Source organism: Carassius auratus, chromosome 46, assembly GCF_003368295.1.
Source record: "Carassius auratus strain Wakin chromosome 46, ASM336829v1, whole genome shotgun sequence".
Taxonomy (NCBI): Eukaryota; Metazoa; Chordata; class Actinopteri; order Cypriniformes; family Cyprinidae; genus Carassius; species Carassius auratus.
Genome location: NC_039288.1, coordinates 11,652,104 through 11,720,361, shown reverse-complemented (window position 1 = coordinate 11,720,361; position 68,258 = coordinate 11,652,104). Strand labels below are relative to the sequence as shown.

At 36.8% G+C, this 68,258-nt stretch overlaps 7 protein-coding genes across 13 annotated transcripts in view; 4 read left to right on the top strand and 3 right to left on the bottom strand.

Moving 5' to 3' along the window:
- The first annotated feature begins 12,505 nt into the window (after positions 1-12,505).
- Positions 12,506-22,246, top strand: LOC113064190 (sphingomyelin phosphodiesterase 4-like). 3 transcript variants are annotated; one of them, XM_026234817.1, is made up of 20 exons: positions 12,506-12,609; positions 12,972-13,046; positions 13,134-13,220; positions 13,787-13,923; positions 14,437-14,512; positions 14,618-14,714; positions 14,849-14,901; positions 15,040-15,191; positions 15,273-15,405; positions 15,497-15,568; positions 18,027-18,116; positions 18,776-18,924; positions 19,116-19,206; positions 19,340-19,440; positions 19,746-19,909; positions 19,986-20,191; positions 20,309-20,539; positions 21,121-21,252; positions 21,338-21,466; positions 21,597-22,246. In XM_026234817.1, the coding sequence occupies exons 2-20, from the start codon at positions 13,008-13,010 to the stop codon at positions 21,918-21,920; spliced, it is 2,463 nt and encodes an 820-aa protein (XP_026090602.1). In that variant the 5' UTR covers positions 12,506-12,609; positions 12,972-13,007; the 3' UTR covers positions 21,921-22,246. The 3 variants fall into 3 exon arrangements, with proteins under 3 accessions (XP_026090602.1, XP_026090604.1, XP_026090603.1); XM_026234818.1 differs by having other exon boundaries at positions 12,520-12,614; XM_026234819.1 differs by lacking the exon at positions 18,027-18,116.
- A 137-nt stretch (positions 22,247-22,383) lies between these two features.
- Positions 22,384-26,338, top strand: LOC113064193 (coiled-coil domain-containing protein 74B-like). Its single transcript, XM_026234825.1, is given in 8 exon segments — positions 22,384-22,630; positions 22,632-22,678; positions 23,802-23,849; positions 23,946-24,063; positions 24,196-24,406; positions 24,475-24,575; positions 26,014-26,070; positions 26,182-26,338. Coding segments are annotated over 8 exon segments (780 nt in total). The 5' UTR covers positions 22,384-22,565; the 3' UTR covers positions 26,315-26,338.
- On the bottom strand, positions 25,557-39,179 carry LOC113064192 (mediator of RNA polymerase II transcription subunit 15-like). 5 transcript variants are annotated; one of them, XR_003278784.1, is made up of 19 exons: positions 38,978-39,177; positions 37,212-37,299; positions 37,057-37,108; positions 36,961-36,975; positions 36,712-36,876; positions 36,387-36,616; positions 34,577-35,062; positions 34,262-34,426; positions 29,915-30,022; positions 29,335-29,453; positions 29,124-29,257; positions 28,218-28,352; positions 28,067-28,130; positions 27,915-27,981; positions 27,665-27,825; positions 27,021-27,187; positions 26,827-26,925; positions 26,504-26,691; positions 25,557-26,068 (listed from the first exon to the last, which is right to left on the bottom strand). XR_003278784.1 is itself a non-coding variant. In XM_026234822.1 (18 exons), exons 1-18 carry the CDS (start codon positions 39,043-39,045, stop codon positions 26,555-26,557), a joined length of 2,457 nt encoding a protein of 818 aa, XP_026090607.1. In that variant the 5' UTR covers positions 39,046-39,179; the 3' UTR covers positions 26,379-26,554. The 5 variants fall into 5 exon arrangements, 4 of the variants coding, with proteins under 4 accessions (XP_026090607.1, XP_026090605.1, XP_026090609.1 ...); XM_026234822.1 differs by lacking the exon at positions 25,557-26,068 and having other exon boundaries at positions 26,379-26,691; positions 36,387-36,613; positions 38,978-39,179; XM_026234820.1 differs by lacking the exon at positions 25,557-26,068 and having other exon boundaries at positions 26,380-26,691.
- A 5,170-nt stretch (positions 39,180-44,349) lies between these two features.
- LOC113064189 (crk-like protein) lies at positions 44,350-50,270 on the top strand. Its single transcript, XM_026234816.1, has 3 exons — positions 44,350-45,486; positions 46,749-47,211; positions 48,595-50,270. Exons 1-3 carry the CDS (start codon positions 45,176-45,178, stop codon positions 48,727-48,729), a joined length of 909 nt encoding a protein of 302 aa, XP_026090601.1. The 5' UTR covers positions 44,350-45,175; the 3' UTR covers positions 48,730-50,270.
- Positions 50,271-56,721: 6,451 nt separating this feature from the next.
- On the bottom strand, positions 56,722-58,570 carry LOC113064188 (phosphoglycerate mutase 2). Its single transcript, XM_026234815.1, has 3 exons — positions 58,036-58,570; positions 57,510-57,690; positions 56,722-57,120 (listed from the first exon to the last, which is right to left on the bottom strand). Exons 1-3 carry the CDS (start codon positions 58,450-58,452, stop codon positions 56,951-56,953), a joined length of 768 nt encoding a protein of 255 aa, XP_026090600.1. The 5' UTR covers positions 58,453-58,570; the 3' UTR covers positions 56,722-56,950.
- A 1,210-nt stretch (positions 58,571-59,780) lies between these two features.
- On the top strand, positions 59,781-62,582 carry LOC113064187 (neurofilament light polypeptide-like). The gene is made up of 4 exons (XM_026234814.1): positions 59,781-60,930; positions 61,006-61,130; positions 61,208-61,530; positions 61,628-62,582. Exons 1-4 carry the CDS (start codon positions 59,887-59,889, stop codon positions 62,266-62,268), a joined length of 2,133 nt encoding a protein of 710 aa, XP_026090599.1. The 5' UTR covers positions 59,781-59,886; the 3' UTR covers positions 62,269-62,582.
- Positions 62,583-64,914: 2,332 nt separating this feature from the next.
- Positions 64,915-68,258, bottom strand: part of LOC113064186 (neurofilament medium polypeptide-like) — a 3,753-nt gene continuing 409 nt past the window's right edge. Inside the window, exons 1-3 of the mRNA XM_026234813.1 lie at positions 67,639-68,258; positions 66,732-66,856; positions 64,915-66,376 (exon numbers count right to left, since the gene is read on the bottom strand). The exon at positions 67,639-68,258 is cut by the window's right edge and continues 409 nt beyond it. Of these exons, the coding sequence (XP_026090598.1) occupies positions 65,038-66,376; positions 66,732-66,856; positions 67,639-68,258 (2,084 nt within the window). The 3' untranslated portion in view covers positions 64,915-65,037. The remainder of the gene's footprint in view (positions 66,377-66,731; positions 66,857-67,638) is intronic.

The following is a 68,258-nucleotide window of genomic DNA, read 5'->3' as shown; positions in this document are numbered from 1 at the left end:
GAAAGAGGCATTTAAGAAGACTCACATGCACAGGCTTCCAATTAGCAAACACATTAATTGCTTTGCCAAATTCTGGGAAGGGTATTGAAAGGTTTCCAACCATGCTCACAAACAATTAGCTTTTGTAATTAGCTGCAGTGAGACACCTGTAATAAACAGTAAAGTAGATAACACAACAAACCGCTAACTCTAAGAATGTTTAGATAGAGTACTGTTGCAAAGACATTAAGTGAATATTGACCCCATTCACACATCTGCACTCAGTGCCCTATCTTCCCTGTCATTTCAGTGTATTCACTAGGATGACTGCCATGACCTGTCTCTTGCTGCTAATGTCAGGTGATTAGCATTTCTCCCGAGGAGACATTTTAACGGACTGCTCTTTTCTAGCATCCCCTGACAACGTTTCTCTCATTACCAGTTTCAGCACATATAGGCAAAATACATGTCAGTGATGGTTTAGCATTTTATGTCTGCTGTAATTTATTATTCACATAGGCAGCTGAATGTTTCCTTTTTTCTCTCTTAGCTTCACACAGGTCATGCAGTTTTATGGACGCAGTTTCTGTGATGCTAAAGCAACATAAAAACACATTTGACACAGTTTTTTTCATTCTTCATACATTCTTTGTCATTTGTTTGTATATGGTATTTAAAGGTACATTCTTAATTAATAAAATCATTTTTTATTATTAATATATATATATATATTTGTTATTTTGGAAATTAGTATCTTATTTTATTAGTTTAATGCTTTACTTTTGTATTTTGTCATTTAATAATTTGTATAAATGTGTATATCTGTTTGTAGAACATCCCATTCAATGTTATGCTGTGTAAACAATGTCTTCTGTGACCCGGACAAGCATTTATTATTAAATGCAGTGATCATAAATCCTGTGGTAATTGAAATAACCATCCATTTGATATTATAATTATAACACTTGTTTTCGTCATCTGTTTTAAACAGCAGTCATCAGTCAAATTTCCCTTGGGTCTCTGTTAATTTTGATGGAACGAAGGCATAATTGAGATTTCTGTGTTGGCTAGGATTAAATCTGTTTATTTTATTAATGTCATGTAAAAATAGATAACCTTGATGACAGAAGCTAATTAGCGTGGTCATTTAGTCAAGGTTTAATTCACAGATGACCGCCTAAAGACCCGTTTTTGTCTCAGAAGTTGTACAAGCCAATTATTGTGATGCCTTGGGAACAGTTTAAGAATTACAAGACATGTACCATAATAATTAATAGTTAAGGGCAGTTTATGTTCCCTGTTTATTCCATTGTATGTCAGTAGCTCTAACAGCCATTGAAGATCTTGAATATGAAAATGTTTTCTACAATTACATTTAAAAGATTTATTAAAAAAAAACATTTTTAAAGTAACTTTTTTTGTTGGTTGCGACAAGCTTTCTGAATTATATTATTTGCCTCCATACACTCTTTTATGCAGCCTATAAAATACCAAATGCAGATCAGAACCATTTGAAATGTTCAGGAAAATCTGAATGTGCCCCTTAAGGGTACAATTACCTTGGTGCAGGCGTACACTGGATCCATAGTGGAGATTGTCAAGGGCTCTCCAGCTGGTGATCTTGACACCAATAAAGCACCTTTATTTTTAAGAGTGTAGGAATTCTGAACCTGGATGTAGAGTTAGTGATTAAATGGCATTTTAATTGAGCCGTTTGCCAAACTTGAGAGGAAAGTTTGTATTGCATTTGACAAACAGGGAGTTAGCACCAGTGCTTACTTTTTTATTGTGGTGTTAAATGGAGTGGATTGTAGCTCTCCGAACTATACTGTGAGCCAAAAAAGCTTTTCACCCCTGAAGTATACTGTACAGTCCTTCTCAAAGGTGAACACAAATTGATTGTATTGTGTCCTGTGTAGGCCTGGCCCACATTTTAAAACTTTCCTCTCTAACCTAATCAGTGAAACTTAGAGTAGACAGCCAACATTGGCGAAACTATATCAGTTTGTGTCAGGAAGGTGCTTAAAAGTGTGGAATTGGAAAACCAAATGAAAAAAAGAGACTGTAGCATGATTTGAGGAGATTGTTCGTGTATTTTTTTCCAACAGGAAGCATTTAAAGGGATAGTTCACCCCAAAATAAATGAACTGTAAATTAATTTACTGTCATAATTTCTAAACCTTAATTTTGTTACGGATTTATATGAATTTCTTTCTCTTTACTGTGGAACACAAAAGAAGATATTTTGAAAAATGTTTTTGTGTTTTAGTTTTTTTTTTTTTTTTGTCAATACAATGAAAGTCAATGATGTTTAGTGTTATTTTAGACTCTGTTTGCTTTCTATACACAAAAATAAATAAATAAATAACTTAACTTCACAAAATATCTTCTTTTGTGTTCCACAGAAGAAAAACATACACATTTAAAACAATATGAGGCTGGGTAAATGATGACAGAATTTAACATTTTTAGGAGAACTAATCTAAGACGAGCTAAAGCTAGCTAGAAACCAAATAATTATTAAATGCAACAACCTTCATTCCAGTACATTATTGTTTCAACTATAGAATACCATTTTTCATTCAGATGTTTATATTCAAAGCATGATATCTTACTAATCTCTTCCCCCAAGGTAAGCATGTTCTTTATTGTCCTCTTTCTAAATATTAATGGATCCTTGAAAACCCACTAATGTCTTTAAAACTATTTATCCTAAATATGAAGCATAGCGTAGATGAAGTGTTTAGCCATTGGTCCTGGCCACTATCAATGTAAAATATGAAAATATGAAATATGAAAGTGCTTAACCCTTGTGAGCTGAGGGAACTGCAGGGAACCCAACGGGTGTTGAATTGCAGGGTTTGCATGTTTATAATGAGCAGAGAAAACTGCCGCGGAGCATAAAGAAGGAAGTCTATTGCACATTAAGCGGCTGAATGTTTTACAGAGGGTAATAAACTCCAGCCTGGCTAATCAAATTCACAGAAAAAATACCATCCTTCAAGTCTTCAAGAGACCAAGTTTTTTTTTTTTTTACTCTTTTTCCTCGACACTGTTTATTGAGAGTCATTGCAGCAACACAATTTACCTGATTACAGAATGCATCTTCTTGCTCATTCTCAAAACAATTTAGCAACGTTTAATAGATTACTCAGATTACCCTGGTGAGCCATTCAGCTGTAAATTCATAATATAGGTAAGCTTCATGCCCACATGCCTCCTCAGATTTTTGAGCCAAGTGGATTTTTAATGAAATAAAAATATATATATAGAGAGAGAGAGAGAGAGAATTTGAAAAGATAGAATTTGATATTTTATGTACTGTATGTTAAAAATTATAATTCTGTCTTTAATTACGCATCGTCATGTCGTTCTTAACTAATAACACATCTGTGACATTTTTACGAATATTCTACCTTCTATTTTTTATATAGTGAAAGTGAATTGTGACTGGGGCTGTCAAGCTTTCAAAATCACACAAAAGAACCACTATATGGTAAAATGTGGTCCATATGACTTGTAGAGTATATCCAAAGTCTTCTGGAGCTATACAACAGTTTTGTGTGAGAAACAGAGTAAAATCTGTCATATTTGGCATTATGTTTACATGCACCAATTATGGCCTTATTGCTATTAAATTGGTGAGGTAAACAGTCCCATTGTTCAAATGTCCACAGATGTCCACTCAGTGCATGATTTAGTGTATCTTGATTAATCTGCTTTATAAGCATGCATGTAATTAAGGTTCTAATTTATTGCAGGGAACACCCCTTCCTCTGAAAGATAAGATGAAGCCTTAGAGAAAATGATAATGCACACTTCAGAATGGAGATTGCATGCTAATAAAATCGGTGTTTCAATGGCAGTTCCATCTATACTGGCCTGTTTTTTAAAGCATTTTTATTTTACTCTGAAGTCTGCAGTCCACATTAGTGTCAGACCAAGTTCACCAAAATTTAAGAACGCGGTAGAAGCCATTCAAAACAAGTCATGTATTTGCATTACACTATGCTACATTTCAGTTGTTTTTCTGAGTAAACATGCACTAGACAGACCTGTTTGAACGTCGTTCTTGTGTCTCACATCTTTTGCAGCATCTTGCACGTGACACTCCTTCTAAAAACATGTTTCTCAAGTTAAAAGAAGTTTAAATGAAAAGCAAAAACATATTTCTAGGCATCATCTTTTCATTCTAGTGCCCTGCATGTTTTTGAATGCAAAAACATGTTCTGTCTATTCAGCTGCACTGAATGGACACATTGAACATTTCCAGGGTCCTTGGAAGCAGGAGTCATAATAGTTTGGTAAACATCTATAATCGTGAATGAAAACGTAACAAATAAATATTTTTCATTCTCATTAGCATTTTATGACTTTCTAAAACAGGAAAATACTATAGAAAAAATTATTTTGTTGGTTAAAATAGAGAAAGATGTCAAATTTGCCATCACTCCCTCAGACTTAATGCAGCAGTGTTAACTAGATTTATGTTATTTAATGCCAAGGTAAGAAAACACAAAGTGTATTGTTATAAATGTACATTACCTTGAAAAAAGTCTGTAAAAAGAGTCCAGTATTTATGTTCACCTTGAGAGTTTGGGGTCCATATATACACAGAACACTTGAGATGTGAGATGTGAGAAGTGAAAAAAAGTGTTTTTTTTTTAAGTTTAAATAATAAATTTAACTTATGTGTTTTAGAACATGTTTCATGAGTAAGGCAATACCCCAGGTCAAAGACATCTGTTTACCACACATTATAAATTTGACATTGTTAAAGCTGCAGTTGGTAACTTTTGTAAAAATATATATTTTTTACATATTTATTAAACCTGTCATTATGTCCTAACAGTAGAATATGAGACAGATAATCTGTGAAAAAAATCAAGCTCCTCTGGCTCCTCCCAGTGGTCCTATTGCCATTTGCAGAAATACATCGCTCCCGTTAAGAAACAACCAATCAGAGCTGCGGTCCGTAACTTTTTTTCTGTTCAAAGTATACAAAATGTATATAATAAGCCAGTACAATATGAATCCATTTTCCAAACCGTGTTTTTAGCCTGTCCTGAATCACTAGGGTACACCTATAATATTGTTTATATTCGGACTATTTTAGATTGCTTCGGGGGTACCGCGGCGGAGTAACCCAGTGCCTTTGTGATTCTTCATAGACATAAACAGAGAGAAGTAGCTCCGGCTACAATGTTCTTCCGCAAGACGCAAGCAGTTCTGTTTATTAACCGCTAGAGCGTCAAAAGTTACCGACTGCAGCTTTATAAACATGCTAGTCGGATATCTATGATCATTGCACTTGTGTTTGATATCCTGTGTTCAATTTTTAATAAAACCCCATTCTAAAAAAAAGGACTCTTCATACCTTGTTTTTTCATTCCCTACATCTCCCCGATAACTTTAATTTTTAACTGTGTAAATCACACCTGAAAAATCATTTAAATCACCAAGAACAATTGCTAGAGAAGAGTAGCCAGTTCCAAAAAGGACATAAAGCTTTGCTCCAGGATATTTGAATGACAAAGCCTGATCAATTAGAAAATAGTTTCTGAATGAATGTGCAATTAATACAAACAATCAAAGGATACGTATGGGATTTAAACTCAACTGTTTGCTAACCATATCCTCATAAAATCCTCTCTTGTTAAATTCTGTTAGGCCTGTATCCAGACCTATCAAACTACTGAGTTAAAATGAATTAATCCATGCCTGTGGCTCCGCTGTGAATTGGCAGTTTCAGCTCATAAATGTTAAACAGACAGGCACTGTCTTTATATAACCTCTTTATCTCACACTCGATTAGGACAAACAAGTTAGAAGGTAAGAAGTCAGTTAAGATGTAATCAGGAAAAGAGAAATGCCTTGATTACAGAAATATTAATGTAACCATCATTAACATATTCAGAAGTAAAAACGTTTGCCTCTGGAAAAAATTTGATTGCTCAATATTCCTCTACAGTACCAAGCTGAGCTGACATGATCAGATGACTTCTTGCTTCTTATGTACAATTCGGACTGAAATGCACAGGATCTGTATTACTTTAGCACTGAACATCAATGTCATTGTTTTACCTATTTTCAGTGATATCCATGGTCTTTTCATCAATACCTTTTCATGATCCTGATGGAGGAATGAATTGAAGAAAGAAAGAACACAAAAGGACATTGGAAATGGTTAAATCTAGCATTTTTATGCAAGCCCATGCCTAGTTATTTTAAGTATGATATATTAAGATATAAAGCTAACATCAGTCTTCACTGGTGTTTTTTTATTTAGATGTACAATTGTCTTCATCTGCCTCATAAATATTGTCAGTATGCTTTGCTCAGTCTGATTATCTGGCAGGAATTTAAGCTGACATTTGGAGTGAGCAAGCCAGTTATTTTAGAGGCAGCTCTCCACAATGAACTGCTGACATGATATAAGAGAATTTAGCAGCATCCCATCATCCCATAATTCTCTGTGCCATTTATAATTGCAGAAAAACCTTCTCTTAAAGACACAGTGAGCAGAAATTGCAGCTATCTAAGTTGAAAGAAACTTAGCATCATAGCCTCTAATTGAGGTCTTCTATTGTTGCTGGAAAAGAGCACCCTGGTGTTTATCTTCTTTTGTGTTTGACAAAATAAAGTAACTCAGTCTCTATTCATAAGAAGGGGAAGAAGAATAGTGATTGAAAAAGATTAAAGGAATATATATATATATATATATATATATATATATATATATATATATATATATATATATATATATATATATATATATATATATATATATGTATGTATATATAGTATCCTTTTTGCTGTGTAGAACAGAAAAGTGAATGATTGGAAATTAAAATGAGCTTAGACCGCAGCTAATTCATTTAGCAACAGTTAGCCATCTTCTCTGTGGTCTCTTGTGCCTGCTCTTTCCTTCTTTCCTTGCTCGGCGCCGGCAGTGAGAGTGGGCTGGAGCCATGAAATCCATCATTCCACTTCATCTGCCGCACTCTCCCTTTCTGATCAATGATAGCGCTAATAATAACTGCCACATATTCACCTCCAGCTTGCTGTTGGTCGGGCACAGCTCCGAGCCTCCCTTTCCAGATTGCCTGGTCCGATTAAGAGCCCATTACAGGGGCTGTTTACTCATAATGTCCCTCAGGCCTGGCCCTGCTTTGTTTGCCTGTCGGTGAATCACATTGGCCATCGCTCGCTCACGTTACTATAGAGTGTGTGCAAGAGTAAGTTGCTGGCCAGAGCTCACTTAACAGCCACCATTGTCGCTACTTACAAGGGTTTCTGACTTCTAAATAGTGGACTGACAACACAGTTTCACAGGACTGTTTAAGTTTTGACATGCGTATAAAGAAACGATAAAGGAGCGATAAAGACACATGAAAAAATAAAGCGTATAATGCTTGATTATATTCAAGAAAACAATCATTTGTGTCTTAACTGAACACAAGAAATGTTAAGAAATATGGATCAATATATTTGATACACTGTCAAGTGTTAGGGTTCAAGTATATGTTGTTTATAAGTTGTTCAAGGAGAGGAAAGCACTTATATTTCTCTTATTATGTGTATCTAACTCCTGTATACCATAATGTAATGGAACGATCACTCGCACTTTAAATGATTGCATGTAAATATTGTTTGTATTTTTATATTTTCAAATTACTTGTATTTTAATTTAAAACTTTTCTTACACCAGTATTTTGCATTTTAATTAAACAATTTTCAAAGAGCAAGTATTTGTATTTGTGCCCATCTCTGTCCACCAGTCATCATGTGGACATTCAGCTAAAGTTGGTTTTCATTGAACGTACAGTCCTGCCATCAACCAGCGACTTTAAATCAAACACACTGTGACATTTGACCCCATTACAGCATTCAGCTAAAGTAATCATTAGAAAGAGAAGATGGACTGCCTGCTCTGTCTCAGACCTCTTCTGTCCCATCACATCCACATTACTAGTCTCCCACCCCTACAAATGAAGAACCTCGTTTCTCTCTGAATGTTACCTGACATTAGTTTTTCAGTGTATGTATTTATTTTTATTTTGCAAAAGAAATATTTGTTGAGCTCTCATTTTATATTACTTGATTTTACTTGATTTTTACTTGGGTGTAAAAACCTTTTCTACTTTCTCTTAACTATTTAAAAATTGTGCCCCAGCAGTTATCTCAGTTAGACGTTGTAAAACATGCATTTCATTGACTCAATGTCATGGCTGATGAAAACAGATTGTTGTGTCATCACATTTTTGTGATCATTGCAGTGAGCCATGATTGGGTAGATAAGTACGGCTGACTACTCTTTCATCAAATTAAGCATTTCATGCATTATTGATATTTTCAGATGTGCAAGAGAATTCAAGAGACTAAGTATGATCAAGTTTAAAGGTATCAGTACACAGAACAAATCACAACTACACTGGAAGAAAAAAAACTATACAAAAACAGAAAAAAGGAAAAATTTTGTTTGATAATTCTTCACAATTGACATTTAATCTTAAAACACAACACTATAATTCAAAATGCTGGAAAACATGAAAAATCAATATGGAAATTTTCATATTAACACTGTGCATATAAGACTCTTTTTCTAAAGAGTGTACACTATCAGTTAATGCCTAACTACAGTTTACTATATATATAAAGTCAATGTGTAAGTCTAAATGTGAATTTGGTCTAAAAATAAGTGCACTGACATGAAATATAAATTTTTAATGATTATTATCTTACCTCTATATCATCTTAAAGATTCTGCTAAGAAAAAAAATAGTCCATTACAATGTGCAAAACAGCAACAAGATGAACACAACAATAATAACCATATTACAGTAATATAAAATCTTAAGTTTTCTGAGGTAATTTTCAATACAATCAATAACAAGTACAAAAGATTGTATTTTTGTATGAAACAAGAGTGACCAAGTCTACGAAGTGATACAGGAAACATTAAAATAGCACTGGTTTCCGGCTGACCAATCAGAAACGTGTTTTTCTAAGTGTAGTGTAATACAACTATTTAATTGCATATGAGATTTTATTGAGATTAGAACTTTATGAGATTAGAAGTTTTCCAGTTGTTGACAGGAACCTACAATTATTGCTTCCGCTTTTTCAAATACAGTGGGAGAACCCAGGGCTATTTTTCAAGCTCTCTCCAGATTATTTTAACAGCAGCCCACTAGCTCTGATAAGAGAATGAGAAAAATAGATATATTTTGGTCTATGCTCTCATTTAAGAGCCCTCTTTCTGAGTCACCTCACTGTTAACTCTCTGCGGGCATTTACTGCAAGCCAAAATACGGCTCATACATTTTATGCCAGCTGCATTCATACCGAATAGAGGAAAGGACCTCTTTCTTTGCCCACGGACTGATAAAGCCACACATTGAGTGGAGGAACTGCCTACAACTTCACAGAACTGCCTTTTTGTATTTATTTTGACATTTTTGAGCTTTCCTTCCTCCACGCCATAAACACGCCTCCACTTTATTAGCAAGTAACTTACAATAATAATGTGTGTTGCTGTACAGAAGTCCAGATACTATACTATTTATTTTCATGAAACTGAGAGAATTACCGAATTAGTGAGAGTAGCTAAAGTGGACTGTTTTTTTTGTTGTTGTTGTTTGTTTTGCTTCATTTTTATTTATTTTTTTAGATCAAGTAGGTCTAAAGTATGGTGACTAAATGTTTAACTTATGCAGAATTTTCTGATTATACCTCGAATTCAAATTGACTTGTTGAGCTCTTGGGAAATTATTAAGTGAAAGAATTCAAACATACAGTACTTTTTCCCTAGGCAAAGATTGACCTTGGATGTTCATTTTGATGAATGTGTTTTCAACACCATGATTTCAGGGTGTTATTTATCATGACATGATCAATGGCATTTTATCAATCAAAAAAAATATTTCCCAGTTATGTAATGTGTATACCTTTATATATGATGGATGGAGTCAAATGTGCATCAGAAGAGAAAATCAAGGGTATACATAAAAAAAAGATTAAACTAAGACCCAGTTTGAATAAAACAGTAGCCTTCACTTCAGACCGATTTGAACAGGTTATTTCCTGCTCCCCTGCAGAATGCAGAATATGACGTTGAAAGAGGCAGAGAATGACCCTGATTACCAGGCCCTGATGTGACTCCACACCAAGTGAACTGGTCATCCAAGGTTCAAGAGAGGTCATATCCATCATACCAGCAACGAAGAAGGTGCTTGTGCCAGGGTTCTTCCTCTTTTTCCAGCTGGAGAGTGATGACAGCCTTGTTCCAGATAAGGGCCTGATCCATTGGCCTGATTTGTGGCCAGCAGAGCAATTTAAATACCCGTCTTTGCACAGATAGATGAGGCCTGCCTTTTATAAAGGGCCAATCTATCGGCCCTTATACAAGTGAAGAAAACAAAGACAAAGTAATATCTCTCTAATGGAACCTTAAGGATTCATCATTACATTCAGAGTTTTGATGGAATTTCTCAAACGAAGACTGAAATGACAACTGAGACTTTTTCATGTTGGACTTGATATTTCCTCTGTCGTGTTAGATGTGTTGATTGGGCATGATGAGAGATTATAAGATTTACTTCTTATAAGAATGGTGTAAGAGAGAAGAAAGATCAGTAACTGCCAGTGTCTTACGCATCTGTCTTTTTTTAATTCACATTTTGAATACTTTTCCATCTCAAAAAAGCAATCTCTCCTGAAATGCAAGTTCTTTTGAAATGATTAACAAATTCATCTAAGGACTCAAGCAATAATAGCGACACTATAGAGACACTACTCACATTTTCTCCACATTAGTGATATTGTTTCAATACAGACCTCATTATTTAGTTGTAGATCAAATGCAAGAGGAGCCTTATATAAATGCAATTACTACATTCACTTGGCACAGATGTGGCTGCTTTCTAAATTAGAGATGAGAAGTTCACGGCTCTTTCTTATTTCTGAATTTTGCTGGTGCAAAATTAACATTAAAAAAACCTGAGCAAATTTGAGAGCTCATATAAAGCAATTTTTAAAGATTATTAAAAAATGATTATTATTTCCTAACATTCCGTAACTCAACCAGATTGTTCCTATATGTAGTGTATGCTAAGTGGCAAAATTCTTGCCCGAACTGAAGAAATGCATATGATATCTACACAACCCTTAAGGCTGTTGGACATAACACACTCTTATTACATGTCTGTGCTATCAGTTCGATTCTGCCTCAGGTTCTTTTTGAAATCTGTCCAGTTGGACAAATGTTTTCCAATAGACTTGCCTTTATTACTCTTTGAATTTTGTATCATCACATAGATTAGATATTAATTTGCATCCAAATTTGGTGGTTTCATCACTAATATAATCTGATATTTGTCTGAATCCTCCCACTTTGGGGCCTGTGTGGTTCATCCAGCACATTTTACTCAGATAAACCTAATAAAAGATTTAAGATTTTAAAAAAATTGCAGTTTATGCAAGATGCATAATTCACATCAAACTTTGGGAGTAGAAGAACAATATTTTCAAGAGGTATCTTCACTAGAATATTAACAACACAAGGTCAAAGCTGACATGTGTAATAACTGAGAGTTAAATTGAGCTGGAACATTCTGTGTTTATTTTGGATGTAGGTCTATACATATTTTAAATATTCATCAATAAGTACTAAACTGTGAGTGCAACTGAAAGCAGGAATTTAATGTAAAGTAAGTAGTCATTTATGAGTTATTTTACATAATTTGTCCTAACATAATAAGTTGCTCAGAGACAACTTATATAGCCCTATAGGAACTGAGTTCGACACCTCTGGTTTAGTAATTATGTGCAATTTGGCATTTTCGATTGCTGTAGCGCCCCCTATTGGGGTCAGTCTTTGCCAGTGTCTCCCCAAATTGTGACCTATCTGGCCCGGTTCTGGCCAGGTTTCAAGTCCTTACGGTTTGGTCTGCATAATAATAATAATTATTATGATTATATTTATTATAATAATCCTTACAATTACAATAGGGTTTCAGTAGTTTTTACAATAGGGTTTTCTTGAACCCCTAAATGACATCTGGAAGAGAGAAAAAAATACCTTAACCAACCTACTACATTAGCATGCCAAACAAAAACATCCATACACAGGGGACAGCACCTAAATATTTCTTCAAAATATTTAAGATAATATTTATAATGGGGTAAGTGTTTCATAATATATATCTAAGGGATTGTTCTTTTTAAAGAAAATTCATTTTAGAAGTGAGTCTAATTCAGTTTTAAGAAGGATAAAAGATGGGCTAAGAATTACTAATGAAAAAACATATAGAACAAAAAACTGTTAATAAAGATTTCAAAAGGAGTTTACTTTTAATATCATTATAATGAAAATAAAAAAAAATAATCTAAAAAAAATGTGTAGCATCAGCGGCATCAAATATAAAAGAGCCAATCTTGGAATAAAAATTGTTTGGCTATAGGACATCTCTTTGTAAGTACATTAGGAAGTTTATTTATGTTCGTGACCTATAGACGGCGTTGTTGTACAGTACTAGGCGGACATGACATCATAACCAACGCATTTGACTTTTCTTGGATCTAAGCGCGGTCTATTGGATTTTATTAGAAATATTGTTTTTCTTGCAGGTGAGGTAATATACCCCAAAACTAATCTGGCGTGTTTAATATATTTTCAAGTGAACATGAAACCGACTAAGCGTTAGTTCTCTTACAGAGCAAAAAAATATGTACAGGCTACACAGTTAGCTGATAGTGGAGCTAGCTGGCTAACCTATAAGCGGTAATATTGCAGAAAATGTATATTTAGGCAAACTAAAATGTTATGTTTAAGGTAGACTGATAGTGATTAGTTAAGCAAGCCTGAAATACGCTAGTTTTCTTTGGTAACGTTGACTGGCACTGGAATGCTAGAAGTAACGTTACCACTCTAAGTTAGTGATGCTGAATGGTTTGAAATGTGAGTGGATTATTAATGTCTTTAATTACAGGTTTGGCGTTGACTTGTGGTCGTTTATCAAGTTTTCATGGCTGCACCTGCCCTGCAACAGCCCAGTTATCTTCTGGTTAGTTCTAGATTCAACTGTTCATATATTAGGTCTAGCTACTTGAGTTCATTTCTCTTTCTAACCGTTGTGTCTTTATGCCTGCAGGCCAATTTAAAGGCAGACTGGACCATTAAACCTCTTCATCAAAGATGTCACGAGTTGAGCAAAATTATAGAGGATTACCCTGCAAAGGTACGGTTCTCTGATTTAATACATGCAAGAAAATTGAAAATACTTTATTAGTACATCTATGATTAATGTTATTATTTACAGTGCTGTGAATGACTTTATATTCTATTGTGGAGGATCCATTAAGGTTTTATAACATACTTATTTTTGCACACAACACAGGCTGCTTTTTATTAGATTCATCTGAGAAATCTGTTGAGGCAACTGCGACGTTGCACATGTTTTTAGAGATTGTGCATAGCAGATGACAATGCCTTTAATCTCTAAAAACATGTGCAATGTCGCAGTTGCCTCAACGGATTTCTAAACCTCATTCATGTAGACAGCTGATGTCCTGCTGGCGCCACTTTCCCTTCACCCTGACTCAACTCTGCTGTCTAAATGAATGATGTTTATTTAGTGCTGAAGATTCATTTGAGTGTTTGTGCAGGCGCCAAATGCCTGTTCTCTCTTGCTTCATTTGTTGGCTAAGCCACTTATGAGGCCTATGTTTACTTGGATTGCTTAGAGAATGGCATGCATGTGCCCCTAATCTTTGAAAAATCTGGTTTGTGTTTATATGATATTAGGAAATGCATGCAATCTTTCCCTGGTTGGTGGAGAATGTGTTCGGGAGCCTGGATGGAATTCTTATTGGCTGGAACCTGCGCTATCTGCAGGCTCGCATGACAGAGTACAACATCGCCATGGACTTCCTGGACCCAAGGTTCTTTTTATTTGTGTTATTCGGTATTCTTGTATTTGTATGTGTGACTAGTGTTACTGCTGTTTTTCAGAGTACAGGTCAGAGTAGAATTCTGATATGTCAGAATCAAGCTCTTCACAGAGCTAAAACAGTGATAACGCCGCTGTGGAAAACAAACGTATCCATCAAGTTCCGCGTTCTTCTCTTTTCACTCTGATGTTATATAGGCTATCCAGCCTAGATACTAAACTTATAATCATGGCGCCCTATATATGAAAACAGTTCTAAAATAGACCATTCATTGAAGGTGCAGCTTTTAATCCGGTGCGCCTTATAGTGCGGAAAATACTGTAACGGCTGCTGAAAATTCAGCTTTGCAATCACAGGAATAAATTACATTTAAAATCCAAATTATATCATGATCGAGATATTTAAATTGTAGTGATTTTTCCCAATCTTCCTGTCCCAAACTTTTGAATGGTGGTGTGTAGACATTGCTCTGTTGTAATCAAATTGTAAATATTTATTCAACAGTGGTCCTATGATGAAATTGGTGTACAAACTACAAGCTGAGGAATACAAGTATGAGTTTCCAGTCAGTTATCTTCCAGTAAGTGTATTCATTTAGGTTTTTGGTGCATCATCCCCGATGAATTTCAAAGTGGAAATGGCATTATTAACCGTGTCTACATTAATTTGTATTTCGTTTGCACAGGGTCCTATAAAGTCATCCATTCAGGCTGGGGTTCTGCCAGACTGCCCTCTGTTTCACAATAAAATCCAGTTCCCCATGTCAGGCCTTCTATTACTCAGTACGTCTTGGCTCTTTTTCACACCAACTTTTATGTTAATTCTATAAATTGTATTATATAGCTTATCATAGCTGTTACAAGGCTGTTTCATCACGGTCTTTCTCTCACATAGATATGTTTTTAATCCTTCGCAGATCCTTTTGAATATTATATGTTCAGCTTTGCCTACAGTCTCATTGCACCAAAGGTAAAGCGCTTCTGCTGTCATTTTGCTTGATTTGATTATGACTTGATTTTCACACCCTGATGGTTATTTAACAGGATCCTAGGATTTTTTTTTGGCTCATTATAAGTTCATTTAAATGTTGTTTAATAACCTTTTCAGAACTACCCTCCAGGGCAGCATGGGAGTTGCTCAGATAGCGCATACTTTGTGCTTGTCAACACCTATCTCAAGTACTTTCTCCCTACAGAGGGCAATGTGCCTCCATCACCCTTCTCAGACCCCAGGGGAACCGTGGCTTCTCCTGCTCCAAGGTATCATGGTGTCATTTAAAAGAGCCTTTTCTCAGCAAGTAAGCTCCAGTTTTATATGCTTTTATATTCTCCCTGTTCCAGGTCTCCCAGTGTGCCTTATGTTGGATATAGTGGGCACAGCACCAGTTTGTTGAAGCGTCATATTACACATCAGCCCTCAGTTAACGCTGACCCTGCCGCACAAGAGATCTGGAGGTCAGAGACGCTTCTGCAGGTAGGAACAGATGTTAATTATTCTTCATTGTCATTTCTGATGTTTACTTCATGTTTGGGCATGAACTTCATGGTTGTGTGTGTTTCTAAAGGTGTTTGTGGAGATGTGGCTCCATCACTATTCTCTGGAGATGTACCAGAAGCTGCAGTCTCCTCAGGTGAAGGTAAGAATGTGATACGGGCCTTCAGACCTACACACTCCCTTCCTCCTCTGTGCACGGCTGGCTGGCTGGCTCCAACCCTTCACCCCTGCACTGCATAGGAACTGCTGCACGACACCCACCCTGACTTATGCACTTCCTCTCGCTCTGTGAATGAAACACACACATGCTTTAACAAATATACCCTTCGTCATTCATATCTAGAGTGTCAATATTTGCATTTTTGTGTTAAGCTTTTTTAATGATGGGAATTGAAAATATTCGAATTACATTTTTGGATTATGCTAATATAGCTGGCCTCAATGCATGGCTAACAGATACAGTCTAAAAACCAGAAAGTTTTGCACTTTAAAGCTGGGACTGAATCTGAACTAGTCCTCCACATTTCCATAAATGTGTTACTGCTAGTGCTGTTACACTGCTAATGTTCAGTATTTGACTTAAAATTAATATAATTTTTTTTATCATCACATTTTAAGCTATTATTGCTTAAATCAACGTGAACTAACTAACGTAACTATTTTAGTCATCTTAAAATTATTGTTCATATAAAATATTTGTATATAAAATAAAGTCAGTCATTGCAGTTGTCCCAGCTTATTTCATTCTTATTTCATTAGTTGCAAAATTTACAAGCAAACTTAATTTTCTTGTGCAATATATAAAATATATACGTCATCATATATATATATATACTATGAACAGATTGGTTAAAGTTTATAATCCAATATATACACTTCTGCTTCCCTTCTTAAGGAAATACCTGAAAAATCAAGGTTTTACGTATTTGTTTTTTATATATATATATATATATATATATATATATATATATATATATATATATATATTACCTTATTATGAATATAATTTTGGTAGTTTTCTAACTAATCCAGTTATCAGCTTTATTTCAGATTGTGCAAGCTCTTGATTTTAAGAGTGATTGAACGTTAATGTCTTCTGTAGCTGGTTGTGGGTACTTCATCATCCTCTCAATCCAGCACTAATGCATTTGAACCATATTGCTGGTGTATTTCAAGTGATTTTAGTCATCTCGAAGTTTACTGAGGCCCCCTAGTGGTTTCAGACCTCTGCAGTTGATAACTATTTGTGTAGAACATGAATTTCCCCAGAAATTTAATTTCCTCTGTGCTCAAGGACTCAGTTAAAATCAACCCAATGTCATTTGATTGCTGAACACAGCTTTTTAATTCATATTTGCTTTGTTCTCTGTTGTTTGATGATTTGGGAGGAATAAGCATAGTACACACTGGGCATGTGATTGAAGTGGATGAGTTATTGCTTAATCTTTGAGTCTGCATGACGCAGCCCACTGGCTCCTCGATATGTCTTCTGTCTTTGTTCCTTGGCTGTGGGGTGTATGTAAGGTTTTGGTGTGTCTGGCTTCCGATTCTGTTTCCCTGTCCGTGTGTTATTTACAGTCAGTATATCAGTGCAAGTCTCCCTCCAGTCAGCCCAGAGCATATTAAGTCTGGCATCATTTATTTAACATCTGTGTGGTGGAGATTATGAACTGGAAGTCACCAGTTTACTGAGAATTATAGAAATGGTCACCCAGGAAATAAAACTTAAATCATTATTCAATCACCCTCTAAAGTTATTCCAAAGCTTTATGCTGTTATTTTACTTCAACACCAAAAGAAAACACTTTTTACTTTTAAATATAACAATTTTCACACACACAGGGTGAACGGTTAAAATCTAGGGATGAAAAAAAAACATTTGCATAGATTGAAATTAAGCAAAAATCTATTATTTGTCTGAAGAGTAAATTGGTGACTAGTATCAGTGTGTTTCATGATGAAAACTTTAAAGATGCAGTCTCTCCTTTTCTGCTTTCATAAGCTCCATTTGGTTTTATTTGAAATCATAGAGATTAGATAAAATTGCAAAGCCGAAGGTAATATCGTTTATCAAACAGACTTGAGAGTCAAGAGCCAGAATACAAATTACGTTCCTTGTTTGCCTTGACTACATTTACCAGGCTTCCTGAGGCAATCAATTCTACCGTTATCTGTAGTTTATACTCTATTTAGCGAATTTGTTTTGCTCTAGAAAATGTCAGTAACAGAAAAGCAAGTAGACACCATTTTATCTGTAATTTTTAAGAATATTTCCTTTGGTGATATTTCAGTTAAAAAAATCAAACCACATCACATCATTTAGCAATTGTTGCGAAAAGGACAACTGCATCATCTTCATGTTCATTGCATTCCTCTTTTGTGGTCAATATCGATTTGTCTCTTTCTTTGATTTTGTACACCCCCATTTCTGTCCTGATGTCCAACTACTTTTCTTGGATTGCACTCTGTCCTTTTTTCCTTTCTATTCTCATGTTCACTGGCCTGCTCCTCTCCCCTTCTCTTCCTTTCCTTCCCCCACTGTGTTCCTCTATTCCCTCTCCCCACCCCTCCCCTCCACCCGTTTGTGATGGGTCCTTCAGCTGGCGTTGTTGCAGTACCGCCTCAGTATGTCCAGCATGCTGTGCCAACCCCCCGCCCCACCAGGCTCTGGGACCCTCCACACATACCAAGTACTTTTACCTTTTCATTCAGTTCCACGGGCTTCCTGGAGGTAACCTAAGACTAGATAGGAGTTAGACTAGGGGTTGATTTTAACATGAATGGTTTAGGCCAGTCTTAAGTTGGGAGATTTGGTCTGATTGTAATGTGTGATTGAATTAATCTAACTAATAAGTTTTGTGATTTACTAAATTATTAGGATATATTGTGGTGTTGAGAGCTTGTGAGAAATGTTTTTTTTATTTTTATGCATGTCTTTTTATGTATCCATCTTTATCTTTTTGGGTTGTTTGTTCTTGTGCAAACACTACTACACTACACAGAATATCCAGACCAAATTGCTCAGACATCTTTGGTTTTATTGTTTCAAAAAATACCTTGTTTCAACTATATAAATGAAACCCCATGTAAGATGGTTTTGATAATGTATTACACTGTGGATGCCATGTAATTTAGCGTGGCCACTTCTGTTTTTCTTTTGTGATATTTGTTGTTTATGAAGTTTAAGGACATTGAGAATTACCAGCATTACTCTATAGAAATCAATGGATTTAATAAAGCTCCTTAAATGAACCTCTCTGTTTGTTAATGTCAGACAAACAGGTTAATAACAAGTAGAAATGGGGTCTCCAGTGGTAAAAATCTGACTTGTGTTTGGATGATGTCTTAGGAGCCCTTCATGCCTTCGGAGGAGCACGTCCTTGTTGTGCGTCTCCTGGTCAAGCATCTGCACGCCTTTTCCTGCAGCCTGAAGCAGGAGTCGATCTTCTCCTCAACCTCTGCCCACTCCCACAGCAGTCCTCTGGAAGAGCTCAAGCGGTGGGTTTTTACAGCCTGCAAGCCTCTGTCAACTCATCCAAATAATCAGGCTATAGAACTAAAACATCTGTAAATCTAAGCTGGCCCGTCATAAAGAGGAGCTATTCGCCCGATCATGCGCCAGGGACTTGATTGAGCGGTCTTCTGTTTTACTGCTCTGTCAATAAACCTCCACTCTCTGTCTTCCTTAGTGTGGTGGTACAGAGGTTTGTTCAGCAAAAGCTATATGTCTTCCTTCAACACTGCTTTGGTCACTGGCCTTTGGACGCCTCATTCAGAGCGGTAAATGTGCACAATCATGTTTGGAGCCTACTTTTATACATTTTCATTAAACATTATGTGATGTTTAAAACATAGTGAGGGTTATGATGCTAAGTGGATGTATTTAAAGTAATGTGCATGTTTTGTTGTTTAGGTATTAGAGACGTGGCTTAGTTACATCCAGCCCTGGAGATACACTGGAGAAAAAAACAATACCCAAGCAGATGGACAGAATAGAAGTGTTCCCGATAAATGGTAGTTTATACATTGGGTGCTTGTTAAAAGATTACATACACTGCTGTTCAAAAGTTTGGGTTTGGTTAAATATATATCGAAATTAATACTTCTATTCATCAAGGATGCATTAAATTGATCAAAAGTGTTTACTGTGCTGTATTGATCAAATAAATTCAGCCTTGGTTAACATAAAAATAAAACCTTTTTTCATACATTTGAATGGATAGTGTACATCAAATGTTGTTTCAGAGAGTGCACTGAACGCTCTGGCAGTTTGTAACATCCGGATCATTACTTAAAAGCTGGGTCTCTGTTATTTACAGGGCTTCATTTGTGCAGGAGAATCTGCTTATGTACACAAAGCTTTTCCAGGGCTTCTTGAATCGAGCCATGCGCACAGACTTGGTCAATGCCAAAAATGCCCTGATGGTCTTTAGGGTCGCCAAAGTCTTTGTTCAACCAAACCTGTCAGAGATGATCCAGAAGGGTATGTGAGAGAGATTTTACTATGATATGAGATATTGCTTTACTATGAGCAAATCATTGAGAATTTGTACCTCCAGCTGAGCAGTTGTTCTTGGAGCCAGAGCATGCCATCCTGCAGCGACAGAACCGTGTCTTCCTGACACCTTCACATGGTGGCAGCTTCCTTTCTTCCCGCCAGCCAATGGGGACAGACAGCGTCTTCAAAGTCAAAAGTCATGTTTACAGCCTAGAAGGGCAGGACTGCCAGTACAACCTGATGTTTGGTCCTGATCTGCGGAAGAATGTAAGCTGACATTTAATGCTAAAATCAATGTTGGATGCATGTGATGAGCAGTCATGTGATCATGAATGGTCGTAACACAGATAAGGATATTATAGACCATGATTCTGTCAATTCCAGGTGCTAAAGCTCATCCAGATTATCGCCCAAGCCCGACAGACGGCTAAACGGATATCAGATCATTCCACGGAAATGGCTGCAAACAACTCTTTTCTCTCATGGTTTAGCGTTGGCTCCTCGGATCAGAACAACACCTTTAACGGAGGAGAGATGGATGATATGGGAGAGGGTGTGAAGAAAACTCATGAGTTCTTGGACAAAGCACTGGACTACCTCTGTCAGATATTCCGGGTCAGTCTATAACGGCTTTTATTTAAGATGTGTGTCATAAGCTACCGTTCAAGTTTGGGGTCAGGTTAAAATTTTTGAAAATGTTTTTGAAAGCTGCAATTATTTGATCAAAAATACAAAACAGAAAGTAATCCAATAAAAATATAAATATATATAAATAATTCTGTATTTTAATATATTTTAAAATGTAATTCCTATCATGTTTTCTTTCAGATCTCAGTATTTGAATGGTTTAGTTTAGTTTATTAGTTTATAATAACGTGGACAGTCTCCTTTCATAAAAAGAGCAGCTTTAGCCTCAAAGGCTAATTTCCAGCTGTAGTTGTTAATAGGCACACAGCAAGTAAATATATTACAATTATATTCATATTTACAGCATAGCTAGACAAGGAGTTAGACATGCAAGCAAAGTGGCACATAATTAAAATAAGCATAGATAAGCAAGCACAAAGTTTTTTTTTTATAAAGAGTTGCTAATGGCTTTAGCAATGAGCTATTAATTTGTCCCCAGCTTGGTAATATGTGTGTTTATATACATAGTTCACTCCTTCAACTGTAATTTAGTTTCATATGTTGTATAGTTGAATGCAGGGCAGCTGTCTCAGATGATGGTCAATGTGGCATCTGTAGACGATGAAGGGGCATCCAAACAACTGCCAGACTGCATCCCGAGTGAAAATGGGCTTTTATTAACAGACCTGGGCAGGTTGCAGGTGAGTTTTAGTTTGGCCATCTTCTTCAACATTCATTTTGACATTCATAGCAATTTTACTACAAATTTAATTTCATATTTTACAGATCATCAATGGTCTTCGCAGATTTGAAATCGAATATCAAGGAGATCCAGAGCTTCAGCCTATCAGGAGCTATGAAAATGCTTTTTTGGTTCGACTGATGTTCCAGATCTCATCCTTTATTAATGCAAGAGTAAGAATATTGCTTATCCTAGAGTTTCATCCAAAGTGAAACTTTATTATGGTTATTAATGTATGTGTTGATGCAGCAATGATGCACATGAGTTTCACTTTAATGTGACCGTATTGGCTGTGTCCTATAGTTTGGAGACCACATGGAGACGCTGTGTTCTCGACAGGACCTCCTGGGCAGTATAGGACGACACTACCTGAGCAGATGCTCAAAAGTAGCAGAGCAATGGCGGAAGAGTCCAGTGACACGGCAGATGAGGGAACGTCCTCAGCGAGCCCGTCTCAGCCTGAGGGTGTTGGCCAGCTATCGCACCCTCCTCATCCTCCTCCTGCTCTACATGCTGTTAGCACTACTCTCATTCGGTGTTCTCTCCAGCACTGGACTCATTCTCGTTGTCAGCTTTCTATATGAGCTCCTGTTGAACTTTCTTCATGAAAAACTAAAGATGCCATAAATTAAAATTCATGATGCCATTTTAATTTATATATATATAATTTTTTTTATGTTAATACTAAACTTCTAGCAACCTGTTCTCAAAGGTGAATGCATGAAGGTTTTTTTATAAACAGTATTTGCACTGCAAGTGTATTGGTACATTTAATGACACATTGAACAGGGAATGTCATGTCTAATGTACAGTGTTTTTTTAATCTATGAGTGGTGCTTAATCCAGCTTTTCAGACATTAAATTCATTTATAATGGTATATTTTTTTTGCCAATGTAACACTCCGAACAGTACAATGTCTGTACTTAACTCATTAAAAGGACATCATGTCTAATATGTGTACTGGATTTAGTTTAGTTATAGAAACACTGATGTGTATCAGATCTGCAGGTAATTTTACACTGAATTGTTGAATTGAGTTAAATCTGTTATATCCCAGCAGTATTCGAGGTAGTAGTGCTGTTACCATAGCAGCCACTACAATATTAAAAGTTCCGGTGGGAGAAGAGGAGCGGACAACATTGTAAACAAATCCGCTCTCTCCATAAATAAATACGCGTGACAAGGTGGCAAGTTTTGAGCGTGGTAGTGATACATCATCCGCGCGAGTACAAGCATGTGACGTCATCAGTGTGGGAAACGAGGGAAGAGAAATGGGTGCGCGCGTCGCTTCACTGCAGGGGAATATTGACTTCTTACAAAAGCAGCATAGAGAAACTGGAGAAATTACACGGGCAAATAGATCGTTTAAAACGGGAAAATAAAGGTACATTTATGTAACGTTACATTTCTTTCTACATGTTACAGAAATAATGTTTGTGCCTTTTAATGAACGACACAAATGGGATCATTAGTCTGCTTCTATTATATATAGACTAGTGTGCAACTATTATATATTTTATTGTATTTTATAGATAGTATTTGTCCATGCACTTACAACAAACTTTTCATTCTTTTTGCATTTTATTGAAAATGTGTTAAGATTAATAACACTTCCCGTTTTGATGGAAGTTAGGAAAATAGTTCAGCCCATTCAGTTATCATTTACTCAGTCGTGTTGTTAAAACCTGTAAGCGGAATGACTTTCACTGTAAGGGAAGTTGCAATGAAAGTGAATGGAGACTGAGGCTGTAATTATCTCTTTTCTTTTTCTGCGAAAGGAAGTCAACAACACGAGGGTGAGTAAATGATGACAGAACGTGTATTTTCAGGTTTATTGAGGTCGGGTGTATCAGAGCTGATACTGTAGTGCAGGTTGCCTGGTGACGTCGAGTTGCTGAATAAGGAACATGAAAGAATGGCGTTTGAAACCTTTGTGGGTGGCATAGTATCAGATTACACTGACAAACGTTTTTGGTCTTTTGTTTCTGTCAATGTTTAATCATTTGTGATATTTTACCGTTCATATACTGTTTTCTGTTGGACAAAAACATTTTACATTTCATGATTTATATATATATATATATATATATATATATATATATATATATATATGTGTGTGTGTGTATATATAAAATTGTTTTACTGTTGAAATGTTCATGAAAAACCATTAAATATGCCATGAGGTATTTTTATATATATATATTGATATGCTTTTGAAACTAGCTTAATTTTGAAATATAAATCAAATCAGCATTTTTTAACGTTTTCCCATTGTAACAACTCACCCCATATAATGGGGCACATTGTTACAAAAAGTGACTGTGTCCTGTGTGTAAGTTGAAATAGTAATTTCGATTTCTGAGATTGAGAGAAATATTCCACAAAAATAAAAAAATATGATGTCTAGTCCTGGTCTTCTAATGTGACACATACATACATTATATGATATATCATTAATTAAACATCATTCTCCATTATGTATTTGTTATGTAATTATGTGGTTACAGAGTTGCAGTATAAGCTGATAATGGACCTTCCAAAGTCGAGTAGTAAAGGTTGAGTGACACTTCTGATCTCTAACATCTTCTCAAACAAAACCACTGGCAAGATTTATTGGGACATGTTTAACTTGCAGCACCTTTCCATGACAGGATCCAGCCGTAGAATCTGTAAGCACCATACAGAGAGCAACAAGTTCCAGAGAGACAGAAGGAACTGTTTGGAACAGACTTTGGAGGAAACCTGCTCACAACAAGCCACAGAGATTAGGTGCTTACAAAACTGCATATAAGATATTATTATTAATTAATATTATTTTATCTAATATTATTTTAACTTTTAATTATTTTATATAGATAGAAGAAAGGGGATACATAGATTAGTAACATTCTTCTCCGACAGCAGTCATTTACAAAGTAGAGAAACCAGATCCAATTCCTTCACAGCCAACAGAACGGAAGGTCCTTCAGAAGCTAAAGCAGGGTTCATCACTTCTCTACAGCCTCTAATGATCCAGTGTAGCCCCTCTCAGGTTCCTCGACCTCCCACCCTACAGGAATGTGAAGTCATCATACGCCAGCTATACAACGCTAACAGCCTGCAGTCCCAGGAGGTGAGATCATATATTTCTTAATGTCTCTCAATATATTATATAATCCATTTTAATTTGTCTCCTCTCAGATCCTACGCGTGAAAGCTGTTCTCAAAGACATTGTATTCAACAAGAAAATAACAGCAGAAAATTACATTTTGACAAAGGCTTATCTTGGCGATGGTAAAAGGTAATTTCTGTATTGTCAGAAAGCCTGACAAGACAATGTCACCATTCTACCATTTCCTTAGACACACACACCCGTTGAAAAGTTTGGGATCAGAACTATTTTTAATGTTTTTTAAAGGAGTTTCTTATGCTCATCAAGGAGCATTTATTTGATCATAAATAGAGGAAAAAATTTAATATTGTGAAATATTATTACGATGTAATAACGTTTTTCTATTTTAATATACATTAATATCTAATTTATTCCTGTGAATTTTCAGCATCATTACTCCAAGTCTTTAGTATCACATGATCCTTCAGAAATCTTTTTAATATGCTGATTTATTATCAGTGCTTATTAATATGCTGCTTAATATATTTTTTTCAGAACCTGTGATCTTTTGTTCAGGATTCTTTGATGAATAAAAAGTTAAAAAGAAGAGCATTTATTTAAAATAGAAATCTTTATATTTATTTATATTGTTAGAAAAGATTTATATTTTGAATAAATGCTGTTCTTTTTAACTTTTCTGTTCATCAAAGAATCCTGAAAAAAAGTATTTCAGTTTCCAAAAAAATATTTGGCAGCACAACTGTTGCCAACATTGATAATTCTACTAATAAATCAGCATATTATGGTTTCTTAAGGATTATAAGACACGTAATACTGGAGTAATGGCTGATGGAAAATCAGCTTTGAAATCACAGAAATAAATATTTTAAAGGATATTAAAATAGAAACCATTATTGTATATCATAATAACATTTTGCAATATTACTGTTTTTTATCTCTTTATTTTTGATCAAATAAATGCTGCCTTCATGAGCTTAAGAAACTCCTTCAAAAAATCATACACACACATACATACTACACCACCAGTTGCATTATTTTCCATTGATGATTTTACCTATGTGACCCTGGACCACAAAACAAGTCATAAGAGTCAGTTTTCACAAAATTGAGATTTATACATCAACTGAAAGCTGAATAAGCTATTCATTTATGTATAGTTTGTTAGGATAGGACAATATTTGTCTGAGAGACATCTATTTGAAAATCTGGAATCTGAGGGTGCAAAAAAAAAAAAAAAATCTAAATAATGAGAAAATCACAGCATATTACTATTCAAGAATTAGGTTTTAGTACATTCACAGTAGGAAATTTACTAAATATCTCCATGGAACATGATCTTTACCTAATATCCTAATGATTTTTGTCATAAAAGAAAAATCTGTAAGTTTGACCCATACAATGTATTTTTGTCTATTGCTACAAATACATTCCCTATTGACATAAATATAATTTAATAATTGAAATTACAAAAAAAAAAAATACAAAAATATACTCACTTTTAAATGTATAGCGTACATTATGGTAAAAGGTTTTGAGAATGACTTCACAAAGTTTGGATATATATCCAGGTGGCTTTTAACCCTTTACCTTCATTTTTCTTTGGCAGAGTTGATGAATCAGGCACATTTCCTCAGCTTTCTCTCCAAACACTGCCTGAAGGACTGTAAGTCATTGTTTGTAAATATCTTGTATATGATATATATATATATTGCTGCCTAACATAAACAGTTCAACTTTGGAGATATCAACCTTTGCTCTGCTACTATTTGAACAGACCTGTGTCTCAGGCTAGTAAAGCAGAGAAAGTGATCCTCCCTGCCCTCAAACAGACCCTCAATAACATAGCAGATAGACACAGGAGGACTCGGGCTGTGCAGAGAAATCGTCTACAGAAGACTATACACTGAAGGACCAGTTATGTGATTACATGATTACTTGTATGACTTCTTTGCCACACATTTCAGATTGAAACTGCATTGTAAATGTCTTTATTAATGGAGCAATGCACGAACAGTTAAGGCCTTAGTGTACTAGTCTAAACAACATAAATGATAATTCATGTAAATAAAGACAAAGAAAAAGTAATAATATATTGCCTTCATTCCATAGAGGTGCAAGGATTATACTGGGCTGATGGGAATACATTTCTATGCAGCTGAAAGGCAAGCCTGCCTTACGCTTTGAGCCCAGGTGTTCAGAAGCGCTGTCACCGAGTGCTTGTCGGGAAGCTGAAGGAGTTTAGAGGTCATGTTCTTATGCACAGTCTGCAAAAAGGGGTTGGCCCCTGAAAACAGAAAGAGGAAGGTAGGGAAGTGATGAGTTAATATAATCATTTTCATTTAAATTGGGAGCTTAAGAGAGTAAAGTCAGCCTATGATAGCATGCTGACATTTAATGCTCAAATCAGGCTTAGACTCACCATACTGCTGACCGTCATCTTCCCAGTGAGGACTCTGATCGGGGTAGTCTGCTGGAATGCTCAGCTGAAGAGGGGGGACACTGGGAAGATTTTTATCATCTAGACGGAGACAATGGCAGGAGTGAATAGTCCTATATATATATATATATATATATATATAGGCCACATTTAGTGGGGAGGGGGTCTGAACTGACCTAGTTTACATATGAGATGCACCGTTCCATTGTTGCTGCAAAAGGACGGGTCCAGATTGACCAAGAATTTGGAATTAAGCCGAGCTACCTCCCCTTGAAGTATGTTAGGGATGGTCTGGCGCTCGTCCTCTTCCAGCTTCCGCTTCCGGAGAGGAATTGAGGGGCCCCTGAAATGAAAGAATATTCTTTTTTAATGTTTACATTTAGAAGTTAAGGTTGGGTGGAATGAGTCATATATTGCTTTTATTCTTCAAAGAATCCTTATAAAACTATCTGTTTCTACAAAAATAATACAAAATGCAGCTGCTTTCAACATTAACGATATTAATAGGAAATGTTTCTCAAGCATCAAATCTGCATATTAGAATAATTTCTGGAAGGATCATGTGACACTGAAGACTGAATAGTGACTGGTGAAAATTTTGCTTTGTCGAAGCAATAAATTACATTTTTATTTTAAATGTTGATAATTTCACGATATTGCTGTTTTACTGTATTTTTGATCAAGTAAAAGAAACATTCAAAAACATCTGGAGTGTACGGTTCATTATATACTTCAAAAGCAATGCACGGAGGAAGATAACTGACTTGAATGAGAGAAAATATATATACTTTTATTTTTTTTCTTTGGCTGTTGATCTTACGTGATTGGGGGTCCATGAATTGCTGTCATAGCAGGAGCAAACGTGCGGTAAAGTGAATGGTTGAAAACAGGGGAGCGGATATTGGCCAAGACAGCATCCAGCAGCGGCTGGCATAGGTACTGCTTTTTGGTACAGGGCACTGGAGGAGGGGGAGGAGTCGGCTGCGAACCAAAGTCAGTCGTCATTGTAGAAACTGGCTGAACAATGCAACATAACTTTGACCCCCTACATTCAAATTAAAGTTACTTACCACTGCCATGTCATTCTTTAGTTTCTCCAATGCTATTTCACACTTCTGTAGCGTTTTAAGTGGACATCTAGGGGAGGACAGCAATAATAACGCCTTAATCAAAAGCCAAAGTTCTGACACTGAGACGATGTTCAGCATGTCTGCTTTCTTACCTTGTGTTGGGGTCAGTCAGAATGTTGAGCAAACTTTTCATTTTGCTCAAATCCTTCTTCCTATCTATAAAGAAAAAACATAAACCATGGTCTTTAAGAGATTTAAGAAGGGGGGGGAATAAATCAGCATCAAGTGAAACGACTCCAGTACCTTCATTTTTGTCTATTTTGTTAATCATCCTTCGTAGCGGCTCAATATATTTTGACAGCTGCTTCAGTTTGTCCATGTAAAGCTGGTCCTCAGATTGTGAGGCCCCTGCTGGGCTCATCACAGAGTTTGGGTTGCCTGTAATCCGAAAAATGTATTAATCAATCAAATAATTATGGTTGCAACCAAATACATTTTCATCAACTTCTATAAGCACATTATTATTTTTACGTCATGACTGATAACCAATAAATAGCTAAAAAAAAAATTAATTAAATGAAGATAAATATTAATTTTTATTTTTATTTTTATTTTCTTCATTTTTTTACATTTTTAAGTGCTGCCTTTCTTGGCCAGGGACCATTTGAAAAAGAGACTATTGTCTCAATATGATTTCCCCTGGTTAAATAAAGGAATAATAATAATAAATAATAATAATAAGCACTAAAATCAGTCATTTTAAATGCTTCAACTGAATTAAGGCGTCACAAAATTATAATGTGTAGTATGAAAAATTAAGTTTCACGTTGATATTTGCTAAAAATTACTTTTAAGAGTGTTATTAAATTGATCAGTTTTTAAAGATTAACTTTAAGTGAAAAATAGATGAAGGGAATATAAAGTCAAAATGTAAAAAAAAACGAGTATGTTAATGTTTTACTGTTATTATATCTACTAATATATAATATTGTATGTGTGCGTGCATATATATATATATATATATATATATATATATATATATGTGTGTGTGTGTGTGTGTGTGTGTGTGTGTGTGTGTGTGTATATATATATATATATATATATATATATATACACACACACACACACACACTCAACAGATTTCATGCCAATAATGAATCATAATAGGAAAAAAACAATTATGAGTATAACAAGAAAACTCTTCTGTACCTGGTGTATTGAGAGGTCCAGGGGAAGGTACCTGGAGGGGGTAACTCTGGGGGGTGCGTGAAGATGCAGGACTCTGGGATGGCTGAGGAGAGGGACTGGGTTGGAAACCTCCTGGAGAAGGGGTTGGACCAGAGCTAGATGGAAAAAGGTTTAATTAACCATTTGTAGTTACGTCAATAAAAAGTAGAAAAACTACACTATTTCAGTATACCTGACAGAGTTGGGCTGAGAGGAAGGAGGCTGGGGGGACGGTTGAGGCTGGGGGGGAGGTGGCATCGGCTGGGGCGTCTGCACCTGAACTGGGGAGGGTGATGACATCATTTGCTGCCCCTTTGAGGAGAAGGAAAATGAAAACAGGTTTAAAGTAACCACATGAGTGGAGGAAAGCTGGCACTGCACTGGTGAAGCCATTTACCTAGAGATAACAGACATACATGTGGTCAAGATCAGCTTCCTTTGACTGCACAGCACCAGTAGATGGCGCTATATGACCAGTAGACGGTTGCTTCCTATTAGCTTCCTAGCATGTCGCTTTGAGAGAATAATAAACTTCAGTCCACTTACCTGTGCCACACACTTTTCATTTAAATTTTACACTGTCTAAGTGCCTCTGGGTCATTTCTGACAAAATGTTTGTGATTGTGAATCTACTTGGGGTTGGGAGTTGGGGTAAAGAGAGGGAGATGAGAGTAGATTATGGACGGCCTTCGCTCTAGTGGAAAGCCACAGACGTACTACACACCCACTGGGTTGCAGCGCTGAGACCCAGCAGTCAGCCCTGCAGTAAATACCTGTGGCATTTGCTGTCCTCCAATGGCAACGGGGTTTTGAGGAATGGCAGAGTTCGGGGTGGCGCGGGGCAACCGAGGTGGAATTTGCATCCCAGGACGGGGCATCATCTTTGAGGAGGACAGAGGGGACAACAGACATGTCACAAGCAAAACAATAAATGCAGTGCATCAGCGGACATGAGGAAGCACATGCGAGAATGCAAACAGAAACAGATTCGACAGGTCTGCAAGCACAGATGCACATACAGTCACATTCAATTACGCAAAACAAGGCTCTCCAAAAATAAAAAGATGTGACAATGAGCTTCCTCTCATTTCTCTCGAACATGTAAAAGAATATCCTGACTTTAATACAAGTTAAGCTCAATTGACCGCATTTGTGACTGATTGCTACTCCAAAAATGTATTTTTAACTTATAACAGAAGTGAATGGGCCAGTCGATTTCAATACTAAAGCCAGGCGTAGGGTATTAACATAGTGTGAAAAAAGTTGTTTACTTTTCTGGGTGATGTTACACTTAAACATAACATGGTTGTAAAAGTGACAAGGATAACTTTATAGCTCAAATAACACATAGGTTTTAAGAGAAGAATTATGTGCTTTCACATTATAATATGTTTCACTTTTTTGCTTTCAAATACTCCAAAAAAGCTTTTGCTGTAAAAAGGCTCACGATAAATAGTTGAAATATTTTTTTTGTGATGACCAAAATTATGCCAATTGAGCTTAAATTATACTGAACATGGAATGGTCCTTTAACAAACACTGGGTGTCAAGACAAGGCAAGCCACAGGCCAATGGATTTCATGCCATCTTTTCATGTATCAGAACCATGCAAGGCAAGAAAATATGCAATGGGTACTGCATCTCCAACATGCCTTTCAACTGTAAATTAAAGCTGTAGTTGAACTTGCCATCTACTAATGGCTTTCAGTGCGGTTAAATATGTGTGTTTGCTATGCAACTAGCAATACTGTCTTAAAAAAATATTTAGGAAATAATTTAAAGGCCAAAAGGACAATATTAGAGTATGTTACAATCCCTGCATACTATTTACACAGCTTTGTGTAGGCTAACCTAAAAAAGAAATGCATTTCTCATCAGGTGCATGCAGAAAGAATGCTTGTGGGTTCAAAATAGCAAGCATGCAGTCAGGCGGTTAGCTGCACATACACACAAAATGCAAATGAGATTTAAAGCTAACGCTACTAAAAATTAAACCGACTGCTCTGTTGGATTTCACAGCTCTACAATAACAGAGATTTCCATCTCTTGCTTTAGAATAAACTATGGCCACATATACGGGACAAGGTAAATGAAAGCAACATGAAGCAAAATGTTATCATCCACCGAATGCTCACAGATGGGAGGGTCACCCTTGAGAGGGAGATTTGACTAAATATATTTGAGAAAGTCAGACAGGACGCTAGTTTAGCTTTAGTTTAGTCATATGTATTTGGTGTAACGAAAGGTGTTTTTGCGGTTTAATGTTCAAAAAACACTTCATTTTCCACATACTATACATTATTTCTCCTCTGTGCCCCGCCTTTCTGAAACACGTCGATTTTTACAAAGTTCATCATTCTGAAAAGCGAGGTGTGCGCTGATTGGCAAGCTATCCAGTGTGTTGTTATTGGCCGAAATACCTCAAGCGCGTGAGTTTTGAATCATCAGTGGCAAATCCTTTACATATGAAAATGTACATACAGGCTGTGACTCAGCATTATTTGTCAGATCACCGGCATTGTATGCTACTCTCCCAGGAAACAGTCCTCGTTCTTAGAGCTGCACGATTCTGGATCAATTGAGAATCACAATTTTTTGTTGTCTCAAACACAAATCATGTTTCTCCCACAATTCTGAACTAAACAAAATAATGTGACAAAATAATTTTGCTGCAGTATATTTAAGTGTTTAATTAATTTGAATGCATCTAAAACATTTTAATATACCATATTTTCCGCACTATAAGGCGCACTTAAAAACCTTTAATATTCTCAAAAACCACAGTGCGCCTTATAATCCGGATCGCCTTATATATGGATCAAGGCGGTTTGTCGTTGACATTTCCTATAGCACAGCTCGATCTAGTGGATGCATAACGCAAACCCAGTCAAACGTTTGACTGCAGTATCTTCTATTCTATGCGCTTTATAATCCGGTCCTATATATGAAAACAGTTCTAAAATAGGCCATTCATTGAAGGTGTGCCTTATAGTGCGGAAAATACGGTACACTACCAGTTCAAAAGTTTTTGAACAGTAACATTTCTCCTCACCAAGCCTACATTTATTTGATCTTTGATCCAAAATACAGCAAAAGTAGTAATATTGTGAAATATTTCTACAATTTAAAATTTCTATTGTAATGTATTTTAAAATATAATTTATTCATGTGATCAAAGCTGAATTTTCCAGTCTTCAGTTCAATCATTCTAATATGCTTATTTGCTGTTCAAGGAACAATCTTATTATTATTATCATCATTATCAGTATTTAAAACACTTGAGTAATTTTTTTCAGGATTCTTTCATGAATCGAAAGATCATCATTTATCTGAAATAAGCTTTTGTAATATTATACACTTATAAGATTGGAGTCAGTATTTTTTTTTTTTGGGGGGGGGGTCATAAATGAATACTTTTGTTTAGCAAGAATCCTTCAAATGTAAAAAATGACTATAAAGACATTTATTACATAATATTTCACATAAATGCTATTCGTCTGAACTTTCTATCAAAGAAACCTGATTTTATTACTATTTATTACTAATATTTTCAGCTTAATAATAATAATAATAATAATAATAATAAATCTTTTTTGAACAGGAAATCAGAATATTAGAATGATTTATTTCTATGTATCATGTGACACTGAAGACTGGAGTAATGATGCTGAAAATTCACCTTTCATCACAGAAATAAACTACATTTTAAAATACATACATAGAAAGCAGTTTTATTGTAAAAATATTTCAAAATGTTAATGTTACTGCAGGCTTGGTAAGCAGAAGAGACTTCTTAAAAAAAAAACACACACACACACACACATTGCACATCTTACAGTTCAAAAACATTTGACTGGTAGTGTATATATAATATATTTAATACAACAATTTTTAATATTAAAAATATATAAGAAGAAAGTTGTCTGAATCAATGATCAAATGATTCTCTTGAATGAATAATTCAATAATTGACATACATTTTTAATTCACTTGTCTCAACCTAGTGACGAAACAATTCCATCGACACAAACGTTATTTGTAGTGCAGTTACTTTCAAAAGTGGATTTGCTCTATTTTGATCGCTGCCGTAGACATCAATCTTTATATCTGAACTATAAACTTTCACCCCATTATTTCTATGATAATATGAATGACTGTAAGACAAAAATAATACTGTGTAGTTTAAAAGACGCTGAAGTTTGTTTCTGAACCAAACGTAACTGCTCTATTGCTAATTTATTTTAAAAACTAAACGTTGCATGTTTGCAGCATATTTGTTTGTATCATGATTAAAATGCAGTGGTTGCCTCTCATGTTAAATGCAGACAGCACACAAAGCCTTATTTTGTTTATATGAAGAGATTCCTTTTATTTGTGTTACTTATTTGATTTGAAGCTTGTTTTAAAATGCAGTTTTGATATTTAAATTTACATTATATTTACATTTTTGTAATTTAGCAGATGCTTTTATCCAAAGCTACTTACAAATGAGGACAATAGAAGCAATCAAAACCAATAAAAGAGCAATAATATGCAAGTGCTATATTATTATAGTGTTATATTTCATTTTCACAAAGAAACGTGCAGTATTTTGTCAAAGCAATAATAAAAGGACACATTTAATTTATAATTTGTCTTAAATCTCATTTTATAAAAAAAAAAAAAAAAATGAATCGAATGAAGAAATCAAAATCGTGAGTTGAGTGAATCATAACATCCCTACCAAAGATGACTTGAGGGTGAGTAATTTATGGGCAAATAAAAAATTTTGGGTTTACTAACCCTTTAACTTTTATAAAGAATATGTCTTTGTTTTTGAGACTTTAGTCTTTGCAACTTTAGGGATCTTATCTATTCAAGAACAGCTCAATAATTCGCAAACATACATATATATATAGACCAGAGAATGAGGCTCACCGCTGTGGCCCACAAATAATCACGATGTATAATCCTTCTGTTGTTATTAGGACATGTGCATTACACTACGGCACTTCACCAGTCAAGGAATAAAGAGTTTTGACATCCAAAAGAAATTCAAGTGTTGATTTTGGTAGCATGCAATCACTCCACCACGCTCAGTCTCTTATCTCAACCCTCACCACGGCTTGCACTGGGCTTACCTGGCCAGGGACTGCAGTGAGCTGGCCTCCCTGCTGGACTTGTTGAACCTGCTGCTGTTGCTGCTGCTGTTGTTGTTGTTGCTGTTGCTGTTGTTGTTGTTGCTGCTGCTGCTGCTGTTGTTGTTGTTGTTGTTGTTGTTGCTGCTGCTGCAATACTCTCGCCTGCTTGTATAAATTAAAGTAAATAGGAAGGTATAAAAAGAAAAGGTGAACTGTGCATCTTACCTGACCACATCGATCAAAACGTGTGTCAATAATAGGTGTAAAAAGTGTTTATTATCCATTTTGCATTCTGCTATGGCAACTGAGCTTTACCTGTATTGCCTGCTGGAGTTTCAGATGTTGCTGCTGTTGGCTGAGTGAGTTGATGGGTTGATGCTGTCCGGGAGCCATTTGTGCTAATGACTGGGGCACCATGACTTGCTGCTGCTGTGAGTGAGGGGCCATCTGACCCGCCACTCCCTGAGCCTGTGCCTGGGCTTGACTTTGAGCTTGGACCTGGGCTTGGACTTGAGCCTGAACTTGGGCTTGAAGATGCTGTTGCTGCATTTGGGCCTGGGCCTGAGCCTGAGCTTGAGCCTGAGCTTGAGCCTGGGCCTGGGCCTGAGCTTGAGCCTGGGCCTGAGCTTGAGCCTGGGCCTGGGCCTGGGCCTGAGCTTGAGCCTGAGCCTGTGCATGGACCTGTTGTTGATGCAGTTGCTGCTGCTGCTGCTGCTGCTGCTGTTGTTGTTGTTGTTGGTGGTGTTGTTGTTGCAGTTGCTGCATTTGTGCTAACTGCTGCTGCTGCATTCTTTGGTGCAACTGGAGTCAAAGCCATTAAAACAATGAATAAATGAATGAATGAAGGAAGGAAGGAACTTAGCTTCCACTGGGTATTGACGGATCATATCCATTTGATTCCAATTCACAAACTCAATTAAACCAAAAGCATAAACTAAACAGGGAACTGTGAGATTTGGGACATTAATACAATATTAAAAGGTGCTGTATATAGGATTGACACTAAGTGGTAGAAGTCCAAATTCAAAATATTGGAGAGGGTTTTTTCACCCGTCCCCTCCTCCTTAGACTTGTGACACATACAGGTTGTGGACACCAACAAGAACGAGCACACTTGACAATGAATGAAATTAAATGAAATACGCTGTGTTTTACGCCAACGTGCAACCCGGGGTGCCGAAATACAATGGGGTAACCTTGCAGTGGGCAGGTTTCACAAATCAAAAGAGAGACCGACATTCCAGCCCAGAATGCACATTTTCAAAGGAGAACAACTGGCTGTAGCATTGATTTTCAGATAAACAAGTATGTTAACTTAGCATGTTTCTTAAATATATGCAAACATATTATGGAATTTTTATGCTATAGTAGAGTCAAAAACTTACATACAGCACTTTTAAAGGTTAAAATAGCAACACCCTCCAAAATCAATAGGCTATATGTCGAACATCCTGTTTAACAGAATACGGAATATACAGAATATGCTAGAGATGTTGTCATTTATAGAAACAAATTAAATAAGACAAGTTAGGCATTATGTAAATATTTATATTTCAAAAAGAAACTGAAGTAGAAATATAATTTTATAATTAAAAAGCTGAAGTACCGCCTTGTGTACAATTTAAATGTTTTATTTAAAAAAATTGATTACTGGATGGCAGGTGTGCTACAAAAAGTGTTTATTGAAGTTATTTTCAAACAATCAACATAAAACAGCATACAGTAGATGGTTCATCTGAAAAATTAACATTTAAGATTTAAGATCTAAAATTAAGATTAAGATTTAAAAAAATAAGATTAAGATTTAAAATTAAGATCAGTTAAAACTGATTAACCAATATTATCAACCCAGCCCTAGTTTTCACAGATTATTAGACTAGATTTTGAATGTTTTTCTCCCAAAAGAGGGGAAATTATCAGTGATTACGAATTAAATTTTTATTTTTCATCATCATCAAAAAAATAAATAAATCGTAACTATGGTTACAGATGACTTGGAACAAGTTGTAAAATTATGACAAATTATTAGAGAATTTTCCGTTTTCAGTAAACAAACTCTTTTATTCAAAAGACACTCATGCAGTATTTAAACAATCATCACATTAATCTTTCCATTCTCCGTTACCTGGTTCTGTTGTTGCTGCGGAGTCTGCGCCTGCTGCTGTTGTTGATTTTGATGCTGCATTTGTGGATTCTGATGGTGCTGCCTTATCTGTTGGAATTGCATGGCAGTCTGCATAGTTCCTGGCTGCTGAGGCTGCATGGCTGCCTGTTGCTGAGGCTGGAACTGCTGAAACTGAATGGATGGCTGCTGTTGCTGCTGCTGCATCATCGGCATCTGCCCAGCAGCCCCTGCTGAGATTGAGATAGCATCACATGTAATGTATGGGAATTCAAAATAAGATTATTAAACACACTTTCTCCAGTCAGCTGACAGCTACTGAACTTACCAGCCTGCTGGCCTCCCGCTACGCCCTGCATGGCATGTTGACCCATTTGCATTTGCATTTGCCCCATACCACCCATTTGTGCACCAGGGGGCCGTGGTCCAATGCCAATAACTCCAGGACCACCTCCACCCACTCCTGGTATAATTTGCAGGGCATTCATGGGGTCTAAAAATAAACATATATTTTTTTAATTTGGCAGAAAATGAATTCTTAAGGTTTAAAATAGCTCGTTAAGTTTACCAGGCCCACCTTGTGACTTTTTATCTGCAATGAAAAACAAACTGATCAATATACAGTACACATTCAAACATCACAGCTAAAAGAAAAAAAAAGTTGGCTACTTACGAATGTCTCTAAAATGAATTATCAGTCTCGCAACTAAAGACAAATACTCCTCCTGTAAAAAAAAGGATATTGTATTTATTACACTTTAAACAATTGTATACAAACAAATCTGTTCTGTTGGGAGTGTAGCATGCATATTTAAAAGTAATACTTACTCTGGTCTTTGCCTTGATAAAAACATGGTTTTCCATGTCAGTGCTGGACTTTGTGTGAGCAGTTCCTGCTTTTCTCATGGCTTCATCTCTGCAATATAATAAAGCAGAAGTCTTTAATCACAACTGATGCATGACAAACAAGAAATATTATCTATTGTTTACTGACAATCAATCCTTTAAGAAATATCAAGAATATGAGCACTATTAGAAGAGCTGTTTTCCATTTAGTTATTGCAACAATTAAACATTTAATAGCAAAAAGACTAAACATTCAAACAAAAAAGTTTTCAAACATTAATTCTGAAATTAATTGTATTGTTATCTTAGAAGTATTACTCTATAGATTAGTCTTACAAGCTTTGAAATTATTCAAAAAAATTCAATATGTTATCAACATATTTAGCTGTATTTATGAATGTAACATTTTGCAATAAAATACTTATAAACTTACAGGTATAGCTCAGCCAAAAATTTAATTTCTTACCCTTAAAATTTACTTTTTCCAACAAACCTGTATGAATTTCTTTCAGCTGAACACAAAAGACGATATTCTGAAGAATGTTGGCAACCTAACATTTGATAGTAGCCCACTTACTACCATAATATGAATTAAATTAATTTCATAAATGAAGCACTATAGAAGTCAATGGCTACAGTCAAATGTTTGGCTACCAACATTCTTACAAATCATTTTTGTTTAGCATAAAGAAAAATCATACAGGTTTGGAACAAATGGAGGGTGCAAGTATATATTTAAGAAAAATATGTTATGTTTATATATGAAATATATTTATAAATAATATTAAATATAAGAATATAAATATATACATATATTGTATATACATGTAAATATTTTCTAAATATATACTGTATGTGTGTATTTATATATACATAATCAATAAATACAGTATACCTACATACATTATGTAAACAAAAAAAAATATTTTAGACGCGATGAATCGTTTGACAGCAGTAATTTCTTCAAAGTGATGATAAAACGAGCATTTTGAGGGACTAGGAAGTGAAGTATAGCCATGTATGGTGTCCCATACTCGGAAATTGTGCTCTACATTTATCCCATCCAAGTAGACCCACGCAGTAGTGAGTAGTAGTGAACACACACCCCGGTGCAGGGTAGCCATTTTCGCGGCTGCAGCCGGGGAGCAGTTGGGGGATCGGTACCTCGCCCAAGGGCACCTCAGTGGTACTGATGGAGGAAGACAGCGCTGGTCATTCACTCCCCCTACCCACAATCCCTGCCGGTACCGAGACTCCAACCCGCGACCACTGGGTCACAAGTCCGACTCTCTAACCATTAGGCTACGACCGCTCCGAAACTATTAAAAGAGCTTATTACGAGCCTTAAGAAACTTAATAAATTACAAAGACTGATTTAATATCTTAAAGGTTTCCTTTTGCCGATGACATGTTGGACAGTATTTATATCTGCAGACTATTTCGCTTGTAACGTTAACGTTACATATTTATAGACTAATATTTAATGAGGCTAACTTTATAATAGCTAGCCGCACAGCTAAACAAGCTCCAAACAACCTCCAAAAATGTAATCCCATTAAAGGAACATAATGCCGTGATCAGATTGATAACATTTATAAATACATATACAGTCTATTAATGAAGTTTCGACTGTGTTTGACAGATGTGCTGGTACCATGTCCGAGCATCAGTTAGTTAGCAGCTAACTAGCTAGGTTTGCAGAATGCGCTACTATAAATCATACACAAAAAATATATCCGTATACTTACATTTGGGCCACTACTTTCTGTCGAAAGGCTGGGCTCCTCCAATCACTATCAGTACCGGTGACCTCCATAACTGATAATGCCGAACAACGTTGAACAAACTGCTTCCAGTTTGTGTTAGCGATGTTCGAATCTTGAATGCATCACCTTACTGAGTCGGATCTTTTTAATGAATCGGTTGAAGCCGCTCACACATTCGCTAAAGAATCGTAGCTACTGTAACTGAACGATCCGTCTGATTTGGTCTGAGCGATTCTCGAGTCTATTCACAAATAACAGAGAGAGAGAGAGAGAGAGAGAGAGAGAGAGAGAGAGAGATGATTTTATTTTATTTTTTTGCTTAAAGGGTTAGTTCACCCAGTAATCAAAGTTATGTTATTAATAACCCTCATGTTGTTCCAAACCAGTGAGACCTCCGTTCATCTTCAGAACACAGTTTAAGATATTTTAGATTTAGTCCGAGAGCTCTCAGTCCCTCCATTGAAACTGTGTGCACGGTATAATGTCCGTGTCCAGAAAGGTAAGAAAAGCATCATCAAAGTAGTCCATGTGACATCAGAGGGTCAGTTAGACTTTTTTGAAGCATTGAAAATACATTTTGGTCCAAAAATAGCAAAAACTACGACTTTATTCATCATTGTCTTCTCTTCCGGTCTGTTGTGAGATTTCAAAACACTGAAGTGTAGTGATATCCGGTTCTCGAACAAATCATTCGACGTAACCTGATCTTCTTCAACCATTTCACCGAATCGAACTGAATCATTTGAAACGGTTCACATAAGCATTAATCCACAAATGACTTAAGCTGTTAACTTTTTTTTATGTGGCTGACACTCCCTCTGAGTTAAAACAAACCAATATCCCAGAGTAATTCATTTACTGAAACAGTACACTGACTGAACTGCTGTGAAGAGAAAACTGAAGCTGAAAACCGAGCCGAGCCAGATAACGAACGAAAGATTGACTCGTTCTCGAGTCAAGAACCTGTTGCATCGGTTTTTGGATCACCAGTAGTTCTTTCAGACAGTTTGATTCAATAAACTGGTTGAAAAAAAACGGTTCACCATTTCTTTTGCACTTGACGTAATGACGTCATTTGCGATGATTGCCCTTTATTCAAGCCTTCGGTTTACCTGCGCTCATAACATTAGCACAGAATCAGTTCAGAATCGATCACCAAAAAAACAGTTCGGTTCAGACGCTCTGTGTGTCGGTCTGCTTCACGCTGAATCACACAACACATGCGCAGTATCATCAGCTCCTCGGTTCAGGAATCGGACGTGTCCAACAGAAACAGTTCTTGGCTTGAGAATAAGTCAATCTTTTGTTCATTATCTGGCTCGGCTCAGTGTTCATCTTCAGTTCTCTCTCCACAGCAATTCAGTCAGTGTACTGTTTGAGTAAATTAATTACTCTGGGATATTGGTTTGTTTTAACTCAGAGGGAGTGTCAGCCACATTAAAACAGTTAACAGCTTAAGTCAGTTGTTTTATTAATGCTTATGCATTAATTCTAACTGACCCTCTGATGTCACATGGACTACTTTGATGAGGTTTTTCTTACCTTTCTGGACATGGACAGTATACCGTACACACAGTTTCAATGGAGAGACTGAGAGCTCTCGGACTAAATCTAAAATATCTTAAACTGTGTTCCGAAGATGAACGGAGGTCTCACAAGTTTGTAACGACATGAGGGTGAGTTATTAATGACGTAATTTTGATTATTGGGTGAACTAACCCTTTACTAATTATTTATCAGTTTTATTAAATACACATATAACCCGTTGTAAAAAACTGTATTTTATTAAACGCTTTTTATGTAGAGATACAAATGAATTGCATTTTTTTTTAATGTAAATACAATTGCTGTAGTTTGAAAAAACTTTATCTGAGCTGTCTGCAACAAAGTGAACTAATACACAATAAATGTGTAGTTCTATTAACATTAAAATAAATTCAAAAGAGCAAGTATATTGTTTGCACATGTTTATTTACATTAAAGGCAAAATAACTTGAATAATAAGAGTACAAGTATAGATCTGGAACTGCTTTAAGTCTGTCTAAATATAATTTGGTACTTGCAATGTCTTCTGGTCCATATCCTTTCCTAAGGAAGGTGCGCTAGACACTGATTTACTAATATATTTTACTATTGTATTGTGGAGTGACACTTTCATAAACTTTTCTATAATACTCTGATTGTTAAATAAACGTGCAAACAATATGCCCACTTTTGTGAATTTATTTTGACGTCAATTACATTGTGGTCGCTGTCGCTTTAATACCACCTGGTTTATACATGTTGCTGCTGATTGGGCTGACATTTTTGACACACCCACCAAACAAGAGAAAAGTTTTCAAACATCGTTCGTTGCACACTTTTACTGTCTATGGTTGCACACCGTTTCCAGGAAATCAGATGTTGTTCAAACCGGAAAAAGTAGCAAAACGTTGTGCACCGGTTTTAGCTTGAACTTGCCCCTGGTTTACGAGTGACGTGATTGCCATGGAACGGTTCTTTGAAATTAATTGTTCGAAAGAACCGATTCGCAGAAATGGGCCTGGCTTCCAAAAAACAAGTTGGCAACACCTACGACTACTGATGAATGGAGAGAGCTGCTGCAGATATTCTCAAGGTCTGTTCTATATAGATAGATAGATAGATAGATAGATAGATAGATAGATAGATAGATAGATAGATAGATAGATAGATAGATAGATAGATAGATAGATAGATAGATAGATAGATAGATAGATAGATAGATTATTAGATTCACTTCAATGCCTATGTACAGTTGTATGTGACTAATAAAACTTTAAATGACTCACTTACATGGTTAACATTACATTATTTGCAGCCCCTTAATTAAAGCTGGTTCTCTCAATAACCCCGTGGCATCTGTCAAATTATATATCCCCAATTTATATCATGGCTAAAGATTATTTTAATTTCTTCATTAGTGAATCTGTGTTGATTTAGTTTCACAGCAAGATATTATAGATTTTGTTAGTATTTTGATTTAGTTTTTTTATAGTCCATTTTAATTTTTGTGACAATTTTAATCATTTTGTTGTGTTTTTGTTATTTTTATTTTGTTATTTTTTTAATATTTTAAAATAATATTTTTTCGTCAGTATTCATTTTAGGAAGTTATCTTTTATTAAGACAAACTAAAAAAAACAAGAAATGTTAAATGATAATTTTTTTTTTTTTTTTTGTTAACTATAACTCTGACATGAACTTAGTAGCACAATTTAGTTAATCATTGAATAACTGACTTTTATTTTCATATGTGTGTTAGCTCTGGGGTGTGGTTATTAAGCAGACAAGCCATGGGTAACGTGAAAAAAAAAACCTTCCTTCCGCATTTTTCACACATTGGTTGAATGTTGGCTGCTTGCCCAGAGTTCACTGTATTTTCATTTACTGTAGTATTATATAAATATATTTGTTTGTTTTTTCTCATTTGGTGGCCATGATCAGTACTGAATGTTGATGGCAGGCAATTGACCATTCAAGTCCTTGCTGACCCCTTGTTGCATCAGGGCCCTGTAACTTTGGTTGACAGTTTTACTTTGAGACTTACAGTTGTGTGACAAATACACTAGATTCTTGTCATATTCTAGACAAACCGCTGCAACTTTATGTGAGCAGAAGTTGCCATGGAGACTGATGAGTCAGTATATGATATCAGTATATGATATAATAACAAAAAATATTATATATATATATATATATATATATATATATATATATATATATATATATATATATACATATATATATATATATATATATATATATATATATATATATATATATATATATATATATTGTATTGACTTTTGTTTTTGCCTAAACAATGTGCACATCTTTGAAAAGGATGTGATGTAATAAAGCAGTGTAACAGTAATGATTCAGTATCCTCTAGTTTTGAAAGGAATTTGAAGATGCATTGAGGGTGTATGTAATATTTTGAAATTTGTGTTAATTCTTTCAAAAACGATACAGTTTTTAAAGGGCCTTAACCAATAGGTTCAGTTATAAGGCATTTTTGGTTTTGTGTGATCTTATACATTTCTGGCAAGCAACAACTTTGTGACTAGCCATCTCTGACCTTTTGTACAATTGACGTGTGTCTGTGTGAGTGTGTGTGTATGTGTGTGTCTACTTGAGCAAAGACTCATGTGTCCATTCAGATTAATTCCCACCTTGCGGGAGTGTTAGAAGGTTTCTCTTTTGATAATGTCAGAAGAATTTGTTGCACCATTAATCCAAGCAACAATCTGAGAACTGGAGATGCAAGACATTATGAAATTATTTTGAATCTATTAACATTCAAGACTCGAGGTGATGTTGCCAGGCTATGCGCAAGTTGGAGTTTCATCCGGCATTGTAAAGAGCTTTTCTTTATTAAAAGGAAGAAAATGAAATAATCCTTGTATCTTGTTAAATTATTTCAGTATAATTGCTGTTTCTTTTTTTGTATTTAGTAGGGCTGTCAAATGATTAATCATCACATACAAAATAAAAAAATGTGTTTACATTAATATGTGTGTGTGTGCTGTGTATATTTATTATGTATATATAAATAAACACACAGGCATGTATATATTTTGAAAATATTTACATGCGTTTACATGCACACATTTATATAATTTATATTACATATAAATATATTTAATATACAAATACAACATATTTGTCTTAAATGTATACATGCATTTGCGTGCATTTATATATACATAATACATTTAAACAGTACACACACATATGAAAACATAAACTTATTTTACATGTGATTAATTGTTTGACAGCACTAGTATTTAGGATGACAAAGGAAGTGTTTTCTAAAAACGTAGGAAACGCAACATAATTTGTTCATATCCACAGATGTAATGTTTCTGAATAATGGCCTGTTCACACTATAATAATAGCTATAAATTTATAAAAACAAAAATTAAAGCCTTTTTTTTACTCATTGAAATTGTATTTAAACGTTTTTTAAATTAATTAGCCTACGGTTAAACATAGAAACGTTTTTGGCTATTCGATACTTAAAATCTTCACACAATATCCATATTTTTATTAAAGTAGGCTTATTTTTACACCTCAGTTGCCATGTCAACATCAGGTCTCCAAATGAAATGTGGGCCATCCAAATTTCGACGACAACTATAACTTTAGCAACTAATTTGACAACTTTCACATTATTATTCACACTAGCTACACAATCTCCACAGTCAGTGCCTTATATTTCTCATTATTCGCAGTTCAGATCTTTTGAAATGGCGCGTCTCTGCAAGCCACTCATTTTATTCTTCCTTTTAAGTAACAGCCGCTCTAGGCGCTCGTGATGGGTGATCAGACAGACAGACCGGGAGCGCGCGCAGAACCGCCCTCCAAGACGCCATTTCTCGGACGGTGTGGGGAGCTGAAGCAGCTTTTACACCAATCCTGGGAAGGAACAGAAAACACAACAAACAGATTTTTTGTTTTGTTTTAATCATCTTGGTCGTCTTGTCGCTTGGCACCATTGAGCCTCATATAGGGAAGCGCCGCGCAAAGGAGGGAAACTTTCTGTTGTGAGATTATTTCAGAAATTCGTTGTGTGTGAAGACGTGTTGCGGGCCGCCATTTTTGTTACAGCCTTCGAAGTCTGTTGGGAGTCTAAACAAGAGACCGAACTCTTTCGTACTTTGGTGTATTAACGAAGAAGGACAAGTTGTTGGACGTGACCGCCATATGTCGTCTTGAGTCGTCATGCGGAGCGATTTATTAATAAATTATGGCGTTGTTTTCCTCATCTTGAGCGGACGGTGAGTGAAAACGGCTAACGCTAGCTGGCTACCGCATTATATTGTCTCATAAGCTGCAGCTGCTTTCACGGAAGAGAGAGCGTAAAGGGGAACTTTAATTCTAAACACGTATTTTTGGGTTCTTTGCGAACTTTTGGGGTTGTTAAAACCTGTTCTTAGCCCGTCGTGATTCTTGTGTTGCTGGAAATTTAGCGATGCGCCAAAGTTGGTTGACGCCAGTCGCAGCCTGTCTGGTCAAACGTCAGGTTGCGGTTCAGTAGGACTGTCGGATCAAAAAGTGGTGGCTCGCTCGCAAGAATAAGCGTTTGTTGTTTTAATTTATTGCTTATTTCTGTTTTCTTTTTCGAATAAATCAACTACAGTTGTATTTTAAGCAAACATGTCGTCTGCACGGTTCGACTCCACGGACCGAGCCAGCTGGTATTTCGGGCCGGTTTCGAGACAGGAGGCGCAGAATAGGCTACAGGGACAGAGACACGGGATGTTTTTGGTGCGAGATTCGTCCACCTGTCCTGGTGATTATGTACTGTCAGTGTCCGAGAACTCCAAAGTTTCTCACTATATTATCAACTCTTTACCAAACAAGAGATTCAAGATAGGCGACCAAGAGTTTGATAATCTACCTGGTCTTTTGGAGTTCTATAAAATACATTATCTGGATACGACCACCCTGATAGAGCCAGCACCAAGGTAAGAGCTACATTTCGTTTTGACACCGTCACACCATCCACCCCTTTTCTCACCCATGTACATTTCCCTCCCTTTAGTTGCTATGGCAAGCCGTTTCAACATTCATTCATTAAAACATTCATTCATTAAAACGAACTAGGATCTCTTTTATATTACCAGTTCTCGTTTTTATTTGAATTTAAGATTAGCATCTCTCAATTTCACAAGTGACTGTTAAAGAATTTTACTGATTAATAATAGCACTGATGCTAGCTGAAACTAGTCGCTGTGTCGATTGTGACAAGTAGTTCTTAGGTGCTGGAACATTATTATGTGTTAGTTATTAGTAAGTTACTTTGTACTAGTGTATCATTACAACTGCTAACAAGTTGTAATTAAACAATCAGAATACCCACTTTATAAATGATTAAATATGACACATAAAAAATTGTTGTAACTAGTGAGGTAAAAAAAATATTACTAGTAATACAATTGGAAAAAGCTGCTAGTATCTTGTAAGTATGGTATCTTATGAATTAGTACTAGTAAAACTGAAATAGCAGCAATTTGTAACTAACAAAGAGCGGTTTAGCTTCAAAGAAACTGCAGATTCATTATTACAATTAAGAAAAGGTCCATAAATGGCAATAATATAGGTTTGTTGACACAAGACACATGGTTAGTTAAAGCCATGTATTCAGTTTAACAGACAAAATGCATAACTATTACATCTTGTGATCTTATTTATTATAGTATGAATATAATATTTGGCAGTTTTGTATGGCCAACCAAAATTGGCATCATTTAGAAATCTTCGCCAGCTAATACACTTACTGTAAATTGGGAAATGTTCTGATCACTACTGCCTTACGTACTCGTTATTATTAAATCCTATAGGTGTTACTGGTTTTAATAAGTAACTGTTAGAACAGCTTGTCATAGCTTTGCTGGTGTTTCTTCACATTAATTCTTATCCTAATTATTGGCAAGCTGAAAGTGGTCATTTTAACATAACTGTAATTCCCCTGAATTTCCTTCCTGTTTGTTTTAAAATGTTCTCATTGAGCTTTGCTTTTATAAGAAATTCAGTCATTCCTATTTAAGATACCAGGAAGTTAACTGTACATGTGAAAGTGCACATTCAGAAGTGGATTGGATATTACAAAAGACTAACCGCCTAGCAAGAAGTGGAGTTAAGCATTTCCCCTTTGATGTGCTGTTAAAAATCCTCTTTTTGTTTTTGATTATTCAATTCTAAAAATACTTGCATCATTGTATTACAGGTACCCCAGTACCCCTCTGCCCAGTGTTCCTATTCAGCCATCTGGGGGATTCGGAGATGAGAACCAGGAGTATGTGCGGACTCTTTATGACTTCACTGGTAGCGATGCTGAAGACCTTCCTTTCAAGAAGGGTGAAATCCTAATTATTCTAGAGAGGCCGGAGGAGCAGTGGTGGAGTGCCAAGAACAAAGAAGGCCGAGTAGGCATGATTCCTGTTCCCTACGTAGAAAAGCTGGTGAGGCCTTCGCCTCATTCTGGTCAGCCTGGCCATGGTTCACGCAATTCCAATAGCTATGGCATCCCTGAGCCAGCACACGCCTATGCTCAGCCTCAGACTCCATCACCCATTACACCTGGCGCTGTCATCAACCCACTGCCTTCTGTGCAGAATGGGCCAGTAATAGCGAAGGCGATCCAGAAACGAGTGCCATGTGCATATGATAAGACCGCTTTAGCCCTAGAGGTAAGTAACTAACGTATGGATTTACGTAAGGTGAATCTGCAAGTTTCTCTTGTTTTATTGATGAGGGATAATAATTATACCCATTAAAACCTATACCATAATTTCTTTCCTTCACTTTACTAATTACAGTAGGTAATACAGTAATTCAGTAAGTGTGTATTTTTGCTGGCTAATCGATTGGTTGATTTATAGCAATACAAGATACAGGACTGGCTGTCATAGACACGTAATGAAGCTATTTCTCTATGCTTTTTAACTGGTGCAGTGATTAGACATTTAAAGGGATTTTACCTATCATTACTTGTGGTCAGATGGTCCTGATAACATGGAAATGTGAAATGACCAATATTTTCTCTTGATGACACATTTGTCAGCTCAGTTCTATGTTTTTGAGGGACTTTCCTTAGACAGAGCTACTGACATGTTAGTGAAAAATAAAGCTTAAAATCCAAAGTATTTCTTGCGGTCTTTCTTTACTGTCTTTTTAATAGGTTTTTAATGTCTTTTATTTTTTATAGTTTGCAGTTTGCGTGTGCCGCACATCTGTAAGAACTGTAGCACAGAGGCTCAGTTACTGATCATTTTTGAGTAGAATTTATTGATGGTTTGTTCAGTCTCTAGAATGAAATTCCATACTTAGTCATCATACCTGGCAAGTTCCAGCACTCCTCTGTCGTTTCTACATGCAAGGCCTTGTTCATTTGTAGAAAACATTGCTTAAGCTATGTCTTAGTCAGCCTGAGAATGTGCCAGTTGATTCAGGGTGGTGCAGGAAAGAGGTGGAAAAACTCATGGATATGTATTTACATTGACATTTGCCCCCAATTTTTTTTTTTTTTTTTTTTTTTTTTTTACACAATTATTCCATCTGTATGCTGTATTTTACATATAAGTGCAGCTTGTATATGGAAGCAAGGATTATTACAGTTTGCCTAAAGCAAAATGGTCTGATTTAGAACAGCTATTTGAAGCATTTTGAGTGAGTGAAGCATGATGGTTAATATGCAGAGTCCTGTAAAATTGGTGTCAAAAGGACAATTTTATAATGGTTTTGAATGTTTAACATGCTTCAATAATGATTTTTCATAAGTGATATTTTCATTAGTGTTTTAATAGGTGTACATGGAAACTCTGTACTGCTTTATGCACTCAGAGAATTTGCATATCTATGAAAAATCTTTTGTTCCTTAGAAATGATTTCTGCTGGGTAGGACATAATCTTTTCCCCAGGCTTTCCCTGGATTTTATAGATTAGGGTTTTATAAAATTTCACAGTTCTTTTTTATGAAGCCAATAGACTTTTTATCTGCCATACTAATAAAAAAAAAATATTCTCTCTATATATATATATATATATATTCATCCTGTTTTTTTTCCTCACAGGTGGGCGACATTGTGAAAGTGACTAGGATGAACATCAACGGTCAGTGGGAAGGGGAGGTAAATGGCCGGAGAGGGTTGTTCCCTTTCACCCATGTGAAAATATTGGACCCCCAAAACCCAGATGAGAGCGAATGATCTGGGCCATGCGCTGTCAGCCCCCCGTCAGCTTGCCGGCTGCCCCATCGAGTCACCACCGGTATTACGCTTGCCTGCCTTGGGGCTCAGCTGTGGTGCATTTCTCAAGCAAACCATTTGCGTGGCTTTTGACTGTTTACAGCTCCGAAATCAAACGGTTCTTAACCCCCCTCACCTGGTTACAGGAGAATCAGTATTTTTTTTTTCTGCCCTTAATATTCTATTATTTCCACACATCGGCCATCTGTACCTGTGACATGGTGAAATGAGTCCTCAAACGTGACCTTTTTGCAACTCTCATGCAGTTTTCTGTCATTAACTTTAACTTTTGCTAGCTTAAAAATATGTTAAGAAAATGAAATTATACCCTCTGGTTTAATTGCCAACTGTTCACTTAAAATTGAACTTATTTTGTCTTTTGTTACATTTTGTTACACAGAATCCTAGTGATACTGACCTTTGGTAATAGCCATGACTTGAAGATAAAGGTAGTGTATTGCAGAGGCAGGTTCTTAGTAGCAACAACTGCACCACTCCTGATTGACCTTAGAAACGGACTCACCATTTAAATAATTTTTTTCCTCAACTAGTATGTGGGACTAGTCTACTGTAGCCTTTTTTATTTGTGCCATAATAATTTATCTGTAAATTGCATTAGTAGTGTAGCTAGATGGTTGTGGCTAGACTCTCGGGGGATTTTTTGAATGGTGAAGGGCTTGTCTGTGGATCTTTTTGCATCTGATTGTGATGCCTTCAGTGCGAGATTGGGTCTGGGGAGAGTTAAAACGCACCTCATCTTTTCCATTGGACAAGCTGGAAATGTTACCTGTGCAATCATGAGCTCATCTCTAGTGGACTGAATTTAAGTGTCTGATTCTCTCATTCAGTAAAGGTCTGGATCTTGCGCCATTTCTTGATTGTTACTGTACATCACAAGGTCTCTGCTTTAACTTTTGACGGTTTCTGCCCAATTTTGACTCCTTAACCTGATGTAAAAATAAAAAAACTGTATTCAGTTTATTTTATTAGCCAGGTGTTGAATCAAGCATTTACTGTGTGTTGAAATAAACTGGCATTTTCTAAAAAGGGATTTAAAAAGCCTGCTGGTGGCCTCTGTGCATGACCTTCTGGCCAAGAGGGTTTTCCCTCTTAGGTTAAATGCTGCTTCTTGTCATGTCTTTTATTTCTGTCTGTTGATTTTCTTTGTTTTTCCTTTTTGAAATGAATTCACCTTTGTCCGGTTTACATCCTTAGCATCAATTTAAGGCTAATAGACCAACCCTGTCAACCTATCTTATAGCAGAGCTCCAATAATTTAAGTTCAAATACTTAAGTTTTCCTTTTTTCCTGAGGCTTTAACAGTATTACTGTTTATTGTTTCACATTACAGAATATCCATGTGGTCTCATTTGTTTAATGAAAAATTGTGCCTTTTATTTTCTTACATTTACATGTTAATAATATTTCCCATGGTTAACACCCGTGCTGGTCTTACCCATTATGTACAGAACGAGTAAATAAAATTTATGTCGTCTACTCTGCGAGTGTATGACCAACTTTGTGTTTATTGGCTTGCCATGGAAAGTCTGGAATATTAGGGGATATTGTAAAATTGTGATTTTCAAAAATGGAAATATCAGAATTTAATACAATTATAAAACGTTTTGGACATTTACATAGTGAATACTATTGTTTTCTAGTTATAATGTGTTATTGTTTACATCCTAATTTTATAATTAAAATTGGTACCAGACATACAAATGAATATCCTAGCAGTTCCTAATACATTGAATCCTAAAAAAAAATAGTAAACACAAATGGCTGCTCATGAAAAGGTATTTTTAAAGAAGTAGTAGAGATAGCTCATCCAACAATGAAAAATCTATCATTATTTACACACCCTCAATGTGTTTCAAATCTTTGATTTCTCTCAGCTCTTCAACACACGAGATAAAATGTTGGTAAACAAACAGCGGAAGTTGGTGGCTACCATCTATTTTCCAAAATACTTCAGCATAAAAAAATAAACTCATAGAGGTTTGGAACAACTTGAGGGTGAGTAAATGATGGCAGGATTTTCATTCTTGGGTAAACAATCTCTTAATGGGAACCTCGTAAACAGAAGTTCAAATATCTTTCTGGAGTCCTAAAGTGGGTCGTTTCAAAGCTTCTGTTTCTACAGACAATTTCTTCACCCAATTGGTGACGTACCAGCCTGTTTAGTATCTGGAACAAGAGGTTGGTTGTTCCATCTCACTTGAATTTTTTTATTAGCAGTTGTGATTGTGACCGTGCCCTGGAGACAAGACCTAATTAAAGAATTTTAATGAAGTGTCCAAAAAAAGAAACCCTATGACCTACAGAAAGTTATGAAGGCCAAGCTTTGCTTTTTTTCTTCTTCAGTAAATCAGGAACCCTTCTTTTTGAGTATATATGCCTTGTGACCTTTATGTATGCATCAACATCATCACAACAGTTCAAACTAAATATGTAAAATGGGTTCATTATTGCTCAGGTTCTTTTCTCAAGTAATTGCTTGTGTTTCCTTTTCTGTTGGCATGGCAGTCTTCCCCAGCTATCCTAGGGCACTGTATAGCAACTGTTGACAAAGGAATATTTGGGGGAAAGCATGTAGACCACAACCTGGAGGCCAGATATGTATTATTTAAAGGTAAAATGTGTAATTTCTTTGCTGCTATAACAAACAACAAACGACTCTCCAGTCTGATTGAGCAGCTATATCATTTTCCTAAGGCTCTAGTGTTGCGAGTCACATTTACATTTTAGTAGATTACAAATCTGGTATTTCCCATACAATATGGGTGGTTCCAGCCAGAATAAGCTCCAAACTGGACCAGACTAGTTTGTCAATAGTCAAAAGAGTGACTAATAGGACATGATAACATTTGTTGATTCAATGTGAATGATGAAAGATGGGAGGAATAAAATTGTTATGATGTAGAAATTACAGTGATCTCTGTTAAACCTGCAGTCAGTCCTACAGATTATTTTACATTTATATAACCTAGTTTTGAAATATATCAAATGCCAGGTTTTGTTAATGAGGATACAGTCAGTCTTTAGCTAATTTTTATTTTCAGGGCCTTTGCTCATTTGCTTTTAGATGATTGTGTTGGTCTTAAGATTCTCACAAACAAGTGCAGATAAGCTTGACAGCATCAAACTATTACTCCAGGACTGTGTTTCCATTTTGGGAGCCTGACAGACACTGCAACGGAGGAGCTAAAAATAAAGCGAATTGCATAATCGTTGCTGGGCGTCAGTATTTATTTACTGATATATATTTAAGGGAGCTTGTAGGAGGAGATGTGGATTTTATGTCAGCTGAATCAGAGATACAAAAGTAAAAGTTTTCCAGATTTATATATATATATTCCCCCCAAAATAAATATATTCACTCTCGGGCCCTTGGATGTAGATGAGTTCCTAACAGATTTTGGAGAGATTTTGCATTACATCATTTGCTCAACAATGGATCTTCTGCAGTGAATGGGTGCCGTGAAAATGAGAGTCCAAGCAGCTGATATAAACATCAAAGTATTAAACAAAAATCCAAGTGACTCCAGTGAAGTGAGAAGTTGATGGTTTGTGTTAAATTAATCTATTTTTTATCTCATAAAATTCAAAGTCCTCTATTAGTATTATTCCTTTCTCCAGTGAAAAAGTGGCCTTGTCTGAATCAGGAGAGAAATATGCACAGATCAAGCACTGTTTACAAAACGAAGCAGTCCAAAACAGTTCTAAACAAATATGTCAGCAGATGTGAAAGGACTGGACAAATTGTTATTATGCATTAAGCACTTGAATTTTTGCTAGAACTATTAATTTAAAGTCTGATTTCTGATTATATTTGGAAAACACTGGTTGTGTATTTTGACACCACTCACTTATGTAATATGACATGGAATGGAAACATCAACTGAATAAAATCAAGAGTTCACCATATGTTCCATAAAAACTGCAAGTCTGTCCAAACTGAAATCTTTTTCACTTGAGTAATACTGTTGAGTGGCTTTACAGTGACTTTTTAAATTTATTTTATTAATAGTATAGGGTTTACTCTTCATCTGCAAGTTTCTGCAAAGTTAATTGTGCATTTTTAAATGTGAAATCACTCATTAGAATTGATGGAAATGGATTCTTTTTTTATAACCATCACTGGGCTACAGAAACTGTGGTCGATGAAGGCCCATTTTAGCCCATTAACAGTCTGTCCCAAGAATAATTCTGCTGCTATAGATTGAACCTTACCATTATAAGTGGCTGACTCACTCTTAAAGTGCCAGCCCCAATATCAGCATAAAATGGCACTTTCGAAATATGGAAAATAAATAACATAAAGATATGCTCTATAATCACTTTGCATATCAATTTCTCTTTTTCTGTTAAGGTGCTGCAAGGTAAACCTCATCTAACAGGCAATCTGTGCAAAAAGTATTTTTGTGCACAGAACAGCACTGATGTCCTATATTTAATCTTTATTAATCTCTGTCAGTTGATCCTTCACCACATCTGTGCAATGTAATTATTTAGAACATTTGAGTAGGAACAACCAAAAAAGTATGTTTCTTAGTACCGTCTTATTTTAACTACTGAAATGACAGAAGAAACTTGAAAAGTCAGCATTTGGGAGTGCTGATGATTAAACATTTACAGGACATACGCCACTGCCTTCTGCTGTGGAAATGAGGCCATGTTGAGTTATGACACCCCACTGGCTCTCCGTGGGATCTGGGTCAGATATAGAGTCAGAACTGCCCCTGGGATTTTGATTTCTGCTTCTCTCTCTATACCATGTGCCCTCACCTAATAAGAAACTAAAATGAGGATCATGTTTTACAATCAGCAGGGTTAAAGCATCATTAGGCTATAATAACATAATCTGCAGCTTTGTAAAATAAAATATATACATAGCCAGTAACCTCAGTGAACACTGAATGACAGTGTTATACAATGTATCTAATGTGAGAAATAACAGGCCCAGATAGATGGGATTCATATAACTGAAGTCTGTGGTATAATAACTGACCACATCTTGTAGACTTCTATCTTATGAAAAAAAGTCTCAATCTAAACATAGCATTAAACACCAAGCCGGGGTTATTAAATATCACAAGAGGTGAAGATAAATAATAATTCATAGTTTAAATTATATAACGCATATCTATGACTCATGGACATTTTACTGAAGCAGTAGATCAATTCACTTATTTTTGTACTTTAGTGTTTAAGGCAACCGTTTTTCACTCGTTTTTATAGAGCCATAGACATTAAGGTTTCAAACAGTATGTTTTTCTGAATTATTTCTTTAATAGAAAACAAAACATTATTTTTTTCCAATTCATGAGTGAAATTCTCGCGATATTTCCGCTACCTGAATAATCTTTTAGAAATATTGCCATCTGCTGGTGAAAGAAAATGTTCCAGTCGGTCTTGCACCACATCTGTTATCTTAACTTATTTTACATATCTTTAAGATTTATATTGTTTCGGCAGAAGAAACGTTAAATAATAATAATAATAATAATCGAGTGTGACGGAATGAGGTATGTTATCTTTGAACAGCTCTCTCTTCAATCCTGCTCCCAGACACAATAATCATCCACGGCGCGCCCAGTGAACCAAAGGCATAATCAATCAATAACCAATCAATAATTACACGGCTATTGCCCTTTGTTATTACCATTGCTGTAAAGAGAATTTCTCTCTAAACGAGTAAGATCTCCAACACTCAAAATAAATATTGGGCTACATCCAGTTAGCAATTATTTTATACAAGCTATTACGATTAGAGATCTGTTTATATATTGTATTTTCAGTTCTATCGCTCCTCCTCACCCTACCCTTCTCTGTTATGGTCAGCAATACTGGTTATAAGTGTATTTAGGCCTAATGCATTTATATTGAAGTGAACAACAATCTCTCAAACAGTACAGAATTAGAGCAGGATACATTAAATTAGTTTTTCAGATGGTGGTCTTGTTTTCATAATCTTGATATTGAATTGATGGAAACAACTAAAACTATACTGTCTTAAATAGCAAGAATGATTCCACCTATCAAGAACGGTAAGACATTTTGGCCAGAACTAGCTGTAGAAGTAAGAGTTGACTAAGAGGAAGTAAGAACTTTTGTGGTTTTCTGTTTGAACAATAACCCATGAACATCCTCACTGTGATAGACTCACATGCTGTAGCCTACTGTATGAATGTACATGGGCTAATTAGCCTTTACAATTCAAAACATGTTTTTTTTTTTTTTTGTCAAAACAAATCTAGTTTTATAAGACTGAAACCTATAAACAGGCATAAGAAGTTTATATTTAAAGACATTTATTGTAATGGGGTGGATGCCAATTTTTGTTGCTTTACAGTATTTGTTTTGGCTCTCAGGTTCATGATGGCCTCCATAAACCAAGATTTCGCAAAAAGATTTGGAATAAAACTTGTAAAGAATTTCAAACGAAATGACTCCAGGTATTCTGTACTTTCCATGACGGACCAGAAAATGATGTAAGGCTATAGGTTAAACATTAGATGGCAGTATTGGGTTGATTTAGTAATCATTTTGGTCACTCACCCATTCTCACCATGTCACTGTTTAACGGTACAGTAACAGTATAGTTTATATTGCCCATTGTAGCACTACCTTTAAAAGTGCTGCTTTTAAAAATTGATGGCTCGCTAATATCTTACTTGTGTCCTATCTCATATCATAAATTGTGTTTAGGATTCTGAAATGCTGGCAGCCCTTCCAGACTACTTTTTAAAAGGTACCCAGCTTTTTTGAAAGATCTTTAATTACTGAACAACATTGCAACATCATTGATCAGTAAGACCAGCACCAAACCAGAAGCAAATCATGTATATATGTAATAAGCAATAATATAATATAATATAATATAATATAATATAATATAATATAATATAATATAATATAATATAATATAATATAATTTATATATACAAATTACAGACAGACAGACAGACACACACACACACACACACACACACACATATATATATATATATATATATATATATATATATATATATATATATATATATATATATATATATATACACACAATTTAGATTATATTAATATAATTTTGAATATCTATACATTGATAATAATACATATAGAGGCTACTAATTCTTTGCTTTATTTGAATATTATGTTTTTATTATTTTATTTTTGATAATATAAGTTGTAATTTCTCGATGAATGCTAAAATAATAGATTAAAATAAAATTGCTCTATGCTAGACCAGCACTTAACCAACAATAGCAAACATATTTAAGCATCTGTCTCAAAGCTAGGTAAAATTGATAGAAAATATAGATGTAAATAGTATAGAAAAAAAGCTTATTATGCAGTATTATATATTTGTGCAATTTATGTCTAAGATCTATCTATCTAACTATCTATATAAAATACTAATCCTTTGCTAATAATTTTGTGTATTTTTTTTATTTATTTTTTTAGGCATTTAGTTAACAGTATAAGTTTTTCTTTTTGGATCAATGCTTCAAATAATAGGTTAAAATAAAAGGTTACTCTATGCTTTCAATACTGAAGGCTCAGCCTAAAATTAGTCTTCCTATATAATGAATGAATGTGACTGTCTAGTTCCGACTTTGTCCTTTTCCAATCATAGACCATCATACATGCACATCCACACACACCCCTGTCCTTTTGTCACCAGGAAACCTGAGCTGCTGCTATTTGTGGTGCTGGCAGGATGCCGTAGCCATTACGGGCTGTCTGTGCAGCGGGCTCTCGTAGAGAACTATGGCTAGATGAGCCGCCACTGCACCACAGTGTGGACCGCTGCCAAAATGAACTCAGCAGCCTCTTTGGTTTGCCCTTTGGGTCAGCTTACACAGCAGTGCACCATTCTGCTGAAATCCCTGAATTAATGCAGAGAGGGAAGAAGAGGGGGAGGAATGACTCAAGCGAAAAAGGAGGTACACAAAATGGTGCTCACTTTTATTTGCTGTGTCAGAGTGGGGCAGACCAACACAAGGGGGTTTTACAAATGGGGATGAAATGTGAGAATGTTTGGGGGGGAGGGGTGACAGTCCTGTCCATGTGTTCACGTTCATTCATTTGGTGGTCTTCAAACAAACTTGGGTCCAATAGTGCACCCCTTTTTTTTAGGTTCGGGGTATTTCAGTCTCTGGGTTATATCAGCTCTTCACTTTTTGACCTTGCCCTGGGCGGCCACAGCCTCCATGGCTTTGCGCACTGTTTCCTCGTCTCCCAGGAACTGCATGGGTTTGATGGGCTTCAGGTCTTTGTCCAGCTCATAGACGATGGGAATGCCTGTGGGCAGGTTCAGCTCCATGATGGCTGCATCTGACATGCCTGTAAACACAGGTGAACATCTTGTCACATACGCTGAGGTTTCAAAGCCTTGACCTTTCCTTGACCCCTGTGACCTTTACTTCATACAGTGCATCACTCTCTAGGGGGAATGCAGAACCTTTTTGCTAAAAGGTTGTGCCTGTAACAGGAACCTCCTCATCTCTTCTGTGTATGAATGAGGGCTATAAATAGTCTCTGTATCATCTGAGATCATTGAAGCATGGTGGTCAGACACGTTCTGTGTGTCTGAATGCTATACTGTATGGATCTGTTCCTGTCTTGAACCTTGACATGCTCAGATAACTTAAAGTTCTATTATATAACCTTACTCGCCTGCATGAGTCCCCTAAATAGTCTTTAAACGAAATGCTTGGTGGGATGATACTCACTCTCTAAGTGCTTGACGATACCACGGAGGCTGTTGCCATGGGCTGCTATTATGACGTTTTTGCCGGCCTTGATCTCGGGTACAATAACCTCATTCCAGAAAGGCAGGGCACGAGCGATGGTGTCCTTCAAGCTCTCGCAGGTGGGAAGCTCACCCTCTTTCAGACCCTTATATCGTCTTGACTGGTAAAAGAGGAATAGAACATGATCAAACTTGCATTCATGCCACCATCAGTGTTGTGACGTAAAAGTAAAGTGCATGAATGAATTATGACAGAATTAAAGGTATGAATAGTTTTATATAGAAATAGTTTAACATTTATATATATAAATAAAAATTTATATATAAAACATTTTAATGATTTCTTTTTATTATACATTAATTATATTATAATATTCAGTATATCTTATTATATTATGATTATAAAATATATAATTATATTATAAAAAATTGATAATATATATTTATATTTATATCCATCTTAATTGATATTATCTTAATATTTATCTGTAACATCTCTCTCTTACCTCACTGATGATCTTGTGGTATGGATGGTCCTTATCCATGGGAGGAGGGGGGATATCGAATGATCTGCGCCAGATCTTGACCTGCTCCTCTCCGTGCTTGGCTGCCGTCTCTGCCTTGTTCAGACCAGTCAGACCACCGTAGTGACGTTCATTCAGACGCCAGGTGCGCACTACAGGCAGCCACATCTGGTCTGTGACCTCCATGATGGTCCACAGAGTCTTGATAGCGCGCTTCAGAACGGAGGTGTAGCACACATCAAACTTCATGCCTGCTTCTTTGATGGCTTGAGCACCACGCTTTGCTTCCTCCAGACCCTTTTCACTGAGGTCTGCATCAAACCAGCCACAGAAACGGTTCTCCTGGTTCCAGGAGCTCTCGCCATGACGTACAATCACTAGACGATGAGCAGCAGCCATTCTGAAAGAATTTGGGTTTCACTACAGTACTTTCCGGACTAAACCCACCAAACACAGCCCTCTTTGCTGTTGTGCACACACTCTGTGACAGACAGTGAGCCCTGCGTGCCTGTGCCATGCTCTTTTTATAGCATTCTGGTATGTGGCCTGTCATATATGTCATATCTATTCAGCTTTGAACCAATCAATGAGTTCCACTTTCAGAATGACAGCTGAACTTACCCATTGACTCTCATGTGTAAGGAGGTGGACCGGATATCTATCTACAGCTCGAAGGGCAGAGGTCATGAACAGATTCAAAATAGCAACATGACTTTTAAACTGAGAAGTGTGGAATAAAAGTGGAAAGATCAGAGTAAGCCTTTAATCTCAGAGGCTAGAAGAGGCCATCAGTAAACACTGTAGCTCAAATGTAGAGAGAGAGAATGTACAGGCAACATAATGTAGAGTACATCAGGAGTTTCCAGGCTGAGGATTTAAGTATCCTGTTAATCTTTTAATAGCTAGCGATAATGAACTTCTTAATGTTATAAAGTATTATGTACGTATATAATGTTTTATTAAAGAAATTAACATATGTGTTAATGTAGTATTTATATGTGTATCTGTGTACAATAAAATATACCATGACCTTATTTTAAAAATCCTTTAGTTTATTTAACCTATGTGTTAATGCTATTTAAACACTATTTAAATCCCAATTTAGACACACACATACACACACACATAAATAAATAAAAAAATAAATAAATTCAGTCTGCATAAGGAAAAACATTCACTTTTCGTCATATTGTATGCACTACCTCTCATATCCAGCAGAGGCGATGGTGTGTTTCCACAGGTAAAGCACTGAAAATAGAGCTGTAACCATTTCTCTCTTCTTTTCCAACCCCACCCCCACCTCCTCCCCTCTTCCTCTCTTCCTCCAGCTTTCATCTTTGTATCTGCAGTGGAAGCTGCGTGTGGTATGTATATGTTTGAGCCATTTACATACCATAAATAGGTTCATAATTAAATAATATGTAAAAATAAGACGACAAGGCACAAAAGCAAAGCATGATTTGCTTATTTTTTTACTTCTTATGCAAATAATGCCCTTCACAGAGTGCATGAACGTATCAATTTAGGATTTTGTTTTATGATATTTTTAGAGTAAAAAATCTTATAATTTCTTTAAAAAAGTATATTAAACTCCTTGAAATGCACATTCAACTGCACATAGCGCTCTCTCTCTCTCTCTCTCTCTCGGTCTCTCTCTCTCCCTCTCCCTCTGCTATTGATACTGCATTGTCAGAGTTTAGAAAATCACTTGCGTCAGAGCTCCTTTCTGGCTATATAAGCTGCACTGACTGCAGTAGGAGCAGCAGATCAGTGTTTGAAGGCTGATCGAGCTGACTGTGGTACTGAGGCACAGAGCAGCTTGTCCTCGGAGCCATGAGTGCCGTCGGGTTTGACCCCTACTACTCGTCCTCTTACAGACGCTGGTATGCGGAGAGCAGCCCCCGGGTTTCTCAGCGTGGTCGTTCTCACACCACGTTCTCTGCCCAACCCCCTTCTCTCTCCTCAAGCCGTCTCCACTATGCTTCCCCCGGTCGGAGATCTGTCGGTCTGCTGTTAAGCAGCCCTGGCCGCTCAGTGGACATGGACATCAGCCATGCCGCCCAGGTAAGCTCCGAGGTCCGGGCAGTGCGAACTCAGGAGAGGGCCCAGCTGCAAGATCTCAATGACCGATTTGCAGGTTACATTGAGCGCGTCCATGAACTAGAACAGCAAAACCGTGCCCTGGAGGCTGAGCTGCTCCTGCTGAGGCAGAGGCATGTGGAGCCTTCCCGCCTGAGGGGCCTTTACGAGCAGGAGATCCGCGCTCTGAAAGCGGCCGTCGATGAGGCACGCATGGAGAGGCAGGCTGCACTGAGCCACCGAGAGAGTATGGAAAATGCCTTGCGGAGCCTGCAGGCCAGCTACGAGGAAGAGGTGGTTGCCCGCGAGGACACCGAAGGCAGGCTTCTGGAGGCCCGCAAGGAGGCCGACGACGGCGCTCTGGCTCAGGTGGAGCTGGAGAAAAAGGTTGATACGTTGCTAAATGAGTTGGCCTTCCTGAAGAAGGTCCATGAGGGTGAAATCTCAGAGTTGCAGGCCCAGATTCAATATGGAGCCCAGATCGCCATTGAGGCAGAGACTGCCAAGCCTGATCTGTCCAGTGCCCTACGTGACATCCGAGCCCAGTATGAGAAGCTGGCAGCCAAGAACATCCAGTCAGCTGAAGAATGGTTCCGTGGGAAGATGGGCCACCTGACAGAGAGTGTGGCACACCACACTGATGCAGTGAGGAACTCCAAGGATGAGGCGGGAGAGTATCGGCGCCAACTTCAGGCATGTGTCCTTGAGATTGATGCCTGCAAGGGGCTGAATGAGTCTCTGGAGAAGCAGCTGAGGGAGATGGAGGACAAGCAGAGTGCAGAGATTGCTGCCATGCAGGTTAGTTTTATTAACCACAATTTTGGGTAATTAGAGTTTTCAAATCATTATTTTGACACCCATCCTTCCCCATAGGATGCAATCGGTGACCTTGAGGATGAACTTCGAGCCACTAAGAGTGAAATGGCGAGATACCTTAAAGAGTACCAGGATCTTCTCAATGTCAAGATGGCCCTTGATATTGAGATAGCTGCTTACAGGTTAGAACCACTAATATAAGGTCAGAGTTTTGGACTCTGCTTCAGATTCATCACATGATCTTTTCTGGTTTTTGCAGGAAGTTGCTTGAGGGGGAGGAGTCTCGCTTCAATGTGGGTGTGGGAGGTTTGGTCGGTGCCTACTCTGTTGGTCCCGTCTATTCCCGACCCATGTTCTCACTATCATCCCTGAGCTCTGGTGCCCCCTACCTGTTTGGATCCCGCCTGGTTAGTGCATCCCTCTCAGCCGATGAGGCCATCACATCCAGTCAAGCTCAAGAAGCTGCTGCCAGTCCTACTAAGGAAGTAGAAGAAGAGGAGAAAGTGGAGGAGGAGGAAGTAAAGGAAGAGGAAGTGGAAGAGAAGGAGGAAGAAGAAGAAGAAACAAAGGAGGAAGAGGAAGGTAAGATTCAGATGCTGTTGTCATAATTAAGAATAATAATATTATATGATTCTAAACACTGACAAGAAGTGCATAACTAAATTACTGTTTTAAACAGGTGCTGAACAGGAAGAGGAAGCTGGAGCAGAGGAAGAGGAAGCTGCAGCAGAGGAAGAGGAAGCTGCAGCAGAGGAAGAAGAAAAAGGAGACAAGGAAGAGGAGACTGAAGAAAAAGATGATGTTAAAGGGGAAGAAGAGGAAGGAGATGAAAAAGAGGGAGATGGTAAAGAGGGTGAGCAGAAAGAGGGAGAGGAGGAAGAGGGAGAGAAAGGTGAGGAGGAGGAAGTGGCTGCAGAGGAGGATACTGAGACAGAGAAAAGTGAGGAGAAAGCTGACACAAGTGCTGATAAGCCCAAAGAGGATACAGAGACAGACAAGGACGACACTAAAACAGAAAAAGACAAGGTAGAGAAGGAAACCGAGAAGGCAAAAGTTGAGCCTAAGGCTGAAAAAGCCAAAGAGGAAGTCAAAACTGAACCAGCCAAAGAGAAAGCCAAGGAGAAAAGTGAACCTGTACCTGAACCAGAGTCAAAGGATAAAGGGAAGGAAGAGCCAGAGAAACCCAAAGCTAAAGAAAAGGCAGAGCCAGAAAAACCGAAGGGAAAAGATGAAGGTGAGAAAGGCAAGAGTGAGAAAAAGGAAAGTGTAAAGCAGGAAAAGGGAAAGGAGGAGGCTGAGAAACCCAAGGGGAAGAAGTAATGAGTATGATCTTTAAAAGCACAAATATCAGTAGCCTGACCTGCTTCTCTAGTTCTCCTTAAGTCTATATCTATTAACATGCCTTGATCAATGGTGCTCAGAGCAAACTGCAATACAATGTTTGAAACCACAGTCAACTTTATCAGCATTTAAAACATAATGATTGTCTGATGTCGCTGTTGATGATCTACATATCTGAGTGAATGTATGCTTGTGAAGTAGATTATATTTTTGAATGAATCATCGGTCTTGCAATTGTAAAAAAAGTGAATATTTGCTGCCAGTGCAATAAAAACATGCTTCTTGATGATCAAAAAAATTTGGTGGGGTTTTTTTTAATATTATTTGTGGGTGAAATAATTTGTGATAGTTTCCCTACTCAAAAGGTTCTTTAATGGATGTCTTTAGACATTTGAAGCAAATTTGAATCTTAAATAAGAAAGTTATAAATCTGCAATATTTTTAAGTGTAATTTTTTTTTTTTTTTTTTAAATGCAGAATGCCAGTGAAACATTTATTTAAAACTTTACTCATCGAGTGACCTTTACTTTATCTGTTGCTGTATACACCTTTTAAAAGTTTTAAAAAGTACCTCTAAAAGGTACAACTTAATTTATACAGAACCATTTAATACTATTCTTTTCAGAAAACATATGTGCAAATACACATGCACATACATCGGAAGTTAAAACTGAGAGGATATAAAAGTACACAGAAACCAAAGTGTAACCTGGGTCATGTTGCTGAACAAGTTCAATGTAAAATAGACAGTCATTACTGTCTGTTAAATTTAGGATACTTCCTTTGAAAAGACTTTTCAGAATTTTATTTATCAGCATTAGATACAGTACAAGATAATACAAAATACACCCAAATTACTAGTGAATCAACATACATTTTCCGTGTTGCTGTGCCCAAATTTCACACCTTGTGCTGCACAAATAGTTCACAGAACTTGAGGTGCGTTTTTCATGAGTATTTTGTAGCAGTATCAAGGAACAAAGCCCTGGGATGTATATGTAAATAATCACATTTACATTTAGTCATTTAGCAGGCACTTTTATCCAAAGTGACTTACAAAGCAGGACAATAGAAGCAATCAAAACCAATAAAAATTATTCTGAAAATGTTTTTGAATAGACAGGAAAGACAAAAACACTTTGGTTAATGTTGTTTTATCACTTTAGTTTTTAAATTATGAATCACATTCAATGGAATTCCATTATGAACGTCCAATGTGAAAGCATTTATATTAGTATGGTGCAATCTCAGCCTGCAATGCAGCAACATTTTCCCAATAAATTCTCATATACAGCTGCTAGTATGGGCAATTACTGTCATGTTATTGCATTCGGTAGATGTCTCGCAGATGATCCAACAAAATATACAATGAAAACAAAAACAGTACTACATATACTGTTGATGTAAATCATTTTTGGCAGAACTTTAAGTTGCTGATCTTGTATAAAACCAAAATGAGACGAATCTCAATATCAAGATTTTTTAAATAAATATTTTAAGTTGAACAAAAAAACAAACAGTATGTTACCTGTTTTGTGAAAAGTCAACATTACTGTTACATTTTAGTCACCTGACCTGTCCAACAGTTAAAAAAGTGTCTAAAGGAAGTGAGGTGGCTGTTCTTACCTCTCTAAATGGCCTGATATAACTTATAAAAATGTATTTGACAAAAATAATTTCAATAAAATTAAAACTTAGCCATAGATATGCCACGTTCATCCATTGTTTCCCATTATTTTTAAAAGATTAGTGCTTTTTAAAGATATTTACAACTTGATGACTGTAATTTTTAGCACAAACTTCCCTCAGGAAATCACTCAGAACTTTAACTAAATCGCTGTAGTTTAATATTTTTCATCATTAACCAAGTATGCTCATATGTAAACCACACTCACAAATAATGTACCTAAAAATTCATGCATACAAATAAACACCAAACACCTGAGAAAAAAGACACGGCAAAGTAAATAGTGTATTTTAATATGGTGTTTATTGAGCAAATACTGCTGAGAAATTCATTCAGATGAACAAAGTCATGGGACTGCAAACGGTAGCACCTCTTTAACGGCAAGTGATTAAATTCAAGTCAATTCTATGCATACATGAATGTGTGTGCACACTGACAGGTTTATTTTCAAATGCACTCATCAGGTAAACATAACTGACAACGGTAAAAAGCATGTTTAAGGCTAAGAGTTTCTTAGTTGCTTAAGTGTATATGACCATGGGCAATTTTCACCATCGTCTTCGTCCTTTTTTACATTTTTGGCTCAGTTTGTGTCCTCGTGATAATATTTATAAGGCTACTTTTGTCAGAACACATGTCTCTACACCCCTCATTGCTCAAAACCAAAGTAAATGTCATTCCCCACCACTCTGTGAATATTTTATATTACTGTCATACATAGGGTGCTCAAAAAACTAGGAGCATACTTCCCCCTGAGCTGGCATGCAGATGCCACAATCAAGTGACCGCCCCCCTCCCCCAGGTATTGCAGTTTGAAAGAAAGTGAAGTGAGTCCCGGCATCCCGGACAACATATGCAGCAGAACCCATTTAAAGCTGTCACTCAACATGCATTTTTTTTAGCTTCTAGCCGCATCTTATGGCTTCTCTCTATGCTTGTTTTTGTTTCAGTGTGGTTAATGGAATACTACTGTTGAGCTTTATGATTTCTTTGTTATGTTAGTGTTGTGTTGATTGCTTGATATTCTTCCTCTTCAGTTGGTTAGAGCTGGACACAATGGTCTAATCTGCTTCAGTGGCCTTCACTTCCTTCTTCTCCACAGTTTTGGAGACCACCTTCTCCTGGATGGTTTCCTCCACCGCATCTCCTGTCTCAGTGACGGTAACCGTTTTTGTGACTTGCTTGACTCCACCTTCCCCAGTGGTGATAGTCTCCACTGTTTTGGTGATCACCACCCTCTGGCTTGCTTCATCTTTGGTTGGGCTCTCATCTACTCCGTTGGAGATCACCTCCTTCTTATCAGACTCTTTCTTCTCGTCTTTCTTACCCGTGTCTCCGTTCACAGTTGCCTCTTTCTTTTTATCTTCAGGTTCTTTTTCTGTTTCACTCTTTTTAGTGGCTTTCTCCTCTGCTGGCTTTGGGGAATCTTCTTTAATTTCTTCTTTCGGTGGCTCTGGCTTTGGGGCCTCTTTCTTGGGTGGTTCTGCCTTAGGACTCTCAGTCTTGGGAGACTCACTTTTGGGGGCTTCCTTTTTTGGAGCCTCTGTCTTAGGTGATTCCTCCTTCGGGCTTTCACTCTTTGGACTCTCACTCTTTGGAGATTCTGATTTAGGCGTCTCTGTCTTGGTTTCCGTCACAGCTGCTGTTTCTTTCTCAGATTTGGGCTCTTCCTTCTCCTCTTTTCCCTTCTTGTCTTCTTTTGCAGCTTCTGCTTCTACTTTCTTAGGCTGCTCCTTTGCTTCTGGTTCTTTTTCACCAGTTGATCCTTTGTCGCTACCTGCATCTGCCTCATCTTTCTCATCACCCTCTTCCTCTCCTTCTTCTCCTCCGCTGGTCTGCTTCTCCTCTGCTTTCTCACTCTCAGGAGAGGCCTTTGCTTCGGGTGATTTAGTTTCCTCTGTTTCCTCCTCTGCATCTTCCTCTTTCTTTTCCTCCTCACCCTCCTCTCCTTTCTCTTCCTCTTCATCACCCTTTCCAGCTTCTTCTTCTTCACCTTCCTCTTTCTCTCCCTGCTCTTCATCCTCAGCAGGGGCTCCAGAAGCTACTTTGGCTTGTGTAGAGGCAACCACCTCCTCCTCTCCTTCTCCTTCCTCCTCACCTTCACCTTCCTCTCCTTTCTCTCCTTCCTCCTCACCACCTTCTTCATCCTTACCCTCAGCCTCTCCCTCCTCCTCTCCTTCTTCTTTTCCCTTGGCAGCTGACAACTCTTCTGCCATCTCAGCCAAAACCTCATCCATCTCTGACTTCTCATCCTCCACCCTGGTCTCCTCGATGATCTCCTCTACAAATTTGTGCTGCACTTTAAGCTTCGGAGGCTCACTTTTGACCTTGGGGCCTTTGGTGACGGCCTGGCGATATGGGAAAGTGCTAAAGTGGCTCTCCTCACCTTCAAGAAGTTTTCTACATAAAGAGAAAAGGCACAGAAGAAGAAGATACAATTGTGATTTAGGATATTATTAAAATTACATAACATGTTGACATTTCTCTGAAAAATGCATGGCTATATAATTTGCCAAAATAGAGATAATTAAGTGTTAAAGAAATGCTGTTTTTATTTTGCATAAAATAATATATATTCTCATTTTCATATTTGCATTGATAAATATTGAAATAGCGATATATTAAATGTTAATGGTTAATAAATATGAAATAGAAAATTAGCATGATTATTTTAATAATAAATTATAATATTAATAACTAAAAATAAAAGGTATTTACACCATATACTATTTTGCTGAATATATCCCACTCTTACCTGTATGCAGCAATCTCTATATCTAGTGCCATTTTGACATTCAAGAGGTCCTGGTATTCACGAAGATGCCTTGCCATCTCCCATTTCGTGCTCTTGAGTTCATTCTCCATCTGATGGATGGTTTCCTAGTGCGTCAGACACAATATTGTAACAGTTTAGTCAAATAAATCTGTTTCTGAAGACAGGAACAATTGTTGTATTCTCTAGATAATCTCAATATCATTTGTGTGTGTGTGTGTATTCCTGGCATAATACAATGAACTTCTTGTGTCTATCATGCTAATGCTCTCACAGTACCAATTAAGTTACAATTCACAGTATCCCTGTATGGCTTCAAGGGCAACCATTAGGTGCATTCAGTCTGTGTATGAGGTGATTCCAGGACACAGCCAATGAGCGAACCCTGCCTCTGCTCTGACTCAGCAAGAGCGGGGAGAGACTGCATTGTGGGTGTTTGCCTCAACCTTAACCCTTTCTAAAACCATTTCACTGCACCTATGATGTAATGAAGCATCATATGCAAATCCTCTTGTGGATGAAGAGTCTGTTTCTCTGCTTTCCACAGTGAGCTCTGATTTCATGATTGATGATAGCTGCAGCACATTTTAACAGCCAAATTGATTTATGATGCATCGCCAGTACAAATGTAGCAAGGCTCCAAACATTGTTCACCCCAATATTCAGAGTAGTAGTCTACCAGTATGAGTTTTAAACTGCAAATGAGGAACATTATTTTGATTTTCAACAAAAATATACACTATTAAATATAGTAACTGTTTGATACTATTGTTTTGCAACTTTCATTGCACTTTTAAGCACTTATAAAATGCAAGTTTGGAAGAATGCACGTTTGTTTAAATGGCAAAACAAACGTTATGCTTAATGTTTAGAGCATGCGATGATGTACCTGAAGACTCGCAATGTCATTGTTGTGTCGGTCCTCTATGTCGTTCAGCTGCCTCTCCAGAGACTCTTTGGTTCCTCGGACAGACTCCAACTCGATGGTTTTGGACTGTAACTGACGGCGATAATCTGAGATCTCGTCCCGTGCAGATTTGATGGCGCTTTTATTTTGCTCGGCGGCCTCCGAGAGTTTCGCGTAGCGGCACACGAACCAGTCTTCCACCTGCTGGAGGTTTTGCGTCGAGTGGCCCTCCAGCTGCGAGCGAATCTCGCGCAGCGCTTCAGTGATATCCGCCTTCTGGTAGTCCCTCTTCTCCACGGTGATCTGCGACTCCTGCACCTGAGCCAACAGATCGCTCATCTCCTCTTGGTGGTTGTTGCGGATAAACGCGATCTCGTCCTGCAGGGACTGCACTTTCTTCTCCATTTCTGCTTTGACGAGTGCTGAGTCACCCATGTCCTTCTTCAAGGCACGGACGATCGCCTCCGTCTCTTCTCTGATGCGGGCTTCCTCGTCGAAGCGGTCCCTAAGGCGCTGGATGTCTTCTTCAATGTGATCGGTGTCCAGTTGGATCTGTGCCTTCTCGTGGTGGATCTGCTCCAGCATGGAGCGCAACTCCTGCA

What these genes read in the sequence shown, in the direction of transcription:
- LOC113064190 (XM_026234817.1), top strand. Translation starts at nt 13,008, where the DNA reads ATGGCTGCACCTGCCCTGCAACAGCCCAGTTATCTTCTG. An exon ending in GGTCAGAGACGCTTCTGCAG is followed by an intron (nt 15,406 to 15,496) that starts GTAGGAACAGAT and finishes GTGTTTCTAAAG; the next exon opens with GTGTTTGTGGAGATGTGGCT. An exon ending in TGGACGCCTCATTCAGAGCG is followed by an intron (nt 19,207 to 19,339) that starts GTAAATGTGCAC and finishes TTTGTTGTTTAG; the next exon opens with GTATTAGAGACGTGGCTTAG.
- LOC113064192 (XM_026234820.1), bottom strand. Translation starts at nt 39,045, where the DNA reads ATGGAGGTCACCGGTACTGATAGTGATTGGAGGAGCCCAGCCTTTCGA. An exon ending in TTATCAAGGCAAAGACCAGA is followed by an intron (nt 37,109 to 37,211) that starts GTAAGTATTACT and finishes TTTTTTTTACAG; the next exon opens with GAGGAGTATTTGTCTTTAGT. An exon ending in TCACTGCAGTCCCTGGCCAG is followed by an intron (nt 30,023 to 34,261) that starts GTAAGCCCAGTG and finishes TCCTCCTCAAAG; the next exon opens with ATGATGCCCCGTCCTGGGAT.
- LOC113064189 (XM_026234816.1), top strand. Translation starts at nt 45,176, where the DNA reads ATGTCGTCTGCACGGTTCGACTCCACGGACCGAGCCAGCTGGTATTTC. An exon ending in CTGATAGAGCCAGCACCAAG is followed by an intron (nt 45,487 to 46,748) that starts GTAAGAGCTACA and finishes ATTGTATTACAG; the next exon opens with GTACCCCAGTACCCCTCTGC. An exon ending in AGACCGCTTTAGCCCTAGAG is followed by an intron (nt 47,212 to 48,594) that starts GTAAGTAACTAA and finishes TTTTCCTCACAG; the next exon opens with GTGGGCGACATTGTGAAAGT.
- LOC113064188 (XM_026234815.1), bottom strand. Translation starts at nt 58,452, where the DNA reads ATGGCTGCTGCTCATCGTCTAGTGATTGTACGTCATGGCGAGAGCTCC. An exon ending in ACCACAAGATCATCAGTGAG is followed by an intron (nt 57,691 to 58,035) that starts GTAAGAGAGAGA and finishes CTCTTTTACCAG; the next exon opens with TCAAGACGATATAAGGGTCT. An exon ending in TATCGTCAAGCACTTAGAGA is followed by an intron (nt 57,121 to 57,509) that starts GTGAGTATCATC and finishes CTGTGTTTACAG; the next exon opens with GCATGTCAGATGCAGCCATC.
- LOC113064187 (XM_026234814.1), top strand. Translation starts at nt 59,887, where the DNA reads ATGAGTGCCGTCGGGTTTGACCCCTACTACTCGTCCTCTTACAGACGC. An exon ending in CAGAGATTGCTGCCATGCAG is followed by an intron (nt 60,931 to 61,005) that starts GTTAGTTTTATT and finishes CCTTCCCCATAG; the next exon opens with GATGCAATCGGTGACCTTGA. An exon ending in ATTGAGATAGCTGCTTACAG is followed by an intron (nt 61,131 to 61,207) that starts GTTAGAACCACT and finishes TGGTTTTTGCAG; the next exon opens with GAAGTTGCTTGAGGGGGAGG.